The 65,000-nt window shown below is 44.5% G+C and overlaps 1 protein-coding gene and 1 pseudogene across 1 annotated transcript; both read right to left on the bottom strand.

The window, feature by feature from the left end:
* Positions 1-5,876: 5,876 nt before the first annotated feature.
* Positions 5,877-21,048, bottom strand: LOC124024738 (annotated as a pseudogene).
* A 5,875-nt stretch (positions 21,049-26,923) lies between these two features.
* LOC124024737 (UDP-GlcNAc:betaGal beta-1,3-N-acetylglucosaminyltransferase-like protein 1) lies at positions 26,924-64,994 on the bottom strand. The gene is made up of 9 exons (XM_046338534.1): positions 64,927-64,994; positions 55,988-56,083; positions 47,287-47,382; positions 46,388-46,512; positions 43,572-43,707; positions 38,220-38,288; positions 37,684-37,758; positions 27,435-27,532; positions 26,924-27,378 (listed from the first exon to the last, which is right to left on the bottom strand). The coding sequence occupies exons 1-8, from the start codon at positions 64,981-64,983 to the stop codon at positions 27,452-27,454; spliced, it is 735 nt and encodes a 244-aa protein (XP_046194490.1). The 5' UTR covers positions 64,984-64,994; the 3' UTR covers positions 26,924-27,378; positions 27,435-27,451.
* Positions 64,995-65,000: the final 6 nt, after the last annotated feature.

Raw genomic sequence — 65,000 nt, 5'->3', positions numbered from 1 at the left:
GGTTTGAACTCACAACCTTCCGGTTACTAGTCCAATGCTCTGCCTGTTCAGGGGCAGAACGACAGATTTGTACCTTGTCAGCTCGGGGGTTTGAACTCACAACCTTCCGGTTACTAGTCCAATGCTCTAACCACTAGGCTACGCTGCCGCCCCAATTAATATGGAGTTGTTCCCCCCTTTTGCTGCTATAACAGCCTCCACTCTTCTGGGAAGAATTTCCACTAGATGTTGGAACATTGCTGGTCGGACACTGATTTTGTGCGGTTAGGCCTCCCCAGACCATTATTCCTCCTCCACCAAACTTTACAGTTGGCACTATGCATTGATGCAGGTAGCGTTCTCCTGGCATCCAGCAAACCCAGATTGGTCCGTCGAACTGCCAGATGGTTCACTCCAGAGAAGGCGTTTCCACTGCTCCAGAACCCAATGGCGCTGAGCTTTACACCACTCCAGCCAACGCGTGGCATTGTGCATGGGGATCTTAGGCTTGTGTGCGGCTGCTCGGCCATGGAAACCCATTTCATGAAGCTCCCGATGAACAGTTCTTGTGCTGATGTTGCTTCCAGAGGCAGTTTTGAACTCGGTAGTGAATATTGCAACCGAGGACAGACAATTTTTACGTGCTACGCACTTCCCGTGTCCCGTTCTGTGGGCGTGTGAGGTCATCCACTTCATGGCTGAGCTGTTGTCCCGTTCTGTGAGCGTGAGGTCATCCACTTCATGGCTGAGCTGTTGTCCCGTTCTGTGGGCGTGTGAGGTCATCCACTTCATGGCTGAGCTGTTGTCCCGTTCTGTGAGCGTGAGGTCATCCACTTCATGGCTGAGCTGTTGTCCCGTTCTGTGGGCGTGTGAGGTCATCCACTTCATGGCTGAGCTGTTGTCCCGTTCTGTGAGCGTGAGGTCATCCACTTCATGGCTGAGCTGTTGTCCCGTTCTGTGAGCGTGTGAGGTCATCCACTTCATGGCTGAGCTGTTGTCCCGTTCTGTGGGCGTGTGAGGTCACCCACTTCATGGCTGAGCTGTTGTTCCGTTCTGTGAGCGTGTGAGGTCATCCACTTCATGGCTGAGCTGTTGTTCCGTTCTGTGAGCCCACTTCACAATGACAGCACTTACAGCTGACTGGGCCAGCTCGAGCAGGGCAGACATTTTACAAACTCATGTGGGTGTACACTCACAACACAGCAGAGAAAGTGTGTGTGTGTGTGTGTGAGGGGGGGAGACATTCCAAACATTGCAGTTCTTCCAGAGGGGAAATGTGACCCCCCCCCACTGACACTGAGGTCATCCCTCCATCTTTCCTTCTCCCCCTCCATCCTTCTCTACCTCCATCTTTCCTTCTCTACCTCCATCCTTCTCTACCTCCATCTTTCCTTCTCCCCCTCCATCCTTCTCTACCTCCCTCCATCCTTCTCTACCTCCATCTTTCCTTCTCTACCTCCCTCCATCCTTCTCTACCTCCATCTTTCCTTCTCTACCTCCCTCCATCCTTCTCTACCTCCATCTTTCCTTCTCTACCTCCCTCCATCCTTCTCTACCTCCATCCTTCTCTACCTCCATCTTTCCTTCTCTACCTCCCTCCATCCTTCTCTACCTCCATCTTTCCTTCTCTACCTCCCTCCATCCTTCTCTACCTCCATCCTTCTCTACCTCCATCTTTCCTTCTCTACCTCCCTCCATCCTTCTCTACCTCCATCCTTCTCTACCTCCATCTCTCCTTCTCTCCCTCCATCCTTCTCTCCTTCCATCTTTCCTTCTCTACCTCCATCCATCCTTCTCTACCTCCCTCCATCCTTCTCTACCTCCATCTTTCCTTCTCTACCTCCCTCCATCCTTCTCTCCTTCCATCTTTCCTTCTCTACCTCCCTCCATCCTTCTCTACCTCCCTCCATCCTTCTCTACCTCCATCTTTCCTTCTCTACCTCCCTCCATCCTTCTCTACCTCCATCCTTCTCTCCTTCCATCTTTCCTTCTCTCCCTCCATCCATCCTTCTCTACCTCCATCCTTCTCTCCTTCTCTACCTCCATCATTCCTTCTCTCCTCCATCTTTCCTTCTCTCCCTCCATCCATCCTTCTCTACCTCCATCCTTCTCTCCTTCTCTACCTCCATCTTTCCTTCTCTACCTCCCTCCATCCTTCTCTACCTCCATCTTTCCTTCTCTACCTCCCTCCATCCTTCTCTACCTCCATCTTTCCTTCTCTACCTCCCTCCATCCTTCTCTACCTCCATCCTTCTCTACCTCCATCTTTCCTTCTCTACCTCCCTCCATCCTTCTCTACCTCCATCTTTCCTTCTCTACCTCCCTCCATCCTTCTCTACCTCCATCCTTCTCTACCTCCATCTTTCCTTCTCCCTCCTCCATCCTTCTCTACCTCCATCCTTCTCTACCTCCATCTCTCCTTCTCTCCCTCCATCCTTCTCTCCTTCCATCTTTCCTTCTCTACCTCCATCCATCCTTCTCTACCTCCCTCCATCCTTCTCTACCTCCATCTTTCCTTCTCTACCTCCCTCCATCCTTCTCTCCTTCCATCTTTCCTTCTCTACCTCCCTCCATCCTTCTCTACCTCCCTCCATCCTTCTCTACCTCCATCTTTCCTTCTCTACCTCCCTCCATCCTTCTCTACCTCCCTCCATCCTTCTCTACCTCCATCCTTCTCTCCTTCCATCTTTCCTTCTCTCCCTCCATCCATCCTTCTCTACCTCCATCCTTCTCTCCTTCTCTACCTCCATCATTCCTTCTCTCCCTCCATCTTTCCTTCTCTCCCTCCATCCATCCTTCTCTACCTCCCTCCATCCTTCTCTCCTTCTCTACCTCCATCATTCCTTCTCTCCCTCCATCCATCCTTCTCTACCTCCCTCCATCCTTCTCTCCTTCTCTACCTCCATCATTCCTTCTCTCCCTCCATCTTTCCTTCTCTACCTCCATCCATCCTTCTCTCCCACCATTTTTCCTTCTCTGCCTCCATCCTTCTCTCCATCCATCTTTCCATCTTTCCTTCTCTACCTCCATCCTTCTCTACCTCCATCCTTCTCTCCCTCCATCCTTCTACCTCCATCCTTCTCTACCTCCATCTTTCCATCTTTCCTTCTCTACCTCCATCCTTCTCTACCTCCATCCTTCTCTCCCTCCATCCTTCTACCTCCATCCTTCTCTACCTCCATCCTTCTACCTCCATCCTTCTCTACCTCCATCTTTCCATCTTTCCTTCTCTCCCTCCATCCATCCTTCTCTACCTCCCTCCATCCTTCTCTCCTTCTCTCCCTCCATCCTTCTCTCCCTCCATCCTTCTCTCCCTCCATCCTTCTCTCCCTCCATCCTTCTCTCCCTCCATCCTTCTCTACCTCCATCTTTCCTTCTCCCCCTCCATCCTTCTCTACCTTCATCTTTCCTTCTCTCCCTCCATCTTTCCATCCTTCTCTACCTCCATCTTTCCATCCTTCTCTACCTTCATCTTTCCTTCTCTACCTCCATCTTTCCATCCTTCTCTCTCCCCCTCCATTTTTCCTTCTGTACCTCCATCTTTCCTTCTCTCCCTCCATCCTTCTCTCCTTCCATCTTTCCTTCTCTCCCTCCATCCTTCTCTCCCTCCATCCATCCTTCTCTCCCTCCATCCTTCTCTACCTCCATCTTTCCTTCTCCCCCTCCATCCTTCTCTACCTTCATCTTTCCTTCTCTCCCTCCATCTTTCCATCCTTCTCTACCTCCATCTTTCCATCCTTCTCTACCTTCATCTTTCCTTCTCTACCTCCATCTTTCCATCCTTCTCTCTCCCCTCCATTTTCCTTCTGTACCTCCATCTTTCCTTCTCCCCCTCCATCCTTCTCTACCTTCATCTTTCCTTCTCTCCCTCCATCTTTCCATCCTTCTCTACCTCCATCTTTCCATCCTTCTCTACCTTCATCTTTCCTTCTCTACCTCCATCTTTCCATCCTTCTCTCTCCCCCTCCATTTTTCCTTCTGTACCTCCATCTTTCCTTCTCCCCCTCCATCCTTCTCTACCTTCATCTTTCCTTCTCTCCCTCCATCTTTCCATCCTTCTCTACCTCCATCTTTCCATCCTTCTCTACCTTCATCTTTCCTTCTCTCCCTCCATCCTTCTCTCCTTCCATCTTTCCTTCTCTCCCTCCATCCATCCTTCTCTACCTACCTCCCTCCATCCTTCTCTCCTTCTCTACCTCCATCTTTCCTTCTCTCCCTCCATCCTTCTCTACCTCCATCTTTCCATCCTTCTCTACCTCCATCCCTCCCTCCAATTCTCCCTACCTCCATCCTTCCCCTCCTCCACCACTCTGTCCAACCTGTGTGTGTGTCTTTCAGAGGGGATAGCCCAAATGCACATTTTCATTGGACATTTGTGAACATTGGACAATGAATTAATCTGTAACAGACATGCACACACATACTCGCACTAGTGGGGTTGTTGAAGTGGTTTTGGCCGAAGGTGTCGGAAAATAAATAAAATGGATCATAAAAGTCTGCCTCTACTCTCTCCCCCTTTACTGTGATAGTACACACACACACACACACACACACACACACACACACACACACACACACACACACACACACACACACACACACACACACACACACACACACACACGCACGCACACACAGACACGCACACGCACACACAGACACACACACACACACACAGACACAGACACACACACACACGCAGACACAGACACACACACACAGACACAGACACACACACACGCAGACACAGACACAGACACACACACACACACACACACACACACACACACACATGAGGATACTTCAAAACAGTACCTTATAAACACTGCCGATAAATCCAATGTGACACAGACATCTAGACACAGTAAAGTAGAGACTTGTTCCAGGAAGATAGTTTATTCCCTAGAACAGAGAGCCAGAGTGCTATTGTACTTTAACACAGTCACAGACACATCTAGACACAGTAAAGTAGAGACTTGTTCCAGGAAGATAGTTTATTCCCTAGAACAGAGAGCCACAGTGCTATTGTACTTTAACACAGTCACAGACACATCTAGACACAGTAAAGTAGAGACTTGTTCCAGGAAGATAGTTTATTCCCTAGAACAGAGAGCCAGAGTGCTATTGTACTTTAACACAGTCACAGACACATCTAGACACAGTAAAGTAGAGACTTGTTCCAGGAAGATAGTTTATTCCCTAGAACAGAGAGCCAGAGTGCTATTGTACTTTAACACAGTCACAGACACATCTAGACACAGTAAAGTAGAGACTTGTTCCAGGAAGATAGTTTATTCCCTAGAACAGAGAGCCAGAGTGCTATTGTACTTTAACACAGTCACAGACACACACGTTCACACACACACCTTCACACACACACCTACACACCTTCACACACACACCTTCGCACACACACACCTTCACACACACACCTTCACACACACCTTCACACACACACTTCACACACACACCTACACACCTTCACACACACACACACACACACCTACACACACCTACACACACCTTCACACACACACCTACACACACCTTCACACACACATCTTCACACACACACCTTCACACACACATCTTCACACACACCTACACACACCTACACACACCTACACACACACACACACACACACACACACACACACACACACACACACACACACACACACACACACACACACACACACACACACACACACACACACACACACACACACTTCATACACACCTTCACACACACACACACATACACACCTTCACACACACACACTTCACGTTCACATACAACTTCACACACACACACACACACCTTCACACACACACTCACACACACACACACACCTTCACACACACACCTTCACACAAGCTAGTGCAGAACCACCACACATGCTAGCGCACACACACATTCACAGGCTAGTACATACATGTTCACACACTCCCTAGCACGCACACACAAACACACACAAGAGTACGCTAAGACACACACGAACACGCTAAGACACACACTGTGCAGGAACCCATAATATACTTCGGTCAGAAGACAACCTCTAAACTGTAAACATAAAGCTTTTCACGAAACAAACTTTCATTACAACAATGATCATATTTACATCTATTTCCAACACACACACACACACACACACACACACACACACACACACACACACACACACACACACACACACACACACACACACACACACACACACACACACACACACACACACACACACACACACACACACACACACACACACACACACACACACACACACACCAGCGTCTTAAGACATTCTATGATGACAGATGGCTTTAGAACTGTTCAGACACAGGCCAACAATCCTTGCTGCTAGGCAACTGTAAGAGCTTCAGCCAATCGGTTAGCAGGGCTTGGGACCACGTCCAATCACCTCTCAGGCATATCAAAGATTCCGCCCCTTTACGACCTCCCTCCTCTGATTGGATCAGGGCCCTGTCAGTCCAGCCAGCGACCCAGCCCTCTCTCTGATATGTCCCTGATTCGCAGAGTTTGTTTCCCAATCCTGTTCCCTGATTGGTTGTCACCTGGGCGGAAGGGGCGTGCCTCAGGCTGTGTCCATGTCCATGTGACAGGGGTTACTTCCTGTCTCCAGGGCGGTCCGGTAGAGCTTCAGAAAGTGGCGGTAGTGCGGGGAGCAGCCAAGCCACGCCTCTCCGAACCGCACTGCCCCCGTGAACAGGAAGTCCCCTTCTCCCTCGGCTGCAGCCGGCACCGCAGGGGCGTGTTCAGACGTCCGGACCACCCCTTTCCTCTGGCTCCGTCCCAAGAGAACACTCCGCTCTTCTGATGGAACAGGCGGCTTAGCGTCACGGCAACGGAGGAGTGGTCTGATGACGAGGGCGTGTCAACGCCACGGATACTGCCACGACCCACTGGAGAGAAAGAGGGAGGGAGAGAGATATGGGGAGGAGAGAGAGAGGAGAGAGATATATGGGGAGGAGAGGGAGGAGAGATATGGGGAGGAGAGGGAGGAGAGCGATATGGGGAGGAGAGAGATATGGGGAGGAGAGGGAGGAGAGATATGGGGAGGAGAGGGAGGAGAGAGATATGGGGAGGAGAGGGAGGAGAGATATGGGGAGGAGAGGGAGGGAGGGGAGAGAGGGAGGAGAGATATGGGGAGGAGAGGGAGGAGAGATATGGGGAGGAGAGGGAGGAGAGATATGGGGAGGAGAGGAGGATATGGGGAGGAGAGGGAGGAGAGAGATATATGGGGAGGAGAGGGAGGAGATATGGGAAGGAGAGGGAGGAGAGATATGGGGAGGAGAGGGAGGAGAGATATGGGGAGGAGAGGGAGGAGAGAGATATGGGGAGGAGAGGGAGAGAGATATGGGGAGGAGAGGGAGGAGAGAGATATGGGGAGGAGAGAGGAGAGAGATATGGGGAGGAGAGGGAGGAGAGATATGGGGAGGAGAGGGAGGAGGAGAGATATGGGGAGGAGGGAGAGAGATATTGGGAGGAGAGGGGGGAGAGAGATATGGGGAGGAGAGGGGAGAGAGGGGAGATATGGGAGGAGGAGATATGAGAGGAGAGGGGGAGAGATATGGGGAGGAGAGGGAGGAGAGGAGGGAGGAGAGATATGGGGAGGAGAGGAAGGAGAGATATGGGGAGGAGATGGAGAGAGAGATATGGGGAGGAGATATGGGGAGGAGAGAGAGAGAGAGACATATGGGGAGGAGAGGGAGGAGAGATATGGGGAGGAGAGGGAGGAGAGATATGGGGAGGAGAGGGAGGAGAGATATGGGGAGGAGAGGGACGAGAGATATGGGGAGGAGAGGGAGGAGAGATATGGGGAGGAGAGAGAGGAGAGAGATATGGGGAGGAGAGGGAGGAGAGATATGGGGAGGAGAGGGAGGAGAGAGATATTGGGAGGAGAGGGGGAGAGATATTGGGAGGAGAGGGGGAGAGAGATATGGGGAGGAGAGGGAGGAGAGATATGGGGAGGAGAGGGAGGAGAGAGATATGGAGAGGAGAGGGGGAGAGAGATATGGGGGAGAGGGGGAGAGGGAGGAAAGAGATATGGGGAGGAGAGAGATATGGGAGGAGAGGGAGGAGAGAGATATGGGGAGGAGAGAGATATGGGGAGGAGAGGGAGGAGAGAAATATGGGGAGGAGAGGGAGGAGAGAGATATGGGGAGGAGAGGGGGAGAGAGATATGGGAGGAGAGGGGGAGAGAGGAAAGAGATATGGGGAGGAGAGGGGGGAGGAGAGAGGAGAGATATATGGGGAGGAGAGGGGGAGAGAGATATGGGGAGGAGAGGGAGGAGAGAAATATGGGGAGGAGAGGGGGAGAGAGATATGGGGAGGAGAGGGGGAGGGGGAGAGAGATATGGGGAGGAGAAGAGAGAGATATGGGGAGGAGAGAGGGATATGGGGAGGAGAGGGGGAGAGGGAGAGAGAGATATGGGGAGGAGAGGGGGAGATATGGGGAGGAGAGGGGGAGAGAGATATGGGGGAGGGGGGAGAGAGATATGGAGAGGAGAGGGGGAGAGGGAGGAAAGAGATATGGGGAGGAGAGGGAGGAGAGATATATGGGGAGGAGAGGGGGAGAGAGATATGGGGAGGGAGAGAGAGATATGGGGAGGAGAGGGGGAGAGGGAGGAGAGAGATATGGGGAGGAGAGAGAGAAGAGAGATATGGGAGGAGAGAGGGAGAGAGATATGGGGAGGAGAGGGGGAGAGAGGAGAGAGATATGGGGAGGAGAGGGAGAAGAGAGATATGGGGAGGAGAGGGGGAGAGAGATATGGGGAGGAGAGGGGGAGAGGGAGGAAAGAGATATGGGGAGGAGAGAGGGGGAGGAGAGGGAGAGAGATATATGGGGAGGAGAGGGGGAGAGAGATATGGGGAGGAGAGGGAGGAGAGAAATATGGGGAGGAGAGGGGGAGAGAGATATGGGGAGGAGAGGGGGAGAGGGAGGAGAGAGATATGGGGAGGAGAGAGAGAAGAGAGATATGGGGAGAGGAGGGAGAGAGAGAAGAGAGAGTGATGAGAAGGGTTGTTCATGTCCTTTACAGCTGGTGCTGTTTGTGACTGTGTTCTAAATCAAATCAAATAACATTTGTCCCAGGCTTGGGAAACAACAGGTGGAGACTAACAGTGAAATGCTTACTGACGGGCCCTTCACAACAATGCAGAGAGAAACATTTTAAAGTAACAGAAAAATAACACAAGTAACTTGGCGATACACACGTTGTACCAGTACTGAGTCTATGATAACATGACTATACACACAGGATACCAGTACTGAGTCTATGATAACATGACTATACACACAGGGTACCAGTACTGAGTCTATGATAACATGACTATACACACAGGATACCAGTACTGAGTCTATGATAACATGACTATACACCAGGATACCAGTACTGAGTCTATGATAACATGACTATACACTGGGTACCAGTACTGAGTCTATGATAACATGACTATACACACAGGGTACCAGTACTGAGTCTATGATGTGTATAGTCACCTGTGTGTGTGTATTGGTGTTGTGCGTAACCTGTGTGTGTTGTGTTGTTGTGCGTAACCTGTGTGTGTTGTGTTGTTGTGCGTAACCTGTGTGTGTTGTGTTGTTGTGCGTAACCTGTGTGTGTTGTGGTGGTGTGCGTAACCTGTGTCTGTTGTGGTGGTGTGCGTAACCTGTGTGTGTTGTGGTGGTGTGCGTAACCTGTGTGTGTTGTGGTGGTGTGCGTAACCTGTGTGTGTTGTGGTGGTGTGCGTAACCTGTGTGTGTTGTGGTGGTGTGCGTAACCTGTGTGTGTGTGGTGGTGTGCGTAACCTGTGTGTGTTGTGGTGGTTGTGCGTAACCTGTGTCTGTTGTGGTGTTGTGCGTAACCTGTGTGTGTGTGTGCGTAACCTTTGTGTGTGTTGTGGTGTTGTGCGTAACCTGTGTGTGTGTGTTGTGGTGTTGTGTGTGTGTGCTTACCAAAGTCGCTGGTACATACCGCCATCAGGATCTGGTCATCTGTGCAGGGTGTACAGGAGGCTGAGAGAGAGACATGAGACATGAGACACATCACATATACACCACCACACACCACCACACACCACCACCATACCCCACCATACACCACCACACACCCCACCACACCCCACCACCATACCCCACCACCATATACACCCCCACCACCACACCACCACCACCATACACCCATACACCACCACCATACACCACCACACCCCACCACCATACACCCCCACACACCATACACCACCACCACACACCACCACCATACACCACCACACACCCCACCACCACCACCATACACCATACACATCCCACCATACACACCCCACCACCACTATACACCACACACCCCACCACCACCACCATACACCACCACACCCCACACACCATACACCACACACCCCACCACCACCACCACACACCACCACACCCACCACCACCATACACCACCAGTCAAACGTTTTAGAACACCTACTCATTCAACCACCATTTTCCACATGTTTTACACCATTTTCATACACCACCAATAATACCAAGACCAGTCAAAACTATTAGAACACCTAGCCTTCAAAGGTTTTTCAAATTTTTTACTATTTTCTCCATTGTAGAATAATAGTGAAGACATCAAAACTATGAAATAGCCTGGAGGTGTGTTGGGTCAAAACTATGAAATAGCCTGGAGGTGTGTTGGGTCAAAACTATGAAATAGCCTGGAGGTTTGTTGGGTCATTGACCTGTTGAAAACAAATGATAGTCCCACTAAGCCCAAACCAGATGGGATGGCGTAACGCTGCAGAATGCTGTGGTAGCCATGCTGGTTAAGTGTGCCTTGAATTCTAAATTAATCTCAGACAATGTCACCAGCAATATTCCGCCACACCATAACACCTCCTCCTCCATGCTTTACGGTGTGATGCATCCATTAACACCTCCTCCTCCATGCTTTACGGTGTGAAATACACAAACAGAGATCATCCATACACCCACACCATAACACCTCCTCCTCCATGCTTTACAGTGTGAAATACACAAACAGAGATCATCCATACACCCACACCATAACACCTCCTCCTCCATGCTTTACGGTGTGAAATACACAAACAGAGATCATCCATACACCCACACCATAACACCTCCTCCTCCATGCTTTACGGTGTGAAATACACAAACAGAGATCATCCATACACCCACACCATAACACCTCCTCCTCCATGCTTTACGGTGTGAAATACACAAACAGAGATCATCCATACACCCACACCATAACACCTCCTCCTCCATGCTTTACGGTGTGAAATACACAAACAGAGATCATCCATACACCCACACCATAACACCTCCTCCTCCATGCTTTACGGTGTGAAATACACAAACAGAGATCATCCATACATCCACACAGCGTCTCACAAAGACACGGAGGTTGGAACCAAAAATCTCCAATTTAGACTCCAGACCAAAGGACACATTTCCACCGGTGTCTAATGTCCATTGCTCGTGTTTCTTGGCCCAAGCAAGTCTCTTCTTCTTATTGGGGTCCTTTAGTAGTGGTTTCTTTGCAGCAATTCAACCATGAAGGCCTGATTCATGTAGTCTCCGCTGAACAGTTGATGTTGTGATGTGTCTGTTACCTGAACTCTGTGAAGCATTTATTTGGGCTGCAATTTCTGAGGCTGGAAACTTTAATGAACTTATCCTCTGCAGCAGAGGTAACTCTGGGTCTTCCTTCCTGTGGTGGTCCTCATGAGAGCCAGTTTCATCATAGTGCTTGATGGTTTTTGCAACTGCGCTTGAAGAAACGTTGAAAGCGAATTGACTGACCTTCATGTCTTAAAGTAATGATGGACTGTTGTCTCTCTTTGCTTATTTGAGCTGTCCTTGGACTTGGTCTTTTACCAAATAGGGCTATATTCTGTATAACCCCCCCCTCCCCTGTCACAACTCAACGTTTCCTTCTGAAATACTCTAAGAAGGAGAGAAATTATCTTTTAAAAAGGCACACCTGTTAATTGAAATGCATTCCAGGTGACTAACTCATTAAGCTGATTGAGAGAATGCCAAGAGTGTGCAAAGCTGTCATCAAGGCAAAGGGTGGCTATTTTAAAAATCTCAAATATAAAATATATTTTGATTTGTTTAACACTTTTTTGGTTACTGCATGATTCCATATAGAAAATAGTACAAATAAAGAAAAGCCCTTGAATTAGTAGGTTTTCTAAAACGGTTGACCGGTCATGTACAACACTAGCATCAGATATAAAGAAGACTTCTTTCCCTCCCCCATCCATCCCTCACTTCCTGAGAGAGGGGAGAGGTGTGAGAGGGGGATGTCTGGTTCTCTCACCCCCTTGTTGTTCCCCCTAGCTCTATTTGGGGTAGAGAGGGAGGGGTGAGGCAAGAGAGGGGGAGGAATGAGGGATGAGGAGGAAGAGGGAGAGGAATGAGGGAGAAAGGGAGGAATGAGGAGGGAGAGAGGGAGGGGTGAGGAGGGAGGGATGAGGAGGGAGAGAGAGAGGGAGGGATGAGAAGGGAGGGAGGGGGGATGAGGAGGGAGAGAGAGGGGAGGGATGAGAAGGAGGGGTGAGAAGGGAGAGAGGGAGGGATGAGAAGGGAGAAAGGGAGGGGTGAGAAGGGAGAGAGGGAGGGGTGAGAAGGGAGAGAGGGAGGGATGAGAAGGGAGAGAGGGAGGGGTGAGAAGGGAGAGAGGGAGGGATGAGGAGGGAGAGAGGGAGGGATGAGAAGGGAGAGAGGGAGGGATGAGAAGGGAGAGAGGGAGGGATGAGAAGGGAGGGAGGGATGAGGGGAGATGAGGAGGGAGAGAGGGAGGGATGAGATGGATGTCTATGGGGGAGGGTACAAGATTAAGGATTTTCGTGTGTGTGTGTTGTGTGTGTGTGTGTGTGTGTGTGTGTGTGTGTGTGTGTGTGTGTGTGTGTGTGTGTGTGTGTGTGTGTGTGTGTGTGTGTGTGTGTGTGTGTGTGTGTGTGTGTGTGTGTGTGTGTGAGAGAGAGTGAAACAACAGGTGGGAGAGGGTAGTCAGGGTGGTAACCTTTGACCCTGTCTGCCAGTAAAACAACTATTAAACACACACAGTCTTTCTCTTTGTCTGTCAATGGTTTTATGGTGCACACATACCTGTACTAGGCAGATACAAAACATATCTCTCTCTCTTTCACCCTCCCTCCATACCTGTACTAGGCAGATACAAACCTTTCTCCCTCCGTCCATACCTGTACTAGGCAGATACAAACCTTTCTCTCTCTCCATACCTGTACTAGGCAGATACAAAACATATCTCTCTCTCTTTCACCCTCCCTCCATACCTGTACTAGGCAGATACAAACCTTTCTCTCTCTCCATACCTGTACTAGGCAGATACAAACCTTTCTCTCTCTCCATACCTGTACTAGGCAGATACAAACCTTTCTCTCTCTCCATACCTGTACTAGGCAGATACAAACCTTTATACCTGTACCAGGCAGATACAAAACATATCTCTCTCTCTTTCACCCTCCCTCCATACCTGTACTAGGCAGATACAAACCTTTCTCTCTCTCCATACATATACAAAACATATCTCTCTCTCTCTTTCACCCTCCCTCCATACCTGTACTAGGCAGATACAAACCTTTCTCCCTCCGTCCATACCTGTACTAGGCAGATACAAACCTTTCTCTCTCTCCATACCTGTACTAGGCAGATACAAAACATATCTCTCTCTCTTTCACCCTCCCTCCATACCTGTATACAGATACAAACCTTTCTCTCTCTCCATACCTGTACTAGGCAGATACAAACCTTTCTCTCTCTCCATACCTGTACTAGGCAGATACAAAATACCTGTACTAGGCAGATACAAACCTTTCTCTCTCTCCATACCTGTACCAGGCAGATACAAAACATATCTCTCTCTCTCACCCTCCCTCCATACCTGTACTAGGCAGATACAAACCTTTTTCTCTCCATACATGTACTAGGCAGATACAAAACATATCTCTCTCTCTTTCACCCTCCCTCCATACCTGTACTAGGCAGATACAAACCTTTCTCTCTCTCCATACCTGTACTAGGCAGATACAAACCTTTCTCTCTCTCCATACCTGTACTAGGCAGATACAAACCTTTCTCTCTCTCCATACCTGTACTAGGCAGATACAAACCTTTCTCTCTCTCCATACCTGTACCAGGCAGATACAAAACATATCTCTCTCTCTCTTTCACCCTCCCTCCATACCTGTACTAGGCAGATACAAACCTTTCTCTCTCTCCATACATGTACCAGGCAGATACAAAACATATCTCTCTCTCTCTTTCACCCTCCCTCCATACCTGTACTAGGCAGATACAAACCTTTCTCTCTCTCCATACCTGTACCAGGCAGATACAAAACATATCTCTCTCTTTCTCTTTCTCCCTCCTTCCATACCTGTACTAGGCAGATACAAACCTTTCTCTCTCTCCCGTTCTCCCTCCCTCCAACTCTCCCTCCCTCCATTCTCCATCTGACCAATCATATCCTCTCCCTGTCTTGCAGCAGACACCACCGATTGACAGCTGGATGATGATTGGCTGACCCCTGGGCTTGACCCCAGTGTGACCTGTTGATTAGCCTGCTTGTATTTATAAGTCAGAGAGGGAGACGAGAGAGAGAGGAGGGAGGGAGATGGGAGAGAGAGGAGGGAGGGAGATGGGAGAGAGAGGAGGGAGGGAGATGGGAGAGAGAGGAGGGAGGGAGATGGGAGAGAGAGGAGGGAGGGAGATGGGAGAGAGAGGAGGGAGGGAGATGGGAGAGAGAGGAGAGAGACGGGTGAGAAGACAGGGGGATAGAGGACAGCAGTAAGAGAGGGAGGGGGGTGTCTGGTCCGGTCTGTCTCTTGAGTGACAGCAGGGCTGTGGATGTGTGGGTCTGGGCTAGACTGCTTTATTAGGCTAGACAGACAGACACCCTGTTTAACTCCTGTCATCTCCTGCCCCCCCCACACACACACACATTTCTACCTCGGCCTCCCCTTCTTCAGCCAACACAAGACCTATTAAATGTGTCTAGGGGTCCGTTGAACCAGTGGTTCATTCTTCCTCCTCTCTCTGGACTCTGTCACTGACTCTGTCCATCTGTCATGTTACTTTGTACAGCCCTTGATCAGGGGAACGGGTTCTATCGCCTGGGTTCTACCATGGAATGTGTGTCTTACCAGGTCCAGTGTTTAGGTGTGTGTGTGTGTTGGTCTCTTACCAGGTCCAGTGTTCAGGTGTGTGTGTGTGTTGGTCTCTTACCAGGTCCAGTGTTCAGGTGTGTGTGTGTGTTGGTCTCTTACCAGTGTTCAGTGTTCAGGTGTGTGTGTGTGTGTGTGTGTGGTCTCTTACCAGTGTTCAGTGTTCAGGTGTGTGTGTGTGTTGGTCTCTTACCAGGTCCAGTGTTCAGGTGTGTGTGTGTGTCTCTTACCAGTGCCAGTGTTGAGGTGTGTGTGTGTGTCTCTTACCAGTGCCAGTGTTGAGGTGTGTGTGTGTGTCTCTTACCAGTGCCAGTGTTGAGGTGTGTGTGTGTGTCTTACCAGTGCCAGTGTTGAGGTGTGTGTGTGTGTGTGTGTGTGTGTGTGTGTGTGTGTGTGTGTGTGTGTGTGTGTGTGTGTGTGTGTGTGTGTGTGTGTGTGTGTGTGTGTGTGTGTGTGTGTGTGTGTGTGTGTGTGTGTGTGTGTGTGTGTGTGTGTGTGTGTGTGTGTGTGTGTGTCTCTTACCAGTGCCAGTGTTGAGGTGTGTGTGTGTGTGTTGGTCTCTTACCAGTGCCAGTGTTGAGGTGTGTGTGTGTGTGTGTGTTGGTCTCTTACCAGTGCCAGTGTTGAGGTGTGTGTGTGTGTGTGTTGGTCTCTTACCAGTGCCAGTGTTGAGGTGTGTGTGTGTGTTGGTCTCTTACCAGGTCCAGTGTTGAGGTGTGTGTGTGTTGGTCTCTTACCAGGTCCAGTGTTGAGGTGTGTGTGTGTTGGTCTCTTACCAGGTCCAGTGTTGAGGTGTGTGTGTGTGTGTGTGTGTGTGTGTGTGTGTGTGTGTGTGTGTGTGTGTGTGTGTGTGTGTGTGTGTGTGTGTGTGTGTGTGTGTGTGTGTGTGTGTGTGTGTGTGTGTGTGTGTGTGTGTGTGTGTGTGTGTGTGTTGGTCTCTTACCAGTGCCAGTGTTGAGGTGTGTGTGTGTCTTGGTCTCTTACCAGGTCCAGTGTTGAGGTGTGGGTACAGATGAGCTCCAGGTCCGTGGCTGGCCACCAGTTCATACTGAAACACTGTGATCCTCTTGCTGATGTCCTGCTGGCCCACTGCCTCTATGAACAGCGCCCCCTCTGTCAGGGAGAAACACTGCACCCTGCCATGCGCCTGGAAATATAACAAACATGATTAAATACGTACTGGTGTGATGACACTGAGATAATCATTTTCACATGAGTACTTTATGAACATATCAACAATTATATTTACAGTGGTTAAACTTAAGCATGTGTTTTCTGCCTATGTAACCTGCTCTGTGCTGTTCTCAGTCAGGTTACTGTGAAATATCTGTGCTGTTCTCAGTCAGGTTACTGTGAAATATCTGTGCTGTTATCAGTCAGGTTACTGTGAAATATCTGTGCTGTTATCAGTCAGGTTACTGTGAAATATCTGTGCTGTTATCAGTCAGGTTACTGTGAAATATCTACTTCTGATGTAAAAAAGGGATTTATGAATAAACGTGACTGACCGACTGAATGACCGACCGACTGAATGACTGACCGACTGATTGACTGAATGACTGACCATCTACCTGTTCTGTCTCAGACATCAGCAGGCGGAGCTGTCCAGCTCTCTCCAGGTAGAGGTGTGATCCGCGGGAGTCTGTCTGGGGCTTGATGCAGGCGTGCAGGCCGGGGGAAGCCCCAGACGTGGGCTCCGTGTTGGGCCGCAGGTTGACGATGAGGGCCCCAGTAGGATAGAGCCACTCTAGACTGCCCTGGGAGCAACGCAGGTATACCTGCTCCACATCACGGGAGTGAGACTCATGGGTCAGACCACTGGGAGAGGAGAGAGGGAGAGAGAGAGGGAAGGTGAGAGGGAGAGAGGGAGGAGGAGAGAGGGAGGAGGAGAGAGGGAGAGAGGGAGGAGGAGAGAGGGAGAGAGGGAGGAGGAGAGAGGGAGAGAGGGAGGAGGAGAGGTTATGATGATGAGGGAGGGGAGGTTATGATGATGAGGGAGGGGAGGTTATGATGATGAGGGAGGAGAGGTTATGATGATGAGGGAGGAGAGGTTATGATGATGAGGGAGGGGAGAGGTTATGATGATGAGGGAGGGGGAGAGGTTATGATGATGAGGGAGGGGGAGAGGTTATGATGATGAGGGAGGGGGAGAGGTTATGATGATGAGGAGGGAGGAGAGGTTATGATGATGGGGGAGGGGGAGAGGTTATGATGATGAGGGAGGGGGAGAGGTTATGATGATGAGGGAGGGGGAGAGGTTATGATGATGAGGAGGGAAGAGAGGTTATGATGATGGGGGAGGAGGAGAGGTTATGATGATGAGGGAGGGGGAGAGGTTAGGATGATGGGGGAGGAGAGGTTATGATGATGAGGGAGGAGGAGAGGTTATGATGATGAGGGAGGGGGAGAGGTTATGATGATGAGGGAGGGGGAGAGGTTAGGATGATGGGGGAGGAGAGGTTATGATGATGGGGGAGGAGAGGTTATGATGATGGGGGAGGAGAGGTTATGATGATGAGGGAGGAGAGGTTATGATGATGAGGGAGGGGGAGAGGTTAGGATGATGGGGGAGGAGAGGTTATGATGATGAGGGAGGAGGAGAGGTTATGATGATGAGGGAGGAGGAGATGTTATGATGATGAGGGAGGGGGAGAGGTTATGATGATGAGGGAGGAGGAGAGGTTATGATGATGAGGGAGGAGGAGAGGTTAGGATGATGGGGGAGGAGAGGTTATGATGATGGGGAGGAGAGGTTATGATGATGGGGGAGGAGAGGTTATGATGATGGGGGAGGAGAGGTTATGATGATGGGGGAGGAGAGGTTATGATGATGAGGGAGGAGAGGTTATGATGATGAGGGAGGAGAGGTTATGATGATGAGGGAGGAGAGGTTATGATGATGAGGGAGGAGAGGTTATGATGATGAGGGAGGGGAGAGGTTATGATGATGGGGGAGGAGAGGTTATGATGATGAGGGAGGAGAGTTTATGATGATGAGGGAGGAGAGGTTATGATGATGAGGGAGGAGAGGTTATGATGATGAGGGAGGAGGAGAGGGTAGAGGGGGATAGAAGAGGTTAGGAAACTTGTTATGAATATATTTGATGTTTGAGGAAGCAATGTTGTTGGTCATAAACATGAACACAACAAACATATTTAACAGTTAACTTCCTATGCATGATACCTTATCACTTAGTTAAGAGGTCGTTTAAAGAGCAACTTGATTACAGCATGAGTCTCTCTCTCTCTATAAACTGTGACCCGATGTGACCAATACCCGGAGCGCAGGGGAGGGAGGATGTGGTCGGTTATCTGGGATGCGCGCACTTTAAGATCAGTAAAAGATAAACACTTTAAGATCAGTAAAAGATAAACACTTTAAGATCAGTAAAAGATAAACACTTTAAGATCAGTAAAAGATAAACACTTTAAGATCAGTAAAAGATAAACACTTTAAGATCAGTAAAAGATAAACGTGTTCGAAGTTGATATCTTCAAATGAAAACCGCACCGCGGCGCGGCAACATTACAGGAGTGGCTGCGCACTCACTATCTGGAGGGTGCCATGCTATATACAATAGCCTAGAACACAGTTTTATGAGTATGTGAAAGGTAAGGTATGAACTCAACACGAGATGTAGCGCTGAAAACCTATTATGTCCCCTCTGACGGCTCCACGGTCCAAGCGCCCAACCCAAGCTCTCCTTTTCCCTCTGGTGGCTCCACGGTCCAAGCGCCCAACCCAAGCTCTCCTTTTGGCGCACGCACGGAGATTTGGTATATTGAACTGGAACATTTCAAAATATGTTATCGTGTTTTCTTTGAATATTATGGCACGCCGCCAATTGGAGCTCACATCGCTATAGGCTACAGGACAGGAGAAACAAACACGTTCCCTATGCAAATCCATCAGGCCTAAACTGCATAACGCATGTATAAACACAATCTCATTGTATAAGGAAGGACGTCTCCCTCCCTCCCTCCCTCCCTCACTCACTCTCACAGAGGCTGGGGGTGTCAAGGGGTTCACCCCCCCCCCCGGGGTTCACCCCCCCCTTCCCCCCGTTTATTGCAAAAACATATGAAATGCATCAGACTTAATCTATCCAACCTGTTTGCACCTACACATATGCTGTGGTCTCGCTGTTCAGGACATTATTGCGCAACATCTGGAAGTGCAGGGAGGAAACGAGGGTTTCCATAACATCTACCGTTGTTGGACTGACTGTATCAGCCTGTTATACTGGTTCCTAGCAACACTGCCATAGACTATTACCCAACACTCCTTTAACCACTCGGCAACAGGATTGTAGGCTTATAGTCTACATCCTATAAGGGTTAATAAAACGTGTCGAATAACACACATGCAATAATAAACGTATAGCCTACCTTCCTCTCCAGCTGCACTGGTCGCTGGTGTACTGCGCCGAGGCGACCCTACAGAGAAACACAGCCGCTACCCAGTGCGCTAAACCTGGCCACAGCATGGTTGACCAACCGCTCCTCCGCCCCAGTATGGTCAGACCACGTCCCGCCTTTCAGTAACCACAAAAATCCACCAATAAATCCTGCAAGTGACTATTTATTCACATCGTGGTCTCTGGAAAGAAGGTTACGGGTCCATCAGAATCAACAGTTCTGTTTTGTACCGTAAAAGTTCAGTTTCATTTCGACAGGATGGATTATCCGTGTAAAACCGTTGGGAGCCTCCGGCAGTAGACTGGTGACTAACAGACAGGAGGAAGTCCTGACATTAATAACGAACTTCTGCTGCTGCCTGGGCTCCAGCTCCGCACACGTCACCCCGCCCAGACTCGTGCCAGCAGCTGACTCCTCCGCTTGAGTGACACGCTCCAAACCACGCCCCGAGCGGACGAACTTCTCCGTCTCTCGCTCAGTGTGAATGTGTGTGTGTGTGCGTCTTAACGCGGACATGCACGGATTCTCTTGGCGCCACATCCAGATAGCTCTTATAAATATTAGTACGGCAGCACGCGCAGGTCTGAAAATAGCCTACATCAGCGTCGTGTTGCAGAGCAGTAAATATCCACTCACTCACACACAAATATGCACACGCACAAATTCAAAACACCTTCACACAGCCCCCGCGGGTGAGAAACAGTAACCACTTGCACCGATATATTAGAGTAATACAGATCAATAAACTCGTGTGTAATTGCCTACAATGTGTATCTTAATTAAACGGTTTTGAGATAATATAGCTCATACGTGTAAGAAGCGTCTGCTTTATTTGTTTGTATACTAAATAGCCGATTAGTAATAGACATAGGACTAGATTGGAGGGCCCTGAAGTCTATATTCTGGAAACCAATGAGCGAAGCAGATTCCTGTGCTCTCCATCTGTTCTGACCCGACAGCTAGTCACACTAAACGCCCCCTTGGTTCTGGGGCGCTTTTCCCGTGAGAAAACAGTCAGAACGTCAACCGTGTAACCGACTTGTCACATTCCCTCCCCCTGACAGCTTCAGAAATGTAACACATTTAGAGAAATATCAACATGTACCACACACACAGACACAGACACAGACACACACACACACACACACACACACACACACACACACACACACACACACACACACACACACACACACACACACACACACACACACACACACACACACACACACACACACACACACACACACACACACACGTTATTATCTCTAACTCTATAGAAAGGTTTTAACCATGTATAATAAATATATAGTCTGTGATCTATTATGGCTATAAACACATTTTAACATAATTATAACACCATTTCTATTTGATTTATCCTTTATTTAACTTGGCAAGTCAGTTGAAGAACAAATTCTTATTTACAATGACAGCCTACCGGGAACAGTGGGTTAACTGCCTTGTTTAGGGGCAGAAGGACAGATTTTTTTTACCTTGTCAGCTCAGGGATTTGATCTTGCAACCTTTCAGTTACTAGTCCAACACTCTAACCACTAGGCTACCTTATAAACACATAGCACACTATAAACCCTCTATAAACACACTAACTAAAGTCAGAGATGCCTGAAGACTAGAGCTGCTCAAAGGCTGTAATCAGAGTCCTAAATGTAGCAGTAGTAGTTAATCAATCAATCAACGTTATTTTATAAAGCCCTTTTTACATCAGCAGTTGTTGCTCTACAGACACCCAGCCTCAAACCCCCACAGAGCAGCAGTACAGATGTATAACATCAGCAGTTGTTGCTCTACAGACACCCAGCCTCAAACCTCCACAGAGCAGCAGTACAGATGTATAACATCAGCAGTTGTTGCTCTACAGACACCCAGCCTCAAACCCCCACAGAGCAGCAGTACAGATGTATAACATCAGCAGTTGTTGCTCTACAGACACCCAGCCTCAAACCCCCACAGAGCAGCAGTACAGATGTATAACATCAGCAGTTGTTGCTCTACAGACACCCAGCCTCAAACCTCCACAGAGCAGCAGTACAGATGTATAACATCAGCAGTTGTTGCTCTACAGACACCCAGCCTCAAACCCCCACAGAGCAGCAGTACAGATGTATAACATCAGCAGTTGTTGCTCTACAGACACCCAGCCTCAAACCCCCACAGAGCAGCAGTACAGATGTATAACATCAGCAGTTGTTGCTCTACAGACACCCAGCCTCAAACCCCCACAGAGCAGCAGTACAGATGTATAACATCAGCAGTTGTTGCTCTACAGACACCCAGCCTCAAACCCCCACAGAGCAGCAGTACAGATGTATAACATCAGCAGTTGTTGCTCTACAGACACCCAGCCTCAAACCCCCACAGAGCAGCAGTACAGATGTAGAAGTATTACATTGTAGGCTGTACTTGACTTGGTAGTTTAAAGCATACAACTAAACAGAATCTCTATAGACCCTGGTCAAAAGTAGTGCACTACCTAGGGTGCAATTTGGGAATGTAACCTAAACATACTTTAAGAGGAGTGACTGACTGGTCTGATGTGACCTTTGATCCACCGAGTCCTCCAACATCTTAAATAGTTACACATCACGACCCCTGACCTGGCCCACGGAGTACACACACACACACAGACGCATACATACTTGCACAGAGCGAGAGAGAGACACACACGCGCGCAGAGACACACACACACGCACACGCACACACACACACACACACACACACACACACACACACACACACACACACACACACACACACACACACACACACACACACACACACACACACACAGCTATAGATCTCCTGTTATCCGTGCTGTCACCTGGCTCTTCTCAAACACCCTGACAGACAGAACGCTTCGGCTGTCCACAGAACCTTCTATAATGGAACACACATTCCTTCCTCCCCCTCCCTCTCTCCTTCCTTCCCGCTTGTGAGCACACTTCTCTGTTGGGCGCACACACACACACACACACACACACACACACACACACACACACACACACACACACACACACACACACACACACACACACACACACACACACACACACACACACACACACACACACACACACACACACACACACACTCTCTCTCTCTGAGGATTTCAACATTTGCCAATTTTAGGGTTTGAAAATAAACTGAAACAAACCTAACTAAAAAGTAATAACATGGAGTTCTGAAAACTCAACTTAAGTTTTACATTTTGTAGACTTTCAAAACATTCTTGATTGGAGCTGAAATCGAGGTCCAGTGTTCTGTTGTAACCCTGGTGATTTAGATAGAAAGCCTCTAGTGAATCAGTGTTCTGTTGTAACCCTGGTGATTTAGATAGAAAGCCTCTAGTGAATCAGTGTTCTGTTGTAACCCTGGTGATTTAGATAGAAAGCCTCTAGTGAATCAGTGTTCTGTTGTAACCCTGGTGATTTAGATAGAAAGCCCCTAGTGAATCAGTGTTCTGTTGTAACCCTGGTGATTTAGATAGAAAGCCTCTAGTGAATCAGTGTTCTGTTGTAACCCTGGTGATTTAGATAGAAAGCCCCTAGTGAATCAGTGTTCTGTTGTAACCCTGGTGATTCAGATTTAAAGCCTCTAGTGAATCAGTGTTCTGTTGTAACCCTGGTGATTTAGATATAAAGCCTCTAGTGAATCAGAGGAATCAGTGTTCTGTTGTAACCCTGGTGGTTTAGATAGAAAGCCTCTAGTGAATCAGAGGAATCAGTGTTCTGTTGTAACCCTGGTGATTTAGATAGAAAGCCCCTAGTGAATCAGTGTTCTGTTGTAACCATGGTGATTTAGATAGAAAGCCCCTAGTGAATCAGTGTTCTGTTGTAACCCTGGTGATTTAGATAGAAAGCCTCTAGTGAATCAGTGTTCTGTTGTAACCCTGGTGATTTAGATATAAAGCCTCTAGTGAATCAGAGGAATCAGTGTTCTGTTGTAACCCTGGTGGTTTAGATAGAAAGCCTCTAGTGAATCAGAGGAATCAGTGTTCTGTTGTAACCCTGGTGATTTAGATAGAAAGCCCCTAGTGAATCAGTGTTCTGTTGTAACCATGGTGATTTAGATAGAAAGCCCCTAGTGAATCAGTGTTCTGTTGTAACCCTGGTGATTTAGATAGAAAGCCCCTAGTGAATCAGTGTTCTGTTGTAACCATGGTGATTTAGATTTAAAGCCTCTAGTGAATCAGTGTTCTGTTGTAACCCTGGTGATTTAGATATAAAGCCTCTAGTGAATCGGTGTTCTGTTGTAACCCTGGTGATTTAGATATAAAGCCTCTAGTGAATCAGTGTTCTGTTGTAACCCTGGTGATTTAGATAGAAAGCCCCTAGTGAATCGGTGTTCTGTTGTAACCCTGGTGATTTAGATAGAAAGCCCCTAGTGAATCGGTGTTCTGTTGTAACCCTGGTGATTTAGATATAAAGCCTCTAGTGAATCAGTGTTCTGTTGTAACCCTGGTGATTTAGATAGAAAGCCCCTAGTGAATCGGTGTTCTGTTGTAACCCTGGTGATTTAGATAGAAAGCCCCTAGTGAATCAGTGTTCTGTTGTAACCCTGGTGATTTAGATAGAAAGCCCCTAGTGAATCGGTGTTCTGTTGTAACCCTGGTGATTTAGATAGAAAGCCCCTAGTGAATCAGTGTTCTGTTGTAACCCTGGTGATTTAGATAGAAAGCCCCTAGTGAATCAGTGTTCTGTTGTAACCATGGTGATTTAGATTTAAAGCCTCTAGTGAATCAGTGTTCTGTTGTAACCCTGGTGATTTAGATATAAAGCCTCTAGTGAATCAGTGTTCTGTTGTAACCCTGGTGATTTAGATATAAAGCCTCTAGTGAATCGGTGTTCTGTTGTAACCCTGGTGATTTAGATAGAAAGCCCCTAGTGAATCGGTGTTCTGTTGTAACCCTGGTGATTTAGATATAAAGCCTCTAGTGAATCAGAGGAATCAGTGTTCTGTTGTAACCCTGGTGATTTAGATAGAAAGCCCCTAGTGAATCAGTGTTCTGTTGTAACCCTGGTGATTTAGATAGAAAGCCCCTAGTGAATCGGTGTTCTGTTGTAACCCTGGTGATTTAGATATAAAGCCTCTAGTGAATCAGAGGAATCAGTGTTCTGTTGTAACCCTGGTGATTTAGATAGAAAGCCCCTAGTGAATCAGTGTTCTGTTGTAACCCTGGTGATTTAGATAGAAAGCCCCTAGTGAATCAGTGTTCTGTTGTAACCCTGGTGATTTAGATATAAAGCCTCTAGTGAATCAGAGGAATCAGTGTTCTGTTGTAACCCTGGTGGTTTAGATAGAAAGCCTCTAGTGAATCAGAGGAATCAGTGTTCTGTTGTAACCCTGGTGATTTAGATAGAAAGCCCCTAGTGAATCAGTGTTCTGTTGTAACCATGGTGATTTAGATAGAAAGCCCCTAGTGAATCAGTGTTCTGTTGTAACCCTGGTGATTTAGATAGAAAGCCCCTAGTGAATCAGTGTTCTGTTGTAACCATGGTGATTTAGATTTAAAGCCTCTAGTGAATCAGTGTTCTGTTGTAACCCTGGTGATTTAGATAGAAAGCCTCCAGTGAATCGGTGTTCTGTTGTAACCCTGGTGATTTAGATATAAAGCCTCTAGTGAATCAGTGTTCTGTTGTAACCCTGGTGATTTAGATAGAAAGCCCCTAGTGAATCGGTGTTCTGTTGTAACCCTGGTGATTTAGATAGAAAGCCCCTAGTGAATCAGTGTTCTGTTGTAACCCTGGTGATTTAGATAGAAAGCCCCTAGTGAATCAGTGTTCTGTTGTAACCATGGTGATTTAGATAGAAAGCCCCTAGTGAATCAGTGTTCTGTTGTAACCCTGGTGATTTAGATAGAAAGCCCCTAGTGAATCAGTGTTCTGTTGTAACCATGGTGATTTAGATTTAAAGCCTCTAGTGTGTGTAATCAGTGTTCTGTTGTAACCCTGGTGATTTAGATATAAAGCCTCTAGTGAATCAGTGTTCTGTTGTAACCCTGGTGATTTAGATATAAAGCCTCTAGTGAATCGGTGTTCTGTTGTAACCCTGGTGATTTAGATAGAAAGCCCCTAGTGAATCGGTGTTCTGTTGTAACCCTGGTGATTTAGATATAAAGCCTCTAGTGAATCAGAGGAATCAGTGTTCTGTTGTAACCCTGGTGATTTAGATAGAAAGCCCCTAGTGAATCAGTGTTCTGTTGTAACCCTGGTGATTTAGATAGAAAGCCTCTAGTGAATCGGTGTTCTGTTGTAACCCTGGTGATTTAGATAGAAAGCATCTAGTGAATCAGAGGAATCACTGTTCTGCTCCAGTCAGAATGTAAACAGTCCCCGGGGAGAGAGTGGACAGGTCAGGGAGGGTTAGACGTGGAGACCATGTGTTAACTGGACGTGCTAGGTTTCTCCAGCTCTGTACTGGGCTCAGCTAGCCTGTCACTATGGTAACCATGAGAGAGGTTTCCCAGGTTACACACCATCTTTTTTGATTTTGTGTGAGTGTCTCCCTACCTTTGGAGGAGAACAGAAAATACAGGGAGCGTTACTTTAAATCGCTCTGTGATTAGCTTCTACCCACCTATTTGTTTTGCCACTATATCACTACCCAGAATCCCATGTGTAGCTGTGGTCAGAGTTCCAGGAGGTTTCTGTTGAAATACCAAAGCATTGGTGTTGGTGGTAAGGTTTGTTTACCTTTCAACAGTGAAACTCAAGAGCTCTGTGTGGGAAAACGAATGCCCTTACTGGGCATGGTGTGTGTAGTGTGTGTATTGTGTGTGTGTGTGTGTCAGAGCATAGTACTCTAAAATATATCATTGTTCCTGAGGTTTTATAAGAGACTTGTGGAAAGAAACACAAATATGAGAGTGTGTGTGTGTGTATATATATAGTGTGTGTGTGTGTATAGTGTGTGTGTGTGTGTGTATATATATAGTGTGTGTGTGTGTATAGTGTGTGTGTGTGTGTGTGTGTGTGTATAGTGTCTGTGTGTATATATAGTGTGTGTGTATAGTGTATAGTGTGTGTGTATAGTGTGTGTGTGTGTGTGTGTGTGTGTGTGTGTGTGTGTGTGTGTGTGTGTGTGTGTGTGTGTGTGTGTGTGTGTGTGTGTGTGTGTGTGTGTGTGTGTGTGTGTGTGTGTGTGTGTGTGTGTGTGTGTGTGTGTGTGTGTATAGTGTGTATAGTGTGTGTGTGTGTGTATAGTGTGTGTGTGTATAGTGTGTGTGTGTGACTGGACAGCACAACATATTTCAGGGAAAGTCTCTTTCAGAGGACATGATTGGAAACGTTTGTATTTGTGATTTATCTCCACGATCAACATGGACATGCTGCCACACATATTATACTAACTAGACAGCAAGCAGGCGCACCAGATGACTGTCATAGTCCATCTATCCTTCTCAGCATCCAACCCTCAAACACTCACCCCCCCCCCCACCTCCATCCCTCTGTCTCTCCATCCCAGAGTGTTAGTTGAAGTGGTAGTAGTCAACTCCTCTCCTCTCCATCTCTACATCCCAGAGTGTTAGTTGAAGTGGTAGTAGTCAACTCCTCTCCTCTCCATCTCTACATCCCAGAGTGTTAGTTGAAGTGGTAGTAGTCAACTCCCTCCTCTCCATCTCTACATCCCAGAGTGTTAGTTGAAGTGGTAGTAGTCAACTCCTCTCCTCTCCATCTCTACATCCCAGAGTGTTAGTTGAAGTGGTAGTAGTCAACTCCTCTCCTCTCCATCTCTACATCCCAGAGTGTTAGTTGAAGTGGTAGTAGTCAACTCCCCTCCTCTCCATCTCTACATCCCAGAGTGTTAGTTGAAGTGGTAGTAGTCAACTCCTTCTTCCAGATGGAGAGACTTCAGGTTTTCCTCAAACACTCCTCCGGTCATGTCCTGGGAGAACGAAATGACAGAACATGAAAAGAGTGAGAGTGAGGAGGAGATGCTGGTCATCACTCTAATTATCACCAACGCCCATGGTCAGTCTCATACTTCCTGTCTGTAGGTGAGGTCACTTCCTGTTTTGAGTTATCTCTGGCATCTAATTGGTCAACAGTTAAAGAGATAAGGACCAGGGTTGGGGCCAATTCCAATTCATTTCCAGTCAATTCAGAAAGTAAACCTAATTAAATTCCAGATGTTCATTGAAAATTGAATTTAAATGGAATTAAACCCAATCCGGTACTTGTAACATATGGGTGTGTTTAACAATTAATTGTGTGATTGGCTCCAGGTGTGTGTGTGTGTGAGAGAGATTGAGTCCAGGTCCCAATGTCTTCTTACTGAATAATCACGGATTCCCATAATTGGCCAATTAGAAGCTCTGGGAGGCAGGGCCAGTCGATTAGCTGTCTGCAGCTCATAATTAGATAAACACAACATTAACTGTCTGTCTGCCTGGGCTGGCCAACAGAGTATGTCTGTGTGTGTGTGTTTTCTAAACCCAGAGGCAATTCAATTCCCCAGATAAAGGATCACCAAATAACTTTTAGGAAGGCTTTATAACTGTTGAATATATATATTATACCCTGTCTGGTTGTTACTAAGGCTTTATAACTGTTGAATATATATATTATACCCTGTCTGGTTGTTACTAAGGCTTTATAACTGTTGAATATATATATTATACCATGTCTGGTTGTTATATATTTATATTATACCCTGTCTGGTTGTTACTAAGGCTTTATAACTGTTGAATATATATATTATACCATGTCTGGTTGTTATATATTTATATTATACCCTGTCTGGTTGTTACTAAGGCTTTATAACTGTTGAATATTTATATTATACCCTGTCTGGTTGTTATATATTATACCCTGTCTGGTTGTTATATATTTATATTATACCCTGTCTGGTTGTTACTAAGGCTTTATAACTGTTGAATATATATATTATACCCTGTCTGGTTGTTATATATTTATATTATACCCTGTCTGGTTGTTACTAAGGCTTTATAACTGTTGAATATATATATTATACCCTGTCTGGTTGTTACTAAGGCTTTATAACTGTTGAATATATATATTATACCCTGTCTGGTTGTTACTAAGGCTTTATAACTGTTGAATATATATATTATACCATGTCTGGTTGTTATATATTTATATTATACCCTGTCTGGTTGTTACTAAGGCTTTATAACTGTTGAATATTTATATTATACCCTGTCTGGTTGTTATATATTTATATTATACCCTGTCTGGTTGTTACTAAGGCTTTATAACTGTTGAATATATATATTATACCCTGTCTGGTTGTTATATATTTATATTATACCCTGTCTGGTTGTTACTAAGGCTTTATAACTGTTGAATATTTATATTATACCCTGTCTGGTTGTTATATATTATACCCTGTCTGGTTGTTACTAAGGCTTTATAACTGTTATATAATATATATGTATATTATACCCTGTCTGGTTGTTACTAAGGCTTTATAACTGTTATATATATATATTATACCCTGTCTGGTTGTTACTAAGGCTTTATAACTGTTATATAATATATATGTATATTATACCCTGTCTGGTTGTTACTAAGGCTTTATAACTGTTATATATATATATTATACCCTGTCTGGTTGTTACTAAGGCTTTATAACGGTTATATATATTTATATTATACCCTGTCTGGTTGTTATATATTTATATTATACCCTGTCTGGTTGTTATATATTTATATTATACCCTGTCTGGTTGTTACTAAGGCTTTATAACTGTTATATATTTATATTATACCCTGTCTGGTTGTTATATATATATTTTCATATTATACCCTGTCTGGTTGTTACTAAGGCTTTATAACTGTTATATATTTATATTATACCCTGTCTGGTTGTTATATATATATTTATATTATATCCCGTCTGGTTGTTACTAAGGCTTTATAACTGTTATATATATGTATATTATACCCTGTCTGGTTGTTATATATATATTTATATTATACCCTGTCTGGTTGTTACTAAGGCTTTATAACTGTTATATATATTTATATTATACCCTGTCTGGTTGTTACTAAGGCTTTATAACTGTTATATATGTATATTATACCCTGTCTGGTTGTTATATATATATTTATATTATACCCTGTCTGGTTGTTACTAAGGCTTTATAACTGTTGAATATATATATTATACCCTGTCTGGTTGTTATATATTTATATTATACCCTGTCTGGTTGTTACTAAGGCTTTATAACTGTTATATATATATATTATACCCTGTCTGGTTGTTATATATTATACCCTGTCTGGTTGTTACTAAGGCTTTATAACTGTTATATATATATTATACCCTGTCTGGTTGTTACTAAGGCTTTATAACTGTTATATATATTTATATTATACCCTGTCTGGTTGTTACTAAGGCTTTATAACTGTTATATATATATTATACCCTGTCTGGTTGTTACTAAGGCTTTATAACTGTTATATATATTTATATTATACCCTGTCTGGTTGTTATATATTTATATTATACCCTGTCTGGTTGTTATATATTTATATTATACCCTGTCTGGTTGTTACTAAGGCTTTATAACTGTTATATATTTATATTATACCCTTTCTGGTTGTTATATATATATTTATATTATACCCTGTCTGGTTGTTACTAAGGCTTTATAACTGTTATATATTTATATTATACCCTGTCTGGTTGTTATATATATATTTATATTATACCCTGTCTGGTTGTTACTAAGGCTTTATAACTGTTATATATTTATATTATACCCTGTCTGGTTGTTATATATATATTTATATTATACCCTGTCTGGTTGTTACTAAGGCTTTATAACTGTTATACATGTATATTATACCCTGTCTGGTTGTTATATATATATTTATATTATACCCTGTCTGGTTGTTACTAAGGCTTTATAACTGTTATATATTTATATTATACCCTGTCTGGTTCTTACTAAGGCTTTATAACTATTATATATATTTATATTATACCCTGTCTGGTTGTTACTAAGGCTTTATAACTGTTATATATTTATATTATACCCTGTCTGGTTGTTACTAAGGCTTTATAACTGTCATATATATATTATACCCTGTCTGGTTGTTACTAAGGCTTTATAACTGTTATATATATATATTATACCCTGTCTGGTTGTTACTAAGGCTTTATAACTGTTATACATGTATATTATACCCTGTCTGGTTGTTATATATATATTTATATTATACCCTGTCTGGTTGTTACTAAGGCTTTATAACTGTTATATATTTATATTATACCCTGTCTGGTTCTTACTAAGGCTTTATAACTATTATATATATTTATATTATACCCTGTCTGGTTGTTACTAAGGCTTTATAACTGTTATATATTTATATTATACCCTGTCTGGTTGTTACTAAGGCTTTATAACTGTCATATATATATATTATACCCTGTCTGGTTGTTACTAAGGCTTTATAACTGTTGAATATATATATTATACCCTGTCTGGTTGTTATATATATATATATTATACCCTGTCTGGTTGTTACTAAGGCTTTATAACTGTTATATATATTATACCCTGTCTGGTTCTTACTAAGGCTTTATAACTGTTGAATATATATATTATACCCTATCTGGTTGTTACTAAGGCTTTATAACTGTTATATATGTATATTATACCCTGTCTGGTTGTTATATATTTATATTATACCCTGTCTGGTTGTTACTAAGGCTTTATAACTGTTATATATTTATATTATACCCTGTCTGGTTGTTACTAAGGCTTTATAACTGTTATTATATATATATATATATTATACCCTGTCTGGTTGTTACTAAGGCTTTATAACTGTTGAATATATATATTATACCCTGTCTGGTTGTTACTAAGGCTTTAAAACGGTTGAATATATATATTATACCCTGTCTGGTTGTTATATATATATTTATATTATACCCTGTCTGGTTGTTACTAAGGCTTTATAACTGTTATATATTTATATTAAACCCTGTCTGGTTGTTATATATTTATATTATACCCTGTCTGGTTGTTATATATTTATATTATACCCTGTCTGGTTGTTACTAAGGCTTTATAACTGTTATATATTTATATTATACCATGTCTGGTTGTTATATATATATTTATATTATACCCTGTCTGGTTGTTACTAAGGCTTTAAAACTGTTGAATATATATATTATACCCTGTCTGGTTGTTATATATATATTTATATTATACCCTGTCTGGTTGTTACTAAGGCTTTATAACTGTTATATATTTATATTAAACCCTGTCTGGTTGTTATATATTTATATTATACCCTGTCTGGTTGTTATATATTTATATTATACCCTGTCTGGTTGTTACTAAGGCTTTATAACTGTTATATATTTATATTATACCATGTCTGGTTGTTATATATATATTTATATTATACCCTGTCTGGTTGTTACTAAGGCTTTATAACTGTTGAATATATATATTATACCCTGACTGGGTGTTACTAAGGCTTTATAACTGTTATATATTTATATTATACCCTGTCTGGTTGTTATATATATATTTATATTATACCCTGTCTGGTTGTTACTAAGGCTTTATAACTGTTATATATATTTATATTATACCCTGTCTGGTTGTTACTAAGGCTTTATAACTGTTATACATGTATATTATACCCTGTCTGGTTGTTATATATATATTTATATTATACCCTGTCTGGTTGTTACTAAGGCTTTATAACTGTTATATATATTTATATTATACCCTGTCTGGTTGTTACTAAGGCTTTATAACTGTAATACATGTATATTATACCCTGTCTGGTTGTTATATATATATTTATATTATACCCTGTCTGGTTGTTATATATATATATATATTATACCCCGTCTGGTTGTTATATATTATACCCTGTCTGGTTGTTACTAAGGCTTTATAACTGTTATATATTTATATTATACCCTGTCTGGTTCTTACTAAGGCTTTATAACTATTATATATATTTATATTATACCCTGTCTGGTTGTTACTAAGGCTTTATAACTGTTATATATATATATATTATACCCTGTCTGGTTGTTACTAAGGCTTTATAACTGTTATATATATATATATTATACCCTGTCTGGTTGTTATATATTATTCCCTGTCTGGTTGTTACTAAGGCTTTATAACTGTTGAATATATATATTATACCCTGTCTGGTTGTTATATATATATATATATTATACCCTGTCTGGTTGTTACTAAGGCTTTATAACTGTTATATATTTATATTATACCCTGTCTGGTTGTTATATATTTATATTATACCCTGTCTGGTTCTTACTAAGGCTTTATAACTATTATATATATTTATATTATACCCTGTCTGGTTGTTACTAAGGCTTTATAACTGTTATATATTTATATTATACCCTGTCTGGTTGTTACTAAGGCTTTATAACTGTTATATATATATATTATACCCTGTCTGGTTGTTACTAAGGCTTTATAACTGTTATATATATATATTATACCCTGTCTGGTTGTTATATATTATTCCCTGTCTGGTTGTTACTAAGGCTTTATAACTGTTGAATATATATATTATACCCTGTCTGGTTGTTATATATATATATATTATACCCTGTCTGGTTGTTACTAAGGCTTTATAACTGTTATATATATTATACCCTGTCTGGTTCTTACTAAGGCTTTATAACTGTTGAATATATATATTATACCCTGTCTGGTTGTTACTAAGGCTTTATAACTGTTATATATGTATATTATACCCTGTCTGGTTGTTATATATTTATATTATACCCTGTCTGGTTGTTACTAAGGCTTTATAACTGTTATATATTTATATTATACCCTGTCTGGTTGTTACTAAGGCTTTATAACTGTTATTATATATATATATATTATACCCTGTCTGGTTGTTACTAAGGCTTTATAACTGTTGAATATATATATTATACCCTGTCTGGTTGTTACTAAGGCTTTAAAACTGTTGAATATATATATTATACCCTGTCTGGTTGTTATATATATATTTATATTATACCCTGTCTGGTTGTTACTAAGGCTTTATAACTGTTATATATTTATATTAAACCCTGTCTGGTTGTTATATATTTATATTATACCCTGTCTGGTTGTTATATATTTATATTATACCCTGTCTGGTTGTTACTAAGGCTTTATAACTGTTATATATTTATATTATACCATGTCTGGTTGTTATATATATATTTATATTATACCCTGTCTGGTTGTTACTAAGGCTTTATAACTGTTGAATATATATATTATACCCTGACTGGTTGTTACTAAGGCTTTATAACTGTTATATATTTATATTATACCCTGTCTGGTTGTTATATATATATTTATATTATACCCTGTCTGGTTGTTACTAAGGCTTTATAACTGTTATATATATTTATATTATACCCTGTCTGGTTGTTACTAAGGCTTTATAACTGTTATACATGTATATTATACCCTGTCTGGTTGTTATATATATATTTATATTATACCCTGTCTGGTTGTTACTAAGGCTTTATAACTGTTATATATATTTATATTATACCCTGTCTGGTTGTTACTAAGGCTTTATAACTGTTATACATGTATATTATACCCTGTCTGGTTGTTATATATATATTTATATTATACCCTGTCTGGTTGTTATATATATATATATATTATACCCCGTCTGGTTGTTATATATTATACCCTGTCTGGTTGTTACTAAGGCTTTATAACTGTTATATATTTATATTATACCCTGTCTGGTTCTTACTAAGGCTTTATAACTATTATATATATTTATATTATACCCTGTCTGGTTGTTACTAAGGCTTTATAACTGTTATATATATATATATTATACCCTGTCTGGTTGTTATATATTATTCCCTGTCTGGTTGTTACTAAGGCTTTATAACTGTTGAATATATATATTATACTCTGTCTGGTTGTTATATATATATATATATATTATACCCTGTCTGGTTGTTACTAAGGCTTTATAACTGTTATATATTTATATTATACCCTGTCTGGTTGTTATATATTTATATTATACCCTGTCTGGTTGTTACTAAGGCTTTATAACTGTTGAATATATATATTATACCCTGTCTGGTTGTTATATATATATATTATACCCTGTCTGGTTGTTACTAAGGCTTTATAACTGTTATATATTTATATTATACCCTGTCTGGTTGTTACTAAGGCTTTATAACTGTTATTATATATATATATATTATACCCTGTCTGGTTGTTACTAAGGCTTTATAACTGTTATATATTTATATTATACCCTGTCTGGTTGTTACTAAGGCTTTATAACTGTTATTATATATATATATATATTATACCCTGTCTGGTTGTTACTAAGGCTTTATAACTGTTGAATATTTATATTATACCCTGTCTGGTTGTTACTAAGGCTTTATAACTGTTGAATATATATATTATACCATGTCTGGTTGTTATATATTTATATTATACCCTGTTTGGTTGTTACTAAGGCTTTATAACGGTTATATATATTTATATTATACCCTGTCTGGTTGTTATATATTTATATTATACCCTGTCTGGTTGTTATATATTTATATTATACCCTGTCTGGTTGTTACTAAGGCTTTATAACTGTTGAATATATATATTATACCCTGTCTGGTTGTTATATATATATTTATATTATACCCTGTCTGGTTGTTACTAAGGCTTTATAACTGTTATATATTTATATTAAACCCTGTCTGGTTGTTATATATTTATATTATACACTGTCTGGTTGTTATATATTTATATTATACCCTGTCTGGTTGTTACTAAGGCTTTATAACTGTTATATATTTATATTATACCATGTCTGGTTGTTATATATATATTTATATTATACCCTGTCTGGTTGTTACTAAGGCTTTATAACTGTTGAATATATATATTATACCCTGACTGGTTGTTACTAAGGCTTTATAACTGTTATATATTTATATTATACCCTGTCTGGTTGTTATATATATATTTATATTATACCCTGTCTGGTTGTTACTAAGGCTTTATAACTGTTATATATATTTATATTATACCCTGTCTGGTTGTTACTAAGGCTTTATAACTGTTATACATGTATATTATACCCTGTCTGGTTGTTATATATATATTTATATTATACCCTGTCTGGTTGTTACTAAGGCTTTATAACTGTTATATATATTTATATTATACCCTGTCTGGTTGTTACTAAGGCTTTATAACTGTTATACATGTATATTATACCCTGTCTGGTTGTTATATATATATTTATATTATACCCTGTCTGGTTGTTATATATATATATATATATTATACCCCGTCTGGTTGTTATATATTATACCCTGTCTGGTTGTTACTAAGGCTTTATAACTGTTATATATTTATATTATACCCTGTCTGGTTCTTACTAAGGCTTTATAACTATTATATATATTTATATTATACCCTGTCTGGTTGTTACTAAGGCTTTATAACTGTTATATATATATATATTATACCCTGTCTGGTTGTTACTAAGGCTTTATAACTGTTATATATATATATATTATACCCTGTCTGGTTGTTATATATTATTCCCTGTCTGGTTGTTACTAAGGCTTTATAACTGTTGAATATATATATTATACCCTGTCTGGTTGTTATATATATATATATATTATACCCTGTCTGGTTGTTACTAAGGCTTTATAACTGTTATATATTTATATTATACCCTGTCTGGTTGTTATATATTTATATTATACCCTGTCTGGTTGTTACTAAGGCTTTATAACTGTTGAATATATATATTATACCCTGTCTGGTTGTTATATATATATATTATACCCTGTCTGGTTGTTACTAAGGCTTTATAACTGTTATATATTTATATTATACCCTGTCTGGTTGTTACTAAGGCTTTATAACTGTTATTATATATATATATTATACCCTGTCTGGTTGTTACTAAGGCTTTATAACTGTTGAATATTTATATTATACCCTGTCTGGTTGTTACTAAGGCTTTATAACTGTTGAATATATATATTATACCATGTCTGGTTGTTATATATTTATATTATACCCTGTTTGGTTGTTACTAAGGCTTTATAACGGTTATATATATTTATATTATACCCTGTCTGGTTGTTATATATTTATATTATACCCTGTCTGGTTGTTATATATTTATATTATACCCTGTCTGGTTGTTACTAAGGCTTTATAACTGTTGAATATATATATTATACCCTGTCTGGTTGTTATATATTTATATTATACCCTGTCTGGTTGTTACTAAGGCTTTATAACTGTTATATATTTATATTATACCCTGTCTGGTTGTTATATATTATACCCTGTCTGGTTGTTACTAAGGCTTTATAACTGTTATATATATTTATATTATACCCTGTCTGGTTGTTATATATTTATATTATACCCTGTCTGGTTGTTACTAAGGCTTTATAACTGTTATATATTTATATTATACCCTGTCTGGTTGTTACTAAGGCTTTATAACTGTTATATATATATATATATATATATTATACCCTGTCTGGTTGTTACTAAGACTTTATAACTGTTATATATTTATATTATACCCTGTCTGGTTGTTACTAAGGCTTTATAACTGTTGAATATATATATTATACCCTGTCTGGTTGTTATATATTTATATTATACCCTGTCTGGTTGTTACTAAGGCTTTATAACTGTTATATATTTATATTATACCCTGTCTGGTTGTTATATATTATACCCTGTCTGGTTGTTACTAAGGCTTTATAACTTAAATATTTATTGAGGCCAAACGCTGGTTAAAGAGGGTGTGTGAAGGTGAGCGCCGGTCAAAGTATCAGGGAGAATATTATGCTGCAGTCAAAGATCAGCAGGCTGTGTACGTGTGTGTGTCTGTACATACGTGTGTGTGTGCGTGCCAGGGCACACGCCCTAGCTCATTATACCATTAGCAGAGATTACCGACCTGGCGGAGATACGATCCGGAACAACGAACAACAGGACACACAGACGCACACACACTTTTTCCACTCACCAGCTTGACACAGATGATGTAGGGTGGAGACGCATCTCTGTAGTGCATTACAGGGATCTGAGGCTTGGGCCTCTCCTGGGAGGAAGACAGGAGGAACAATGAGGAGAGGAAAAGGACACAAACATAATAACATGGTTAGGACTTCTCCTTCTATGGTAGCTTAGATCCAAGATCTGATCTGACATCTATGGTAGCTTAGCTCCAAGATCTGATCTGACATCTATGGTAGCTTAGCTCCAAGATCTGATCAGACATCTATGGTAGCTTAGCTCCAAGATCTGATCTGACATCTATGGTAGCTTAGCTCCAAGATCTCATCTGACATCTATGGTAGTTTGGTTCTAGAGTGTTGTGGTATCTATGGTAGCTTAGCTCCAAGATCTGATCAGACATCTATGGTAGTTTGGTTCTAGAGTGTTGTGGTATCTATGGTAGTTTGGTTCTAGAGTGTTGTGGTATCTATGGTTCTAGAGTGTTGTGGTATCTATGGTTCTAGAGTGTTGTGGTATCTATGGTTCTAGAGTGTAGGGTCGCACCTTGGACTCCTCATAGGTGTAGAAGCCTTTCTTGATCTTATTCTCGTCCACGTCGCAGAACGCTCGAACCTGACCAACACACACAAAACCGCTGTTTGTAAATGTATGTACACACACTATTAAGGTCAACATCTGTCGTTCTGCCCCTGAGCAAGGCAGTTAACCCACTCTTCCCCGGGTGCTGAAGACGTGATGTCGATTAAGGCAGCCCCCACACCTCTGATTCAGCCCACCACACCTGGTGTATCAGTCAGTGTAACAGTAGATTGTGATCCACGACCCATTATGACCAGTTGGGACCAGCTGGCTCCTCCTACTACAGTGTCTCAACACAGAGTGTCCCAAATCGTATCCTATTCCCTATTCAGTGCACTACTTTTGACCAAATCGGATCCTATTATTGACACTAAATAGGGAATAGTGCCATTTGAGATGCAGCTCCATGTTGTCATGACGGATCAGAGGACAAAGGATAAACACCTCCGTGTTGTCATGATGGATCAGAGGACACAGGATAAACAGCTCCATGTTGTCATGATGGATCAGAGGACACAGCTCTGTGTTGTCATGACGGATCAGAGGACACAGCTCCATGTTGTCATGATGGATCAGAGGACACAGCTCCGTGTTGTCATGACGGATCAGAGGACACAGGATAAACAGCTCCGTGTTGTCATGACGGATCAGAGGACACAGGATAAACAGCTCCGTGTTGTCATGATGGATCAGGGGACACAGGATAAACAGCTCCATGTTGTCATGACAGATCAGAGGACACAGCTCCATGTTGTCATGATGGATCAGAGGACAAAGGATAAACAGCTCCATGTTGTCATGATGGATCAGGGGACACAGCTCCGTGTTGTCATGACGGATCAGAGGACACAGGATAAACAGCTCCGTGTTGTCATGACGGATCAGAGGACACAGGATAAACAGCTCCGTGTTGTCATGATGGATCAGGGGACACAGGATAAACAGCTCCATGTTGTCATGACGGATCAGAGGACACAGCTCCATGTTGTCATGATGGATCAGAGGACAAAGGATAAACAGCTCCATGTTGTCATGACGGATCAGAGGACACAGGATAAACAGCTCCATGTTGTCATGACGGATCAGAGGACACAGGATAAACAGCTCCATGTTGTCATGACGGATCAGAGGACACAGGATAAACAGCTCCATGTTGTCATGATGGATCAGAGGACACAGGATAAACAGCTCCATGTTGTCTGTTGTCATGACGGATCAGAGGACACAGCTCCATGTTGTCATGATGGATCAGAGGACAAAGGATAAACAGCTCCATGTTGTCATGATGGATCAGAGGACACAGCTCCATGTTGTCATGATGGATCAGAGGTCACAGCTCCATGTTGTCATGATGGATCAGAGGACAAAGCTCCATGTTGTCATGATGGATCAGAGGACAAAGGATAAACAGCTCCATGTTGGCATGATGGATCAGAGGACACAGCTCCATGTTGTCATGACGGATCAGAGGACACAGTATAAACAGCTCCGTGTTGTCATGACGGATCAGAGGACACAGGATAAACAGCTCCATGTTGTCATGACGGATCAGAGGACACAGGATAAACAGCTCCATGTTGTCATGATGGATCAGAGGACACAGCTCCACGTTGTCATGACGGATCAGAGGACACAGGATAAACAGCTCCATGTTGTCATGACGGACCAGAGGACACAGCTCCATGTTGTCATGATGGATCAGAGGACACAGCTCCATGTTGTCATGATGGATCAGAGGACACAGCTCCACGTTGTCATGACGGATCAGAGGACACAGGATAAACAGCTCCATGTTGTCATGACGGATCAGAGGACACAGCTCCATGTTGTCATGATGGATCAGAGGACACAGGATAAACAGCTCCATGTTGTCATGACGGATCAGAGGACACGGGATAAACAGCTCCGTGTTGTCATGACGGATCAGAGGACACAGCCCCATGTTGTCATGATGGATCAGAGGACACAGCTCCATGTTGTCATGATGGATCAGAGGACACAGGATAAACAGCTCCATGTTGTCATGATGGATCAGAGGACACAGGATAAACAGCTCCATGTTGTCATGACGGATCAGAGGACACAGGATAAACAGCTCCATGTTGTCATGATGGATCAGAGGACACAGGATAAACAGCTCCATGTTGTCATGATGGATCAGAGGACACAGGATAAACAGCTCCTTGTTGTCATGACGGATCAGAGGACACAGCTCCGTGTTGTCATGACGGATCAGAGGACACAGGATAAACAGCTCCATGTTGTCATGATGGATCAGAGGACACAGGATAAACAGCTCCATGTTGTCATGATGGATCAGAGGACACAGCTCCATGTTGTCATGACGGATCAGAGGACACAGGATAAACAGCTCCGTGTTGTCATGATGGATCAGAGGACACAGCTCCATGTTGTCATGATGGATCAGAGGACACAGGATAAACAGCTCCGTGTTGTCATGATGGATCAGAGGACACAGCTCCATGTTGTCATGATGGATCAGAGGACACAGGATAAACAGCTCCATGTTGTCATGACGGATCAGAGGACACAGCTCCATGTTGTCATGACGGATCAGAGGACACAGCTCCATGTTGTCATGATGGATCAGAGGACACAGCTCCGTGTTGTCATGACGGATCAGAGGACACAGGATAAACAGCTCCGTGTTGTCATGACGGATCAGAGGACACAGGATAAACAGCTCCGTGTTGTCATGATGGATCAGGGGACACAGGATAAACAGCTCCATGTTGTCATGACAGATCAGAGGACACAGCTCCATGTTGTCATGATGGATCAGAGGACAAAGGATAAACAGCTCCATGTTGTCATGATGGATCAGGGGACACAGCTCCGTGTTGTCATGACGGATCAGAGGACACAGGATAAACAGCTCCGTGTTGTCATGACGGATCAGAGGACACAGGATAAACAGCTCCGTGTTGTCATGATGGATCAGGGGACACAGGATAAACAGCTCCATGTTGTCATGACGGATCAGAGGACACAGCTCCATGTTGTCATGATGGATCAGAGGACAAAGGATAAACAGCTCCGTGTTGTCATGATGGATCAGAAGACACGGGATAAACAGCTCCATGTTGTCATGATGGATCAGAGGACACAGCTCCATGTTGTCATGATGGATCAGAGGACACAGGATAAACAGCTCCATGTTGTCATGACGGATAATATATGCCATTTAGCAGACGCTTTTATCCAAAGCGACTTACAGTCATGAGTGCATACATTCTACGTATGGTGGTCCCGGGGATCGAACCCACTACCCTGGCGTTACAAGCGCCATGCTCTACCAACTGAGCTACAGAAGGACCACGGATCAGAGGACACAGGATAAACAGCTCCATGTTGTCATGACGGATCAGAGGACACAGGATAAACAGCTCCATGTTGTCATGGTGGATCAGAGGACACAGGATAAACAGCTCCATGTTGTCATGATGGATCAGAGGACACAGGATAAACAGCTCCATGTTGTCTGTTGTCATGACGGATCAGAGGACACAGCTCCATGTTGTCATGATGGATCAGAGGACAAAGGATAAACAGCTCCATGTTGTCATGATGGATCAGAGGACACAGCTCCACGTTGTCATGACGGATCAGAGGACACAGCTCCATGTTGTCATGATGGATCAGAGGACACAGCTCCATGTTGTCATGATGGATCAGAGGTCACAGCTCCATGTTGTCATGATGGATCAGAGGACACAGCTCCATGTTGTCATGATGGATCAGAGGACAAAGGATAAACAGCTCCATGTTGGCATGATGGATCAGAGGACACAGCTCCATGTTGTCATGACGGATCAGAGGACACAGGATAAACAGCTCCGTGTTGTCATGACGGATCAGAGGACACAGGATAAACAGCTCCATGTTGTCATGACGGATCAGAGGACACAGGATAAACAGCTCCATGTTGTCATGATGGATCAGAGGACACAGCTCCACGTTGTCATGACGGATCAGAGGACACAGGATAAACAGCTCCATGTTGTCATGACGGACCAGAGGACACAGCTCCATGTTGTCATGATGGATCAGAGGACACAGCTCCGTGTTGTCATGACGGATCAGAGGACACAGGATAAACAGCTCCATGTTGTCATGATGGATCAGAGGACACAGGATAAACAGCTCCATGTTGTCATGATGGATCAGAGGACACAGCTCCATGTTGTCATGACGGATCAGAGGACACAGGATAAACAGCTCCGTGTTGTCATGATCGATCAGAGGACACAGGATAAACAGCTCCATGTTGTCATGATGGATCAGAGGACACAGCTCCACGTTGTCATGACGGATCAGAGGACACAGGATAAACAGCTCCATGTTGTCATGACGGATCAGAGGACACAGCTCCATGTTGTCATGATGGATCAGAGGACACAGGATAAACAGCTCCATGTTGTCATGACGGATCAGAGGACACGGGATAAACAGCTCCGTGTTGTCATGACGGATCAGAGGACACAGCTCCATGTTGTCATGATGGATCAGAGGACACAGGATAAACAGCTCCATGTTGTCATGATGGATCAGAGGACACAGGATAAACAGCTCCTTGTTGTCATGACGGATCAGAGGACACAGCTCCGTGTTGTCATGACGGATCAGAGGACACAGGATAAACAGCTCCATGTTGTCATGATGGATCAGAGGACACAGGATAAACAGCTCCATGTTGTCATGATGGATCAGAGGACACAGCTCCATGTTGTCATGACGGATCAGAGGACACAGGATAAACAGCTCTGTGTTGTCATGATGGATCAGAGGACACAGCTCCATGTTGTCATGATGGATCAGAGGACACAGGATAAACAGCTCCGTGTTGTCATGATGGATCAGAGGACACAGCTCCATGTTGTCATGATGGATCAGAGGACACAGGATAAACAGCTCCATGTTGTCATGACGGATCAGAGGACACAGCTCCATGTTGTCATGACGGATCAGAGGACACAGCTCCATGTTGTCATGATGGATCAGAGGACACAGGATAAACAGCTCCATGTTGTCATGATGGATCAGAGGACACAGGATAAACAGCTCCATGTTGTCATGACGGATCAGAGGACACGGGATAAAGGATCATTGACCCTACAAACAGATCTAAGGTCAGCACTGTGTTCTGGGGAGGAGGGTCACCTGATCCTACCAATCAGAGAGCACTGACTGTGGAAGATGCAACCTAATTGGCTATTGAGAGTTTTGTTAACCTCTCCTGATTGGCTAGCAAGTGTTGCATAATCTTTTGCGATTGGCTGTTGAAAAGGTACATACCTTCTTCTGATTGAAGGAACTGAGGCAGCGGTATAGTTTCCGGCCCTGTTTCCCAGCATTCCATATGGTGAAGGATTCCCATTGGTTGATAACTCTCTCATGGAGGAAGGCCACACGGAGGTTCCAAATGGTTTCCCTGGAGACCGGAGGACAGAGGAGGAGTTACAGACATGGACCACACACACACACACACACACCTAGAACAACAGCCTGATAGTTATCATATGGAGACATTAGTGAGCTCTTCCTCTGATGTGATGGTTTGACTGAAACACTGGGCCTCCATGACAAACAACCCTAATCCACCACCATAAACCATGGTTCTAGTCAAATACACACACACACACACACACACACACACACACACACACACACACACACACACACACACACACACACACACACACACACACACACACACACACACACACACACACACACACACACACACACACACACACACACACACACACACACACACACACACACACACACACACACACACACACACACACACACACATCAATTAAAACACATACACACTGTGCATGGGTGGTCCCCATATTGCTTCCTTTAGCAGTTTCACTGATGCTTTGATTTAGGGGACCTAGATTAACACATAGAAATATATACATGCAGTGTGGACACACACACACACACACACACACACGATATGTAATCGTAGAGGGATTGACTCAGAAGTGTGAAGTGTCTGGAGATTTAAGATGGTAGAAAAGAGAAACAGAGAGAGTGAGAGACAGAGGGAGAAGTTAAGTGAGAGATAACAGAAGGAGCTGGAAATATGACTGATAGACAAATAGAAAGAGAAGGGAGAGGGAGGAGAGAGGAGAGACAGAAGAGAGAGGAAGAGGGAGGAGAGGAGAGAGGGAAGAGAGGAGAGAGGAAGAGAGAGGGAGGAGAGGAGAGAGGGAAGAGAGAGGGAGGAGAGGAGAGAGGGAAGAGGGAGGAGAGGAGAGAGGGAAGAGAGGAGAGAGGGAAGAGAGGAGAGAGGGAAGAGAGGAGAGAGGGAAGAGAGAGGGAGGAGAGGGAAGAGAGAGGGAAGAGAGGAGAGAGGGAAGAGAGAGGGAGGAGAGAGGGAAGAGAGGAGAGAGGGAAGAGAGAGGGAGGAGAGAGGGAAGAGAGAGGGAAGAGAGGAGAGAGGGAAGAGAGAGGGAGGAGAGGGGAGGAGAGAGGGGAGGAGAGGAGAGAGGGAAGAGAGAGCGAGGAGAGAGGGAAGAGAGAGAGAGGAGACAGGGAGGAGAGAGGGAAGAGAGGAGAGAGGGAAGAGAAAGGGAAGAGAGAGGGAAGAGAGAGGGAGGAGAAAGGGAGGAGAGGAGAGAGGGAAGAGAGAGGGAAGAGAGGAGAGAGGGAGGAGAGAGGGAAGAGAGAGGGAAGAGAGAGAGGGAAGAGAGGGAAGAGAGAGGGAAGAGAGAGGGAAGAGAGAGGGAGGAGAGAGGGAAGAGAGAGGGAAGAGAGATGGAAGAGAGAGGGAGGAGAGAGGGAAGAGAGAGGGAAGAGAGGAGAGAGGGAAGAGAGAGGAAGAGAGAGGGAGGAGAGAGGGAGGAAAAAGAGGAAGGAGAGGAGAGAGGGGAAGAGAGGGAAGAGAGAGGAAGAGAGAGGGAAGAGAGAGGGAGGAGAGAGGGAAGAGAGAGAGGGAAGAGAGGGAAGAGAGAGGGAAGAGAGGGGAAGAGAGAGGGGAGGAGAGAGGGAAGAGAGAGGGAGGAGAGAGGGAAGAGAGAGGGAAGGGAAGAGAGAGGGAAGAGAGAGGGAGGAGAGAGGGAGGAGAGAGGGAGGAAAAAGAGGAAGGAGAGAGGGAAGAGAGAGGGAGGAGAGAGGGAAGAGAGAGAGAGGAGAGAGGGAGGAGAGAGGGAAGAGAGAGAGAGAGGGAAGAGAAAGGGAAGAGAGAGGGAAGAGAGAGGGAGGAGAAAGGGAGGAGAGGAGAGAGGGAAGAGAGGGAGGAGAGAGGGAGGAGAGGAGAGAGGGAAGAGAGAGGGAAGAGAGGAGAGAGGGAGGAGAGAGGGAAGAGAGAGGGAGGAGAGAGGGAAGAGAGAGAGGGAAGAGAGGGAAGAGAGAGGGAAGAGAGGGAAGAGAGAGGGAGGAGAGAGGGAAGAGAGAGGGAAGAGAGATGGAAGAGAGAGGGAGGAGAGAGGGAAGAGAGAGAGGAGAGAGGGAAGAGATGGAAGAGAGAGGGAGGAGAGAGGGAAGAGAGAGGGAAGAGAGAAGGAAGAGAGAGAGAGAGAGAGAGGAGAGGATGATTTGTAAAGGAGTAGATGGTGACAGCGCGTCAACAAGGTTAGATATACGATGGACAGATGGAAGGAAGGAAGGAGTGATAACAGGAACAAGGGGATGAGAGGGAGGAGGATATGAGGGAGGAGGTTATGAGGGAAGAGGAGAGGTCTTCCCTGCAGAGTATTTACAGAAACAGGCTTTCCGCTACGCGTGTCCTACGTGTGTGTGTGTCGCTATAGAGGTTGTAAAGGGCAACACACACACACGGCAAGGGAATTCCAGAGCTGAGTGTGTGTGTCCAAGGATGAGGCTCAGGAAGGGGTCAGCTGGACAGCTGTGTGTAGCTGGAGGACATGTTGTGTGTGTGTGTGTGTGTGTGTGTGTGTGTGTGTGTGTGTGTGTGTGTGTGTGTGTGTGTGTGTGTGTGTGTGTGTGTGTGTGTGTGTGTGTGTGTGTGTGTGTGTGTGTGTGTGTGTGTGTGTGTGTGTGTGTGTGTGTGTGTGGAAACTGCAGGCTCCATCCTGTTTCCATCGGACCTGGCCACTGCCTGGCACGCGTCCCGTGGCTGTGTGTGCATGTCTTACTCCAGGACAGAGTGTGTAGCAGCTTGTTGATGGTAGCGGTAGACTAGTAAACACTGGTCCACTCTGACCACACCTCCTCCCTGACCAACACTCTGATAGAACCACAACAGATCCTCTGGAACTCCCTGGAGAGGAGAGATAAGAATAGAGAGGAGAGAGAAGAGGAGAGAGGAAAGAGAAGAGGACAGGAGAGAAGAAGAGAGAGGAAAGAGAGGAGGACAGGAGAGAAGGAGAGGAAAGAGAGGAGGACAGGAGAGAAGAAGAGAGATGAAAGAGAGGAGGACAGGAGAGAAGAGGACAATAGAGTAGAAGAGAGAGGAAAGAAGAGGATAGGAGAGTAGAAGAGAGAGGAGAGGAGATGAGAGAAGAGAAGAGTGGAGGACAGTTGAGAAGAAGAGAGAGGAAAGAGAAGAGGACAGGAGAGAAGAAGAGAGAAGAAAGAAGAGGACAGGAGAGAAGAAGAGGACAGGAGAGAAGAAAAGGACAGGAGAGAAGAAGAGGACAGGAGAGAAGAAGAGGACAGGAGAGAAGAAAAGGACAGGAGAGAAGAAGAGGAAAGGAGAGAAGAAGAGAGAGGAAAGATAAGAGGACAGGAGAAGAGAGGGGGGGAAGAGGGTGATGAGGGAGGAGGTGGTAGAGAAGGGAAGAGTGAGGTCACACATTATTCAAATGGATTTGTGATCTAAAGTTGGACAAATTAGAGGAGTCCTCATGCAGTCTTGTGCTTGCACTTCTTGACCTCTAACCCCTGAGCACACCTGAAAGGGAAGTCTCCCTCGACTTCCCTTCCTTTTCAGACTCGGTGGACCCACTGTTCAAATCATTCAAATCTGCATAAGTGGTTGGTTTTAGATTCTAAATTTGACTTGCGTGGAGATGTTTTAGGGGTGGAGTCTCACCTTGCCGCCCTCGTCAAAGGTTCCGACCCGCTGGAACCAATCCCTGGAGCAGAACCATGTTGGCATGATGACCGTAGGGCCGTGAGAGGTGTACACCTGAGAGAGGGGAGACACACACACACTCAGCGGCGCCGGACTGCTTGTGGATCCAGTGACTAGAGAGCAGTGAGATATCAACACCCTGCTAGAGAGACTAGAGAGCAGTGAGATATCAACACCCTGCTAGAGAGACTAGAGAGCAGTGAGATATCAACACCCTGCTAGAGAGAGACTAGAGAGCAGTGAGATATCAACACCCTGCTAGAGAGAGACTAGAGAGCAGTGAGATATCAACACCCTGCTAGAGAGACTAGAGAGCAGTGAGATATCAACACCCTGCTAGAGAGACTAGAGAGCATTGAGATATCAACACCCTGCTAGAGAGACTAGAGAGCAGTGAGATATCAACACCCTGCTAGAGAGACTAGAGAGCAGTGAGATATCAACACCCTGCTAGAGAGACTAGAGAGCAGTGAGATATCAACACCCTGCTAGAGAGAGACTAGAGAGCAGTGAGATATCAACACCCTGCTAGAGAGAGACTAGAGAGCAGTGAGATATCAACACCCTGCTAGAGAGACTAGAGATCAGTGAGATATCAACACCCTGCTAGAGAGACTAGAGAGACTAGAGAGCAGTGAGATATCAACACCCTGCTAGAGAGACTAGAGAGCAGTGAGATATCAACACCCTGCTAGAGAGCAGTGAGATATCAACACCCTGCTAGAGATACTAGGGAGCAGTGAGATATCAACACCCTGCGAGAGAGCAGTGAGATATCAACACCCTGCTAGAGAGCAGTGAGATATCAACACCCTGCTAGAGAGCAGTGAGATATCAACACCCTGCTAGAGAGACTAGAGAGCAGTGAGATATCAACACCCTGCGAGAGAGACTAGGGAGCAGTGAGATATCAACACCCTGCTAGAGAGCAGTGAGATATCAACACCCTGCTAGAGAGCAGTGAGATATCAACACCCTGCTAGAGATACTAGAGATCAGTGAGATATCAACACCCTGCTAGAGATACTAGAGAGCAGTGAGATATCAACACCCTGCTAGAGAGCAGTGAGATATCAACACCCTGCTAGAGAGCAGTGAGATATCAACACCCTGCTAGAGAGCAGTGAGATATCAACACCCTGCTAGAGAGACTAGAGAGCAGTGAGATATCAACACCCTGCGAGAGAGACTAGAGAGCAGTGAGATATCAACACCCTGCTAGAGAGACTAGAGAGCAGTGAGATATCAACACCCTGCTAGAGAGACTAGAGAGACTAGAGAGCAGTGAGATATCAACACCCTGCTAGAGAGAGACTAGAGAGCAGTGAGATATCAACACCCTGCTAGAGATCAGTGAGATATCAACACCCTGCTAGAGATACTAGAGATCAGTGAGATATCAACACCCTGCTAGAGAGACTAGAGAGCAGTGAGATATCAACACCCTGCTAGAGATACTAGAGAGCAGTGAGATATCAACACCCTGCTAGAGAGCAGTGAGATATCAACACCCTGCTAGAGATACTAGAGATCAGTGAGATATCAACACCCTGCTAGAGATACTAGAGAGCAGTGAGATATCAACACCCTGCTAGAGAGAGACTAGAGAGCAGTGAGATATCAACACCCTGCTAGAGATACTAGAGAGCAGTGAGATATCAACACCCTGCTAGAGATACTAGAGAGACCAGAGAGACTAGAGAGCAGTGAGATATCAACACCCTGCTAGAGATACTAGAGAGACTAGAGAGCAGTGAGATATCAACACCCTGCTAGAGATACTAGAGATACTAGAGAGCAGTGAGATATCAACACCCTGCTAGAGAGACTAGAGAGCAGTGAGATATCAACACCCTGCTAGAGAGCAGTGAGATATCAACACCCTGCTAGAGATACTAGAGAGCAGTGAGATATCAACACCCTGCTAGAGAGACTAGAGAGCAGTGAGATATCAACACCCTGCTAGAGAGAGACTAGAGAGCAGTGAGATATCAACACCCTGCTAGAGAGACTAGAGATCAGTGAGATATCAACACCCTGCTAGAGAGACTAGAGAGACTAGAGAGCAGTGAGATATCAACACCCTGCTAGAGAGACTAGAGAGACTAGAGAGCAGTGAGATATCAACACCCTGCTAGAGAGACTAGAGAGACTAGAGAGCAGTGAGATATCAACACCCTGCAAGAGAGACTAGAGAGCAGTGAGTTATCAACACCCTGCTAGAGAGACTAGAGAGACTAGAGAGCAGTGAGATATCAACACCCTGCTAGAGAGAGACTAGAGAGCAGTGAGATATCAACACCCTGCTAGAGAGACTAGAGAGCAGTGAGATATCAACACCCTGCTAGAGACTAGAGAGACTAGAGAGCAGTGAGATATCAACACCCTGCTAGAGAGACTAGAGAGCAGTGAGATATCAACACCCTGCTAGAGATACTAGAGAGCAGTGAGATATCAACACCCTGCTAGAGAGACTAGAGATACTAGAGAGCAGTGAGATATCAACACCCTGCTAGAGAGACTAGAGATACTAGAGAGCAGTGAGATATCAACACCCTGCTAGAGAGACTAGAGAGCAGTGAGATATCAACACCCTGCTAGAGAGACTAGAGATACTAGAGAGCAGTGAGATATCAACACCCTGCTAGAGAGACTAGAGAGCAGTGAGATATCAACACCCTGCTAGAGAGACTAGAGAGACTAGAGAGACTAGAGACTAGAGAGCAGTGAGATATCAACACCCTGCTAGAGAGACTAGAGAGACTAGAGATACTAGAGACTAGAGAGCAGTGAGATATCAACACCCTGCTAGAGAGACTAGAGAGACTAGAGATACTAGAGACTAGAGAGCAGTGAGATATCAACACCCTGCTAGAGAGACTAGAGAGACTAGAGATACTAGAGACTAGAGAGCAGTGAGATATCAACACCCTGCTAGAGAGACTAGAGAGACTAGAGATACTAGAGACTAGAGAGCAGTGAGATATCAACACCCTGCTAGAGAGACTAGAGAGACTAGAGATACTAGAGACTAGAGAGCAGTGAGATATCAACACCCTGCTAGAGAGACTAGAGAGACTAGAGAGACTAGAGAGACTAGAGACTAGAGAGACTAGAGAGCAGTGAGATATCAACACCCTGCTAGAGAGACTAGAGAGACTAGAGAGACTAGAGATACTAGAGACTAGAGAGACTAGAGAGACTAGAGACTAGAGAGACTAGAGAGACTAGAGATACTAGAGAGCAGTGAGATATCAACACCCTGCTAGAGAGACTAGAGAGCAGTGAGATATCAACACCCTGCTAGAGAGACTAGAGAGACTAGAGAGACTAGAGACTAGAGAGCAGTGAGATATCAACACCCTGCTAGAGATACTAGAGAGACTAGAGAGACTAGAGATACTAGAGACTAGAGAGCTATATTAAATATATATATTAAATATTCTACTTGTGTATATATTTGTTCTATTTGACAACTGTATTATTTCATTCCATCATCTCATCTCTATAGACCTGCTGCCTGCGCTGTCTGACAACATCACTATGTTAGTAGTTCTTCAGATTTATGTAACTGCTGAATACCAACAACTATCAATCACTGGGATGATGTATTTTCAGGTAGAGACACCTCTCACAGCAACTGCTCTCGATCCCTCGTCTTCTGTCTCTTCTCTCTCTTCCCACACAGACCGGGCAAGAGGGCTTATGGTCATTGTAGTTAATTACCACGTTTTCTGCACTAAACTATGTTGAATATTGGCCTGTAGGAAACGACCAACAACACACAGTTCAGGATTCATCTGATTTAATCTCTAGAGAAACACATTGAACTCACAGAAAAAAATATTGGTCATAGATGTATGTTAAACATAAATGTTTAAAAATCACTCAGCATTTCTCCCAGCTGGTGTTCCAGTCTGACTCTGGTCCAGCTCACTAATCAACAACACTCCCATTGCTTCCCCCACTACTGTTCTCTGGGATTATCCCACATCACTGATCTCCATTAGAGATGCAACTGGAGGAACACATCTGGACGGGCAGCTGAATAATATAGAATCTGAAGAGAGTGAGTGAGTGAGTGAGTGTGTGTGTGTGAGAGAGTGAGTGTGTGAGAGAGTGAGTGAGTGAGTGAGTGTGTGTGTGTGTGTGAGAGAGTGAGTGTGTGAGAGAGTGAGTGTGTACCACCTTATATCCACTCTCTCTAAACCTAAATTCCAACATTTGCATTGAGCAAATCAGCGGTTCAAGATTATATTTTTTTTGTTGAGAAAGTTGTGACAGTCATACTGAGAGAGAGAACGAGGGAGTGACAGAGAGGAGAGGAGAGAGAACGTTGAGAAAGGTGAGTCATACTGAGAGAGAGAACGAGGGAGAGACAGAGAGGAGAGGAGAGAGAACGAGGGAGTGACAGAGAGGAGAGGAGAGAGAAAGTTGAGAAAGGTGTGACAGTCATACTGAGAGAGAGAACGAGGGAGAGACAGAGAGGAGAGGAGAGAGAACGAGGGAGTGACAGAGAGGAGAGGAGAGAGAAAGTTGAGAAAGGTGTGACAGTCATACTGAGAGAGAGAACGAGGGAGAGACAGAGAGGAGAGGAGAGAAAAGTTGAGAAAGGTGTGACAGTCATACTGAGAGAGAGAACGAGGGAGAGACAGAGAGGAGAGGAGAGAGAACGAGGGAGTGACAGAGAGGAGAGGAGAGAGAAAGTTGAGAAAGGTGTGACAGTCATACTGAGAGAGAGAACGAGGGAGAGACAGAGAGGAGAGGAGAGAGAAAGTTGAGAAAGGTGTGACAGTCATACTGAGAGAGAGAACGAGGGAGAGACAGAGAGGAGAGGAGAGAGAAAGTTGTGACAGTCATACTGAGAGAGAAGGAGGGAGAGAGAAAGGAAAAGACAAAGGCAGATAGACAGATAGCGATGTGGTGACGTGTTCACAGTGGGGGAGTTGTGTAGTTATGGAACAGCCATATCTAATGTCCTTCAGCTGAACACTGTGCTTCCAATCATATCTTCAACTCAGAAAGAACAGACTCCACAGGCTAGGGAACACACGCGCGCGCACACACACACACACACACACACACACACACACACACACACACACACACACACACACACACACACACACACACACACACACACACACACACACACACACACACACACACACACACACACACACACACACACACACACACACACACACACACACACAGAGAATTAAAACAAGCAGCATCTTAGATAAACCTAGGAGAGAGAGAGAGAGAGAGGGGAGAGAGGTAGAGACAAGGAGGGGAGAGGAGGAAAGAGGTAGAGAGAGACAAGGAGGGGAGAGGAGGAGAGAGGTAGAGACAAGGAGGGGAGAGGAGAGAGAGAGGAGGAAAGAGGTAGAGAGAGACAAGGAGGGGAGAGGAGGAGAGAGAGAGGTAGAGACAAGGAGGGAGAGGAGGAGAGAGGTAGAGAGAGATAAGGAGGGAGAGGAGGAAAGAGGAGGAGAGAGAGAGTAGAGACAAGGAGGGAGAGGAGGAGAGAGAGGGAGGAGAGAGGTAGAGAGAGACAAGGAGGGTAGAGGAGGAGAGGTAGAGAGAGACAAGGAGGGGAGAGGAGGACAGAGAGAGGTAGAGACAAGGAGAGAGAGAAAGAAGGAGTAGAGGGTTACTGAGGGGTTAGATTACTACATACAAAGGGAAAGAGAAATATACCAAGTGTGAGAGAGAGAGACAGAGAGAGAGAGACAGAGAGAGAGAGAGAGAGAGAGAGAGAGAGAGAGAGAGAGAGAGAGAGAGAGAGAGAGAGAGAGAGAGAGAGAGAGAGACATAGACAGAGAGAGAGAGAAAGACACAGAGAGAGAGAGACATAGACAGAGAGAGAGAGAGAGAAAGAGAGAGAGAGAGAGAGAGAGAGAGAGAGAGAGACAGAGAGGGAGAGACTGAGAGAGAGAGAGAGAGAGAGAGAGAGAGAGAGAGAGAGAGAGAGAGAGAGAGAGAGAGAGAGAGAGAGAGAGAGACATAGACAGAGAAAGACAAAAAGAGGGATAGAAAGAGAGAGTGAGAAAGAAATACAAAGAGAGAAACTCATATGTAGAGATAATCACCACACCAACAGAACCTATGGTCTCATTCTGGCCCATGAAATTCAATACCATAAAAATATATTTACTAGGAATGTCTGCAGAAGAATTCTGCAGGCCGTGTGTGTGTGCGTCTGTACAGTGTGTGTGTGTGTACACAGTGTGTGTGTGTGTGTGTGTGTGTGTGTACACAGTGTGTGTGTGTGTGTGTGTGTCTACACGTGGACCAGCCAGGCAAAATCCAGGTCAGTTGTATTCAGTTGTACTGAATCACAGAGCTCTACTTTCCTCTCCCTGAGTTAGAGCTGAATCACAGAGCTTTACGTTCCTCTCCCTGAGTTAGAGCTGAATCACAGAGCTCTACGTTCCTCTCCCTGAGTTAGAGCTGAATCACAGAGCTCTACGTTCCTCTCCCTGAGTTAGAGCTGAATCACAGAGCTCTACGTTCCTCTCCCTGAGTTAGAGCTGAATCCCAGAGCTTTACGTTCCTCTCCCTGAGTTAGAGCTGAATCACAGAGCTTAACGTTCCTCTCCCTGAGTTAGAGCTGAATCACAGAGCTCTACGTTCCTCTCCCTGAGTTAGAGCTGAATCACAGAGCTCTACTTTCCTCTCCCTGAGTTAGAGCTGAATCACAGAGCTCTACGTTCCTCTCCCTGAGTTAGAGCTGAATCACAGAGCTTAACGTTCCTCTCCCTGAGTTAGAGCTGAATCACAGAGCTTAACGTTCCTCTCCCTGAGTTAGAGCTGAATCACAGAGCTTAACGTTCCTCTCCCTGAGTTAGAGCTGAATCACAGAGCTCTACTTTCCTCTCCCTGAGTTAGAGCTGAATCACAGAGCTTTACGTTCCTCTCCCTGAGTTAGAGCTGAATCACAGAGCTCTACTTTCCACTCAAGTATTTAGGCTTGCAAAATTCAGCCAACTTTCAGAAAATTCCCGGGAATCGCGCAATACCAGCTAGCGGTCGACCGGTTAATCGGAATGGCTGATTAATTAGGTCCGATTTGAAATTTTCATAACAATAGCAAATTGGTATTTTTGGGCGCCGATTTGCCGATTTAAAAAAATGGTTTTAATTATTTTTTAGACCTTTATTTAACTAGGCAAGTCAGTTAAGAACACATTCTTATTTTCAATGACGGCCTAGGAACAGTGGGTTACCTGCCTGTTCAGGGGCAGAACGACAGATTTTCACCTTGTCAGCTCGTGGGACCCAATCTTGAAGCCTTACAGTTAACTAGTCCAACGCAATAAAGACCTGCCTCTCTCTCGTTGCACTCTACAAGGAGACTGCCCGTTACGTGACTGCAGTAAGCCAAGGTAAGTTGCTAGCTAGCATTAAACTTAAACTTATCATATAAAAAACAATCAATCATAATCACTAGTTAACTACACATGGTTGATGATATTACTAGATATTACCTAGCGTGTCCTGCGTTGCATATAATCTGACTGAGCATATAAGCATACAAGTATCTAAATATCTGACTGAGCGGTGGTAGGCAGAAGCAGGCACGTAAACATTCATTCAAACAGCACTTTGTGCGTCAAGCATTGCGCTGTTTATGACTTCAAGCCTATCAACTCCCGAGATGAGGCTGGTGTAACCGAAGTGAAGTAGCTAGCTGGTTAGCGCGCGCTAATAGCGTTTCAAATGTCACTCGCCCTGGGCCTGTGGTCGTTTCCCTTGCTCTGCATGGGTAACGCTGCTTCGAGGGTGGCTGTTGTTGTTGTGTTCCTGGTTCGAGCCCAGAGAGGAGCGAGGAGAGGGACGGAAGCTTTACTGTTAAACAGGCAATACTATAGTGCCTATAAGAACATCCAATAGTCAAAGGTATATGAAATACAAATGGTATAGAGGAAATAGTCCTATAATTCCTATAATAACTACAACCTAAAACTTCTTACCTGGGAATATTGAAGACTCATGTTAAAAGGAACCACCAGCTTTCACATGTTCTCATGTTCTGAGCAAGGAACTTAAACTTTAGCTTTCTTACATGGCACATATTGCACTTTTACTTTCTTCTCCAACACTTTGTTTTTGCATTATTTAAACCAAATTGAACATGTTTCATTATTTATTTGAGGCTCAATGGATTTTATTGATATATTATATTACTTTAAAATAAGTGTTCATTCATTGTTGTTGTAATTGTTATTATTACAAATACAAAAATTATATAAAAAAATAAAAGCGTCCGATTATAGGGTTTTTGGGTCCTCCAATAATCTGTATCGGCGTTGTAAAATCATAATCGACCTCTAATACCAGCCCATCCTAAAGCCAGGAGTCATCTATCTCGCTGTCACACACACACATAAAATCATTCTGGAATTTTACACAAGTGGTCCTCCTGTTTCCTCTGGTGTGTGTGTGTGTGTGTGTGTGTGTGTGTGTGTGTGTGTGTGTGTGTGTGTGTGTGTGTGTGTGTGTGTGTGTGTGTGTGTGTGTGTGTGTGTGTGTGTGTGTGTGTGTGTGTGTGTAAACTGCAGGCTCCATCCTGTTTCCATCGGACCTGGCCACTGCCTGGCACGCGACCCCCCCACACACACACACACACACACACACACTGAGTGTGTGTTACCTGGGTGCTGAGTTGATCCTGGCTGATGTTGTTGATCCAGCGTGTGTAGCGCTCAGTAGATCCCTCTGGATCCCTGCGGACTTGACAGCCAATCAACTGAGAGAAACACAGACACATCTCTTAGTGATCTACTAGATACATGTGATGAACACAGACACTCACACACAAACAAACCACACTGATCACATATGATGTATGGAAGAGAGAAAGAGGGAGGGCTAGAAAGAGAGAAAGAGGGCTGGAGAGACAGACAGAGAGACAAAGAGAGACAAAGAGAGAGAGCGAGAGAGACAGAGAGAAACACACCAAGAGAGACTACCAGACAGACAGAGAGGAATGATCTACCAGACAGATAGAGAGGAATGATCTATCAGACAGACAGAGAGGAATGATCTACCAGACAGACAGAGAGGAATGATCTACCAGACAGACAGAGAGGAATGATCTACCAGACATATAGAGAGGAATGGTCTACCAGACAGACAGAGAGGAATGATCTACCAGACAGACAGAGAGGAATGGTCTATCAGACAGACAGGGAGGAATGATCTACCAGACAGACAGAGAGGAATGGTCTACCAGACAGACAGAGAGGAATGATCTACCAGACAGAGAGGAATGATCTACCAGACAGATGATCTACCAGACAGATGATCTACCAGACAGATAGAGAGGAATGGTCTACCAGACAGATAGAGAGGAATGGTCTACCAGACAGACAGAGAGGAATGATCTACCAGACAGAGAGGAATGATCTACCAGAAAGATGATCTACCAGACAGATAGAGAGGAATGATCTACCAGACAGATAGAGAGGAATGATCTACCAGACAGACAGAGAGGAATGATCTACCAGACATATAGAGGAATGATCTACCAGACAGATGATCTACCAGACAGAGAGGAATGATCTACCAGACAGATAGAGAGGAATGATCTACCAGACAGATGATCTACCAGACAGAGAGGAATGATCTACCAGACAGATGATCTACCAGACAGAGAGGAATGATCTACCAGACAGATAGAGAGGAATGATCTACCAGACAGATGATCTACCAGACAGAGAGGAATGATCTACCAGACAGATAGAGAGGAATGGTCTACCAGACAGATAGAGGAATGGTCTACCAGACAGATAGAGAGGAATGGTCTACCAGACAGATAGAGAGGAATGGTCTACCAGACAGATAGAGGAATGATCTACCAGACAGACAGAGAGGAATGATCTACCAGACAGATAGAGAGGAATGATCTACCAGACAGATGATCTACCAGACAGAGAGGAATGATCTACCAGACAGATGATCTACCAGACAGAGAGGAATGATCTACCAGACAGATAGAGAGGAATGATCTACCAGACAGATGATCTACCAGACAGAGAGGAATGATCTACCAGACAGATAGAGAGGAATGATCTACCAGACAGATAGAGAGGAATGGTCTACCAGACAGATAGAGGAATGGTCTACCAGACAGATAGAGAGGAATGGTCTACCAGACAGATAGAGGAATGATCTACCAGACAGACAGAGAGGAATGATCTACCAGACAGATAGAGAGGAATGATCTACCAGACAGATAGAGAGGAATGATCTACCAGACAGATGATCTACCAGACAGATAGAGAGGAATGATCTACCAGACAGATAGAGAGGAATGATCTACCAGACAGATAGAGAGGAATGGTCTACCAGACAGATAGAGAGGAATGGTCTACCAGACAGATAGAGAGGAATGGTCTACCAGACAGATAGAGAGGAATGGTCTACCAGACAGATAGAGAGGAATGGTCTACCAGACAGATAGAGAGGAATGATCTACCAGACAGATGGAGAGGAATGATCTACCAGACAGATAGAGAGGAATGATCTACCAGACAGATAGAGAGGAATGATCTACCAGACAGATGATCTACCAGACAGATGATCTACCAGACAGATGATCTACCAGACAGATGATCTACCAGACAGATGATCTACCAGACAGATAGAGAGGAATGATCTACCAGACAGATAGAGAGGAATGGTCTACCAGACAGATAGAGAGGAATGGTCTACCAGACAGATAGAGAGGAATGGTCTACCAGACAGATACAGAGGAATGGTCTACCAGACAGATAGAGAGGAATGGTCTACCAGACAGATAGAGAGGAATGATCTACCAGACAGATAGAGAGGAATGATCTACCAGACAGATAGAGAGGAATGATCTACCAGACAGATAGAGAGGAATGATCTACCAGACAGATAGAGAGGAATGATCTACCAGACAGATAGAGAGGAATGATCTACCAGACAGATAGAGAGGAATGATCTACCAGACAGATAGAGAGGAATGATCTACCAGACAGATGATCTACCAGACAGATGATCTACCAGACAGATAGAGAGGAATGGTCTACCAGACAGATAGAGAGGAAAGGTCTACCAGACAGATAGAGAGGAATGATCTACCAGACAGATAGAGAGGAATGATCTACCAGACAGATAGAGAGGAATGATCTACCAGACAGATGATCTACCAGACAGATGGAGAGGAATGGTCTACCAGACAGATGATCTACCAGACAGATAGAGAGGAATGATCTACCAGACAGATAGAGAGGAATGATCTACCAGACATATAGAGAGGAATGATCTACCAGACAGACAGAGAGGAATGGTCTACCAGACAGATAGAGAGGAATGATCTACCAGACATATAGAGAGGAATGATCTACCAGACAGATAGAGAGGAATGATCTACCAGACAGATGATCTACCAGACAGATAGAGAGGAATGGTCTACCAGACAGATGATCTACCAGACAGATAGAGAGGAATGATCTACCAGACAGATAGAGAGGAATGATCTACCAGACATATAGAGAGGAATGATCTACCAGACAGATGATCTACCAGACAGATGATCTACCAGACAGATAGAGAGGAATGGTCTACCAGACAGATAGAGAGGAATGGTCTACCAGACAGATAGAGAGGAATGGTCTACCAGACAGATAGAGAGGAATGATCTACCAGACAGATAGAGAGGAATGATCTACCAGACAGATAGAGAGGAATGATCTACCAGACATATAGAGAGGAATGACCTACCAGACAGATGATCTACCAGACAGATGATCTACCAGACAGATAGAGAGGAATGGTCTACCAGACAGATAGAGAGGAATGGTCTACCAGACAGATGATCTACCAGACAGATGATCTACCAGACAGATAGAGAGGAATGGTCTACCAGACAGATAGAGAGGAATGATCTACCAGACAGATGATCTACCAGACAGATGATCTACCAGACAGATAGAGAGGAATGGTCTACCAGACAGATAGAGAGGAATGATCTACCAGACATATAGAGAGGAATGATCTACCAGACAGATAGAGAGGAATGATCTACCAGACAGATGATCTACCAGACAGATAGAGAGGAATGGTCTACCAGACAGACAGAGAGGAATGATCTACCAGACAGACAGAGAGGAATGGTCTATCAGACAGACAGAGAGGAATGATCTACCAGACAGACAGAGAGGAATGGTCTACCAGACAGACAGAGAGGAATGATCTACCAGACAGAGAGGAATGATCTACCAGACAGATGATCTACCAGACAGATGATCTACCAGACAGATAGAGAGGAATGGTCTACCAGACAGATAGAGAGGAATGGTCTACCAGACAGACAGAGAGGAATGATCTACCAGACAGAGAGGAATGATCTACCAGAAAGATGATCTACCAGACAGATAGAGAGGAATGATCTACCAGACAGATAGAGAGGAATGATCTACCAGACAGACAGAGAGGAATGATCTACCAGACATATAGAGGAATGATCTACCAGACAGATGATCTACCAGACAGAGAGGAATGATCTACCAGACAGATAGAGAGGAATGATCTACCAGACAGATGATCTACCAGACAGAGAGGAATGATCTACCAGACAGATGATCTACCAGACAGAGAGGAATGATCTACCAGACAGATAGAGAGGAATGATCTACCAGACAGATGATCTACCAGACAGAGAGGAATGATCTACCAGACAGATAGAGAGGAATGATCTACCAGACAGATAGAGAGGAATGGTCTACCAGACAGATAGAGGAATGGTCTACCAGACAGATAGAGAGGAATGGTCTACCAGACAGATAGAGGAATGATCTACCAGACAGACAGAGAGGAATGATCTACCAGACAGATAGAGAGGAATGATCTACCAGACAGATAGAGAGGAATGATCTACCAGACAGATGATCTACCAGACAGAGAGGAATGATCTACCAGACAGATGATCTACCAGACAGAGAGGAATGATCTACCAGACAGATAGAGAGGAATGATCTACCAGACAGATGATCTACCAGACAGAGAGGAATGATCTACCAGACAGATAGAGAGGAATGATCTACCAGACAGATAGAGAGGAATGGTCTACCAGACAGATAGAGGAATGGTCTACCAGACAGATAGAGAGGAATGGTCTACCAGACAGATAGAGGAATGATCTACCAGACAGACAGAGAGGAATGATCTACCAGACAGATAGAGAGGAATGATCTACCAGACAGATAGAGAGGAATGATCTACCAGACAGATGATCTACCAGACAGATAGAGAGGAATGATCTACCAGACAGATAGAGAGGAATGATCTACCAGACAGATAGAGAGGAATGGTCTACCAGACAGATGAGGAATGGTCTACCAGACAGATAGATGGTCTACCAGACAGATAGAGAGGAATGGTCTACCAGACAGATAGAGAGGAATGGTCTACCAGACAGATAGAGAGGAATGATCTACCAGACAGATGGAGAGGAATGATCTACCAGACAGATAGAGAGGAATGATCTACCAGACAGATAGAGAGAATGATCTACCAGACAGATGATCTACCAGACAGATGATCTACCAGACAGATGATCTACCAGACAGATGATCTACCAGACAGATGATCTACCAGACAGATAGAGAGGAATGATCTACCAGACAGATAGAGAGGAATGGTCTACCAGACAGATAGAGAGGAATGGTCTACCAGACAGATAGAGAGGAATGGTCTACCAGACAGATAGAGAGGAATGGTCTACCAGACAGATAGAGAGGAATGGTCTACCAGACAGATAGAGAGGAATGATCTACCAGACAGATAGAGAGGAATGATCTACCAGACAGATAGAGAGGAATGATCTACCAGACAGATAGAGAGGAATGATCTACCAGACAGATAGAGAGGAATGATCTACCAGACAGATAGAGAGGAATGATCTACCAGACAGATAGAGAGGAATGATCTACCAGACAGATGATCTACCAGACAGATGATCTACCAGACAGATAGAGAGGAATGGTCTACCAGACAGATAGAGAGGAATGGTCTACCAGACAGATAGAGAGAGGAATGATCTACCAGACAGATAGAGAGGAATGATCTACCAGACAGATAGAGAGGAATGATCTACCAGACAGATGATCTACCAGACAGATGGAGAGGAATGGTCTACCAGACAGATGATCTACCAGACAGATAGAGAGGAATGATCTACCAGACAGATAGAGAGGAATGATCTACCAGACATATAGAGAGGAATGATCTACCAGACAGACAGAGAGGAATGGTCTACCAGACAGATAGAGAGGAATGATCTACCAGACATATAGAGAGGAATGATCTACCAGACAGATAGAGGAATGATCTACCAGACAGATGATCTACCAGACAGATAGAGAGGAATGATCTACCAGACAGATGATCTACCAGACAGATAGAGAATGATCTACCAGACATATAGAGAGGAATGATCTACCAGACAGATGATCTACCAGACAATGATCTACCAGACAGATAGATGGTCTACCAGACAGATAGAGAGGAATGGTCTACCAGACAGATAGAGAGAATGGTCTACCAGACAGATAGAGAGAATGATCTACCAGACAGATAGAGAGGAATGATCTACCAGACAGATGATGATCTACCAGACATATAGAGAGGAATGACCTACCAGACAGATGATCTACCAGACAGATGATCTACCAGACAGATAGAGAGGAATGGTCTACCAGACAGATAGAGAGGAATGGTCTACCAGACAGATGATCTACCAGACAGATGATCTACCAGACAGATAGAGAGAATGGTCTACCAGACGACATGAGAAGGAATGATCTACCAGACAGATGATCTACCAGACAGATGATCTACCAGACAGATAGAGAGGAATGGTCTACCAGACAGATGAGAGGAATGATCTACCAGACATATAGAGAGGAATGATCTACAGACAGATAGAGAGGAATGATCTACCAGACAGATGATCTACCAGACAGATATGGTCTACCAGACAGATAGAGAGGAATGGTCTACCAGACAGATGATCTACCAGACAGATAGAGAGGAATGGTCTACCAGACAGATAGAGAGGATGATCTACCAGACAGTTAGAGAGGAATGGTCTACCAGACAGATGAGAGGAATGGTCTACCAGACAGATAGAGAAATGATCTACCAGACAGATAGAGAGGAATGGTCTACCAGACAGATAGAGAGGAATGATCTACCAGACATAGAGAGGAATGATCTACCAGACAGATAGAGGAATGATCTACCAGACAGATAGAGGAATGATCTACCAGACAGATGATCTACCAGACGATAGAGGAATGATCTACCAGACAGATAGAGAGGAATGGTCTACCAGACAGAGAGGAATGATCTACCAGACATATAGAGAGGAATGATCTACCAGACAGATAGAGAGGAATGATCTACCAGACAGATAGAGAGGAATGATCTACCAGTGGAGATTTAAAACAACCTAAAGTCAACCCATATTATTATTCCACATAGCTGAACCAATCCCTCTCATTTCCTCTCTACACCTGTCTGCTGCACACCCACACAGTTCAAAGGGCAAATAAGCAGAGAAAACCACATGGCCTTACTTCCCTTTTTCCCCATTCACTCTCTGTCTCTCTGTCTCTCTGTCTCTCTATTATCTCTCTAGCCACCCCCCCCCCATATCTCCTGCAACTCTCCCTCACCTACTACACATGACCCCCTAACCTTTAACCTGTAATCCCACAGCTCACACTGAGACACACCTTAATATACACCCACCCACACCACTCTACGAGAAACACGACCCCAGTTCACAGGACAGAAGGAATGTGGGGAACTCCGGACATACAGAATGTTAAAGTTTTCCTGTCTGTTATGATCATTTAGAGGAGACAGGGAGAGCAGGAGGGAGAGAGGGAGGGAGGGGTAGATGGAGATAGAGGAGGGAGAGAGAGAGGGACGAAGGGGGAGAGGGAGAGGGGAGGAGATGGAGAGGAGGGAGATGGAGAGAGAGGAGGAGGAGGGAGATGGAGAGAGAGAGGGAGGGAGATGGAGAGAGAGGAGGAGGAGATGGAGAGAGAGGGAGGGAGATGAGAGAGGAGGGAGGGAGGAGAGGAAGAGGATGGGAGGAGATGGAGAGAGGCAGGGAGGATAAGGAGAAAGAGCGAGAGGAGATGGATGGAGATATGGAGGAAAGAGATGGATGGAGATATGGAGGGAGGAGATGGATGGAGATATGGAGGGAGGAGATGGACAGAGGAGGATAACTCATCAGACTAGAGCTGTTCTCCCTGGGCTCTAGAGGGAGGGATAACTCATCAGACTAGAGCTGTACTCCCTGGCTTCTAGATAGACAGTAGTCTAGAGGTAGAGGGAGGATAACTCATCAGACTAGAGCTGTACTCTCTGGGCTCTAGAGGGATGGATAACTCATCAGACTAGAGCTGTACTCCCTGGGCTCTAGAGGGAGGGATAACTCATCAGACTAGAGCTGTACTCCCTGGGCTCTAGAGGGAGGGATAACTCATCAGACTAGAGCTGTACTCCCTGGGCTCTAGAGGAGGGATAACTCATCAGACTAGACTGTTCTCCCTGGGCTCTAGAGGGAGGATAACTCATCAGACTAGAGCTGTTCTCCCTGGGCTCTAGAGAGGATAACTCATCAGACTAGAGCTGTACTCCCTGGGCTCTAGAGGGAGGGATAACTCATCAGACTAGAGCTGTACTCCCTGGGCTCTAGAGGAGGGATAACTTATCAGACAAGAGCTGTTCTCCCTGGGCTCTAGGGGAGGGATAACTAATCAGACTAGAGCTGTTCTCCTGGGCTCTAGAGGAGGGATAACTCATCAGACTAGAGCTGTTCTCCCTGGGCTCTAGAGGGAGGGATAACTCATCAGACTAGAGCTGTTCTCCCTGGGCTCTAGGGGAGGGATAACTCAACAGACTAGAGCTGTACCCTGGGCTCTAGAGGGAGGGATAACTGATCAGACTAGAGCAGTACTCTCTGGGATCTAGATAGACAGTAGTCTAGAGGTAGAGAGGAATAACTCATCAGACTAGAGCTGTACTCCCTGGGCTCTAGAGGGAGGGATAACTAATCAGACTAGAGCTGTACTCCCTGGGCTCTAGAGGGAGGATAACTCATCAGACTAGAGCTGTACTCCCTGGGCTCTAGAGGAGGGATAACTCATCAGACTAGAGCTGTACTCCCTGGGCTCTAGAGGAGGGATAACTCATCAGACTAGAGCTGTTCTCCCTGGGCTCTAGAGGGAGGGATAAATCAACAGACTAGAGCTGTACACCCTGGGCTCTAGAGGGAGGGATAACTGATCAGACTAGAGCAGTACTCTCTGGGATCTAGATAGACAGTAGTCTAGAGGTAGAGAGAATAACTCATCAGACTAGAGCTGTACTCCCTGGGCTCTAGAGGGAGGGATAACTCATCAGACTAGAGCTGTACTCCCTGGGCTCTAGAGGAGGGATAACTCATCAGACTAGAGCTGTACTCCCTGGGCTCTAGAGGGAGGGATAACTCATCAGACTAGAGCTGTTCTCCCTGGGCTCTAGATAGACAGTAGTACTTACAGAGTTAGAGTTGAAGAGGCAGGCCTCGTATTGGAGATGTATTCGCTGAGGCATCATCACATCATCCTGGAACA

The sequence above is a fragment of the Oncorhynchus gorbuscha genome, unplaced genomic scaffold (genome assembly GCF_021184085.1).
Source record: "Oncorhynchus gorbuscha isolate QuinsamMale2020 ecotype Even-year unplaced genomic scaffold, OgorEven_v1.0 Un_scaffold_1986, whole genome shotgun sequence".
NCBI classification, from domain to species: Eukaryota; Metazoa; Chordata; class Actinopteri; order Salmoniformes; family Salmonidae; genus Oncorhynchus; species Oncorhynchus gorbuscha.
Note: the sequence above shows the minus strand (reverse complement) of the source record. Positions and strands in the feature narration are given on the sequence as shown.

What these genes read in the sequence shown, in the direction of transcription:
- LOC124024737 (XM_046338534.1), bottom strand. Translation starts at nt 64,983, where the DNA reads ATGATGCCTCAGCGAATACATCTCCAATACGAGGCCTGCCTCTTCAAC. An exon ending in AGGATCAACTCAGCACCCAG is followed by an intron (nt 47,383 to 55,987) that starts GTAACACACACT and finishes CCCCTCTCTCAG; the next exon opens with GTGTACACCTCTCACGGCCC. An exon ending in GTTCCTTCAATCAGAAGAAG is followed by an intron (nt 38,289 to 43,571) that starts GTATGTACCTTT and finishes TGTGTTGGTCAG; the next exon opens with GTTCGAGCGTTCTGCGACGT.